General features: G+C 40.0%; 5 protein-coding genes across 5 annotated transcripts in view; 1 reads left to right on the top strand and 4 right to left on the bottom strand.

Annotated features, from left to right (window-relative positions):
- LOC130736496 (uncharacterized) overlaps positions 1 to 421 on the bottom strand; it is a 15,728-nt gene extending 15,307 nt beyond the window's left edge. Inside the window, exon 1 of the mRNA XM_057588321.1 lies at positions 238 to 421. Within this exon, the coding sequence (XP_057444304.1) occupies positions 238 to 421 (184 nt within the window). The remainder of the gene's footprint in view (positions 1 to 237) is intronic.
- A 33,629-nt stretch (positions 422 to 34,050) lies between these two features.
- Positions 34,051 to 36,558, bottom strand: LOC130735412 (beta-galactosidase-like). The gene is made up of 2 exons (XM_057587414.1): positions 34,396 to 36,558; positions 34,051 to 34,329 (listed from the first exon to the last, which is right to left on the bottom strand). The coding sequence occupies exons 1-2, from the start codon at positions 36,556 to 36,558 to the stop codon at positions 34,051 to 34,053; spliced, it is 2,442 nt and encodes an 813-aa protein (XP_057443397.1).
- Positions 36,559 to 50,977: 14,419 nt separating this feature from the next.
- Positions 50,978 to 52,101, top strand: LOC130736495 (uncharacterized). Its single transcript, XM_057588320.1, has 3 exons — positions 50,978 to 51,109; positions 51,191 to 51,964; positions 52,054 to 52,101. Exons 1-3 carry the CDS (start codon positions 50,978 to 50,980, stop codon positions 52,099 to 52,101), a joined length of 954 nt encoding a protein of 317 aa, XP_057444303.1.
- A 1,743-nt stretch (positions 52,102 to 53,844) lies between these two features.
- Positions 53,845 to 56,352, bottom strand: LOC130735411 (beta-galactosidase-like). Its single transcript, XM_057587413.1, has 2 exons — positions 54,190 to 56,352; positions 53,845 to 54,123 (listed from the first exon to the last, which is right to left on the bottom strand). Exons 1-2 carry the CDS (start codon positions 56,350 to 56,352, stop codon positions 53,845 to 53,847), a joined length of 2,442 nt encoding a protein of 813 aa, XP_057443396.1.
- Positions 56,353 to 69,201: 12,849 nt separating this feature from the next.
- On the bottom strand, positions 69,202 to 70,496 carry LOC130738105 (septum site-determining protein minD homolog, chloroplastic). The gene has a single exon (XM_057590009.1). The coding sequence runs from the start codon at positions 70,400 to 70,402 to the stop codon at positions 69,413 to 69,415; it is 990 nt and encodes a 329-aa protein (XP_057445992.1). The 5' UTR covers positions 70,403 to 70,496; the 3' UTR covers positions 69,202 to 69,412.
- Between the last annotated feature and the right edge of the window lie 1,593 nt (positions 70,497 to 72,089).

The following is a 72,089-nucleotide window of genomic DNA, read 5'->3' as shown; positions in this document are numbered from 1 at the left end:
TGATGGGTAACTGCAATTCCACCAGTTCTCGACTAAGTCCTGGCATTTCATCGTAATCCCAAGCGAAACAGTCTTTGAATTCTTTGAGTAATTTCACCATCCTATCCTTTAACTCCGGGTCAATAAGAGCGCTGATGTATGTTGGTTTCTTCTCTGAGCCATCACCCAAGTCCACTTCTTCCAAAGGATCCTGTGCTTCCATTTTCTTGGAAACGTCGATCACTGGTTTCTCCAAACCCAATGGGCTATCATCATAGATGCAATCTAGCCTCAAATTGCGGAGATCTTCGAATTCTTCGACGCCCTCCTCGTCTTCTTCCAAGCGCGTGTTATCCTTATTTGTTGTTGCCTCCTCCTGAAGTATCATCTCGACAGGTAGAATTGAGACATCAACTTCATCAATAGCCATTTCTTTGGCCATTCTCGCGGCCTCTAAAGCCGTTCTTACTCTATTTTCGGCTGCGTAAGCCGAAATTCGAGCTATGCTCGAATTAATCATCTTTACCATTGTTTTGCCACTCAGTAGTGACATCTTTTTCTTCATCACTGTGCCATCCACTCATGGCATCAGGTTTGCAAGCTTCATTGAGGTTTAGCCCCCAGATGGGATCCAATGTCACTGAGTACTCTGAGTATGGATTGAAATATTGATTGGCCACTGTGTCCAAAGGAGCAATTGTGGCTAAGCTCTTCTCGAAATTCTTCTTGCCAACGTAGCCTGTCTCTGCTAAATAGTAGCTTTGATCTGCTTGTACATTTTCGACGACCCCATCTGATTTCCAAATGGATATGCGTTGGTGCAAAGTTGAGGGCACTGCCCCCACGCCATGAATCCATTCTCTCCCCAGCAGCAAATTGTAATTGGCCTTTGAAGGAACCACAATGAACAATGTGGAGCGGGCCACCGTTCCTATGGTTATATTCAGCATGATTGCCCCCAGGGAAGAACCCGTCTTTCCTTCATAATCAGAAAGTACCATATCATGGGGGATTAGGTCTGCTTCAGTTTTGCCCAACTTCTTGAGCATAAACCTAGGCATCAGATTGATTGCAGCCCCTCCGTCGACAAGGACTTTATTAACTCCTTTCTCCTCGACTTTAGCCCAAACAAATAGTGGCTTCAAATGGCTCTTCATCTGTTCGGTTGGCCTCTGGAAAATAGCTCTCTCATCCTCGACAGACCCTTTTTGCATCACATAATAACACAAAGGGTTATCATCTGGCTCTTCCTCGACATAGTAGTCTTCCTCGCTTTCAGTAACCTTTGAGATTCTATCGAATTCTGCAGGTAAGATAGACACTATGTAAATGATGTTAAGGTCTTCTCCATCACTGTCATCGAAATCTTCGAGCATGTCTTCATCCTCATCTTCAGCAGCATCTTTCCCCTTTTCCTTGGCTGGGTTTGGTGGCACGGTTGTTCCCTGTTTGATGGCGTGGTCAAGCTGATTGATAATTGACGCCACGCTAGGTTCATTGCTAGGATTGTTTTCTGGCTTTATGTCCCATAGTGAACGAAACTTGCCACCTCTTTCCCTCTCAGCTTTCCTTTTCCTCAGGAAACGTCTAAACTAAGTTCTGGTCATTTGCTCAGGAGCATAGTAGTTCCCGGAGCCATAGGAGTAGCTTCACGACACGCGAGAATTGTTGATGTAAGAAGATCCCTGGCCTAAGTCGATTTTCTGCCACTTTTGGTGTTGTTTTGGCTTTCGAGGTGCTAGCCTGAACCATTGATTTTTTGGTAATCCAGCATCAGGGACGTAAGTCTTGTCCTTGCCTCTTAACTTCTGGCCTTTATGGCCATCGAGTTCCTGGTCTCTCTCAACCCACTCCTCGTGGGGATACTTCAGCCTTCTAGACACAGGCGCTTTCTTTTGATAGTGTTTTTTCATTTCAGAATCTTGGTAGGCTTTGGCTGCAGACTTGTCGAAGACTGCGCTGCATCGAGGGCACAGCATGACTTCTTTCTCACCATATTTGCTCCGGGATAGAAATTCAACAAGAGTTTCTCCAGCCTTGGGGTAAACTTCATCCAAGCTCATCTCTTTCTCGATCTCTGGTTCCTCGACTGCAGTGTTTTCCCCCTTTGCCTCCCCGAGTGTCAGACCCAGATCTAGCTTTTCAGAAATATCGACCATGAAAATATGGAAAGGTTCCACATAGTTGGTCTCAGCCACCTGCAACGGATCAGAATCAATCTTCATTTGGCCTTTAGCTTTCTCATCATACTTGAGTCTCCCTGAATCCAATGCCCCCTGCACAAGATCCCTGAAACGAACACACTGTGAGGTCCAACGACCAAAAAAGTTGTGATACTTACAATATTTCTTCCCTTTCCTTTGTTCAGGAGAATGAAGCTTTTGGTCTTTAGGGACCACAAGCAAACCATCAAACACAAGTATATCATAAATTGCATCACATTTGGTCACATCAAAAGTATAAGTTTTCACAGCAGGAGTGGTATCCTTGAGGCTTTCTTCCCCAAGTTTGTTTTTCATATGGTTTCAATGCTTTACAAACGTAAGGATCGCCTGGTTGGAGTTCAGCCAGATTGACATCATTTATGTCAACGTTTGCAGGGACTTCTCGATAAACACACGGATTTTGACACATTGGATCAGTGTCTATGTACGCTACTTTTTCCTTCTTTGGCCACTTAGAGGTCTTGGCCTTTTCTTCAGACTTTTCAGCCTTTAGTAATTCGATGTGCCTCACTCTGTCTGCGAGTAAGGACATATCTCGAATATACTGAGTATCAATCTTCTTTCTAATAGAATACTCTAGACCCCCAGCGGCTAAGACAACTAGCTCATGTTCAGGGACATGAGTGAAACATCGAGATTTAAGCATCCTAAACCTGTTTAGATAATCATCAATGGACTCTGCTGTCTTCCTTTTGACACTAGCCAAATCCTTTAAACTCACCTTGCACTCTCCCCTAAAGAATTGTTCATGGAAAATTCTTTCCAATTGGGCCCATGTATGGACTGACCTTGGGGCGAGGGTGGTGAACTAGGTAAACGCATTCTTAGTTAAAGAACTTGGGAAGTACTTCATTTTCAAATTTTCATTGATGGCTAAGTCCCCTGCTTCGATCTGGTACCTGGCTATGTTCTCTACAGTAGACTCTCCTGAGTCCCCAGAGAACTTGGTGAACTTGGCGACCTTCCAGCCTCGAGGAAGTTCAGATTCGAGAACTTCTTCTGTAAAGGCCGATACAAAATGAGGTCTATTTGCGAAATCTACGTTGAAGCCATGTTGGTTCAACAATTGTTCCACTACCGCAGCAACATTTTGTTGCCCCCTAGCGTTCTGTTGTCGCATTCTTTCTATCACACCATCAGCGTGCTCATCCCTGTTCACCATATACACATTTTGCAATGGTGGTTGCACTCCCTCATTTCCCCCAAACAAAGGGTTTGCCCCCAAGTCTTGGTGTTGTGGCGCTTGATAGCGCATCGGAGCTGGGACATAATTAGGCAATGGGATTTGATTAATCCCTGGTGCCGGTTGGATTTCGACTGGTGCCCCCAGGGCTGTAGCCAAACGATCCATCTGATGTGCTAAATGCTGATTATTGGCATTATTATTTTGGAGCACTGGGTTAATTATTTCACCTATCTGTCGAGATAGCATGTTAACCATTTCGTGGTTACTATCATCAACTTGCTGCCTAATGGCTTGAAGTGAACCAGAGTTCATACATGTGGACAAATAAATTTGTGAACTGGGCCCAGGGGTAGGGCCAGGAGGACTAACTCGACTTCCTAAGTTCAGCATTGTCTCATTTGCCCCAAAGGGGGGTATACTAAATGGGGGAACACTCTCGGAGAATGTCGAATAAGTACCTTGTACGCCTTGCATCATAGATGCGGGCATACCAAAAGGCATGTCTCTCACGGGCAAAGAAACATTCTGCATAAATGAGGTTGGTGGCATGTTTACCACTCCCCTTGTCACCGTTGGGACAATTTGTGCCTGCACTGATGTAGACACAGAAATTTATGCAACTGCAGAGATCACCACATTCTGGGTTGGCATAGTGGTGCCAGGCCCCATCCCAGTAGATACTTCTTCATTATTGTTACCGCTACTTCCCCCAGGACTGCTCTGATTGCCCACGTTAGACCCTTGGGGGGAGGTTCTTCCTCGATTGCTTGCCATACTTACAGTCTTACCACTTCTCAGGTGCATATAAAACGTAAATCACAAGCAAGGCAAGTAACAAATACCAGATAGCATGCAATACACCAAACACACAAAACGCTTCTGTAAAACTTAGTTTTCACAAAAACGGTCCCACTGGGTGTGCCAATTTGTTTACGGTGGTTTTTGGTAAACAAATATCCTCTTAGCTCGACTAAAGGAAGTTTAGAATTAGGGTCCTTTTGGGAAAACGTCTTGCCAAAGTGTTGTGTGTGAGTTGATATTTTTCGACAACAACGACCGATTCAAAAGAAATTGGATTTCATTAAACGCGGATCAATTACATGAAGATCAAAGTGTGACAAAGTAAAAAGGGAACTGCAAGAAACGTAAATTTCGACACGAAATTAAACAACAGGACTAGCAAAATTAAAAAGTAACGCGACAAGCTTAAATGCAGGAAAGATAAACGGCTGGTTCTGCAACGTACTCCTCCATCATCACGTCTTGCTCCTTGAGTCTCATTGATGCGGACATTAGAGCTTTTTAGTGAATTTTTCAGAGTTGAGTTGGGAACCCCTTTCTTGACTTGAATTCTCCTATTTATAGAGCTCCATGTCCCGCGTGTTCTTAGAGGTTTTTCCCCCTTACTGTATGGGTTAGTGGGTCTGATTCCCCACGATCTGATGCTTGCCCCGGAAGTTCCCTGCGTAGTGGTGGAGATCGTGTTCTTCAACCGTTTCAACTGCCTATTAGCCACGTATTCAGCCATCGTGGTGAAAACCAGACTCAGTCAATGCTGCACATGTTAAATATGCCCGTGTTTGTAGCAACAGTCACCACTGTCCCTTTGTCGAATTCGACCTCTTCTTTAACTTGGCGCATTTCACCTCTCTTTCAGTCCATTTTCGACTACCTTGTGTGCTTTGGGCCGAATGTTTTTTTTGGGCCAAAATATTGGGCCAACACTTGCCAAGTTGGAAGTTCACAATCTCTAGCTCCCAACTTGAGGGGGAGTATTACAACTGTAGTAATTAGGATGTTAGAAATTTGTTACGATGATTCGAAGGCAGTTAGATAATTAGAGTTATTAATTATTTAATCATCTTGGGTATATATAAAAACACTTTATTGTACATTTTCAACTTAATGAAATCATTTCTATTCATTACTTTACTCTTATCAAAGTTGAATGTTAGTTTTCTCTATACTAAAATTTGGTTGGAATTTAATTTAGTCATACTCTGACATATGCATCTATTATGCACACGATATAAAAATTTAGAGAAATCATAACTATTGTGTTACAAATGACCTGACCCTTTAAAATATAAATTTTTAGTGCAAAAATACATTTTCTAATTTCACTATGATACAAAAATTCTGAATAAATAAACATGGAAGTTGATTAGTGAAAGATGTTGCGACATATCTTTAAGCGATTCATATATGTCCACATTGTTGAGATTATATGTTTGTTGGGCGACAAAACTAGACGAATTTACATAAGTTTGTAACAACACCAGCAATGCAATAGTCATCCTAGTTAAACAATTGATAAATGAATCAATTATAAAGATTAAGTTTCTACCATATTGAAATTCCGGTTCTCGTTCAGGACAGATGTCGAACACAATGTCCAGGACAACGTGTATAACGTACAAGAATTAAGCCACAACAATCAATACAGTAGAAATAACAAACCAACAACAGTAAATCAATAAAGAAGAACATAGAGAATTGGTAACCCAGTTCGGTGCAACATCACCTACATCTGGAGGGCTTTGGCCCGAGAAAGATAATCCATTATTATAGAGAATCAAGTACAAAAAGGACATAATTGAACAACCCTTGTTCACAGCCTTTCTACCTATTCCTACCAATGGCTTATTACTTAGGTCCCCCCCTAAGTATGAGACCCCCCTCTCACTTTCTCTCACAATCACTGCCACAATGATTGAACTTACAATAAGCAACACATGTTTGAAGAGATTACAACTCAACTAAAACAAACCAACTCTATGCCATATGATCATCAATGGAGGTAGTAGAGTGGTGTACAAAATAACAGTGGACTCGAAGAGAAACAAACCCTAAAACACACGCTCTTGCTCAAGCAACACAACGCAAAATCCACCCTTGAGCGGCTAGGGTTAGATCTTCTTAATAACAATTCTTCAACAGCCTCTAATCTTCAATGAGCTTGCAAAACCAGAGTCCATAAGCTATGGAACAAATCTTGTTAAAGACTTGATCACAAACATATTTTCTCCACAAGCTAAAATAGAAACAAATCTCTCTTCACCAGATTTGTTCACATAATAAAACAACCACCTCAGACTAAATCTGGAACAAATCTTTTTAAACCAGTACCAAATCTTATTTTGATAAGATTTGAACATAAAAAGATATAATCTTCTACCATTTAAACCAAATCAAATCTTCTTCAGCAGATGTACCTGATATATTTCTAGATAATACACGGTGTAAGATCAAGTTTTGATCATGTAGTACAACTCTATGTTTTGATGATTACATGTTAACTATTATGTATGAACAATTATGGTACTCTAACGTTGTTTTCTGAGTGTTTAAATGACAGGCTCTGACTCTGGTCTAATTACACATAAATCAGAAGCACTTTGCTCAAAGAGTAACCTACGCAACGCTTTCGCACTCACTATGTTCAATCTGAACAGTAGAATAAGATTCAGAAGATCTGAAGATAGTTAAGCTCTGATATGGATTCAGATCACTTGAAGTTCTGAAGACCAGAAGCTCTAAAGGTCCAGAAGCTGAGAAGTGAAGACTCTGAAGTCCAAGAGTAAGCTGGCTCTGAAGACCAAGTACTTCTCCTCTGAGTCCAGAAGCAGAAGTTACAAAGGTTAGAGGATCCAAGCTTCCCTCTGACTTTGATCACCAAGCTTCACAAATTCCAACATGAAGCGTCGCTCTGATCAGAAGTCATCTAGGTTAAAGGTCAAGTCGCTATCCAAGTACAAAAGCAACTGTACTATTCCTGACGACCTTACCTAACGTGTTCAGCCACATCAGAACCTGGAAATCCCAGATCTGCCCTCCAACGGTAGCATTCCATGCAACGTCTAAACCCTAATCCTTGGAGTATATAAAGAGGCTGAAGATGAAAGATGCCGCTAAGAAACTTTGTTCAAGCTCAAGCAATATTCAAATATTCTCTTAGCAATCTTTCTTCAAACTGTTCTTATTGTGTTTACTTTAGCTTTCTGAGAAGCAATTCTTTGTAAACCCAAACTCTCAAACAGTTGTTTGTTTTTTCCTTAAGGAGACCAAGGTTGGTTAGATCCTTGAGAAGACTAAGAGAGTGAATCTTAGTGATAGCTAAGTCATTGTATTGTTAGTCACTTTGCAGGTTGCAAGTGCAGTTGTAACAAACTCTGATTAGTGGATTGCCTTCATTCTAAGAAGGAAGAAATCACCTTAACGGGTGGACTGGATTAGCTTGAGGGATTTATCAAGTGAACCAGGATAAAAATCATTGTGTGCTTTCCTCAACTCATATCTTAGCACTTTTATCTTCTGTGTTTGAAGAGATTTGTTAAAATCTTAAGTGGGAAAAGTTTTAGTTTGAAAACGCTATTCAAACTCCCCTTTCTATCGTTTTTCATACCTTCAATTGGTATCAGAGCGCAAGTTCTGATTACCACACCTAACAGTGTTCAGTGATCCGTCGGTGTGAAAAACTGAGATGGCTACCACCAGTGAAGCGCAAAAAGATGTTTACAGTGCAAAGCGTCCTATGTTTGATGGTCAAAGGTTTGAGTACTGGAAAGACAGAATCGAAAGTTTTTTCTGGGCTTTGATGCAGATCTCTGGGATATCATAGTGGATGGCTACGAGCGTCCAGTTGATGATGATGACAAGAAGATCTCCAGAACAGAGATGACTGCTGAGCAGAAGAAGCTTTACTCGCTGCATCACAAAGCTAGAACTATTCTTCTCAGTGCTATTTCCTATGAAGAATACCAAAAGATAACAGATCGTGAGTGTATGCTAAGGGTATCTTTGACTCCTTGAAGATGACCCATGAAGGAAACAAGAAGGTGAAAGAATCAAAGGCGTTGTGTTTGATCAGGAAGTATGAATCCTTCCAAATGGAACCAAGTGAGTCCATTGAGGATATGTTTTCCAGATTTCAGTTGCTCATTGCTAGAATAAGACCCCTCAATAAAAGCTACACCACTGCTGATCATGTCATGAGGATCCTTAGAGGTCTTCCTAAAAGCTGGATGCCTTTGATAACTTCCTTGGAGCTCACAAGAGATGTTGAGCAGATGAGTTTGGAAGAACTCATAAGCATACTGATGTGTCATGAACTGAAGTGTACTGAACATCAGGATCAGAAGAAGAAGTCTATAGCCTTGAAATCCAAATCTGAAAAGGCTAAAGCTCTCCAAGCTGAAGCAGAAGAATCTGAAGAAACCTCTGAAGATTCTGATGAAGATGAGCTAACCTTGATCTCCAGAAAGCTCAACCGCATCTGGAAGCACAGGCAGAGCAAGTACAGAGGCTCTGGAAAGGCTAAAGGAAAGCATGAATCCTCATCTGGTCAGAAGAAGTCTTCATCAAAGGAAGTCACATGTTTTGAATGCAAAGAACCAGGGCCCTACAAGAGTGATTGTCCAAAGCTGAAAAAGGACAAGAAGCCAAAGAAGCATTCCAAAGCTAAGAAAGGTCTCATGGTGACTTTTGATGAATCAGAGTCAGAGGATGTTGACTCTGATGGAGAAGTTGTTGAAGGACTCATGGCTATTGTTAAGGACAAGGAAGCAGAGTCAAAAGAAGCAACTAACTCTGAATCTGCATCAAAGGGAGATCCAAACTCTAACGATGAAAATGAGGTATTCGCTTCTTTCTCAACCTCTGAACTTAAATGTGCTTTGTCTGAAATCATGGATAAATATAACTCTCTCCTGACTAAGCATAAAAAGTTGAAAAAGGATCTCTCTGCTATTTCTAAGACTTCTACTGGACATGAGAAAATTATTTCTGAGTTAAAAGAGAATAATCATGCTTTAGTAAACTCTAACTCTGTGCTCAAAAACCATAATGTTAAGTTAGAAGAAGTTCTTGCTTTTGATGCCTCTGATATTAAGAATGAATCTAAATATGAAAAATCTTTTCAAAGATTCCTAGCCAAAAGCGTAGACAGAAGCTTGATGGCTTCAATGATCTATGGCGTAAGCAGAAATGGAATGTATGGCATTGGATATTCTAGACCCAGTAGAAATGAGCCTCCTATGCCTAAGGCTAATCCTCTGTATAAACATTTTGTGCCCTCTGGTACTATATTGCCTGAACCATTGCCTGTTAAAGTTGCTGACCCCCCTCTCAAAAAGAGAACTTTCTCTATGTCTAAATATCATGCTCAAATTCCTTTACATTATCATCTTGAGAAACCCAAGGTTGTCAGAACCTCTGAGGTAACTTACAAGAAAGGACCCAGAAAACGGGTACCTAAGGATAAGATTATCTATGTTGCAGATATCCTTGATCGCTCCACTGAAACACCAATCATGGTATCTGGACAGTGGATGCTCACGTCACATGACGGGAGAAATGCGTATATTCCAAGAGCTAAAACTTAAGCTTGGAGGCGAAGTTGGCTTTGGTGGCAACGAGAAGGGTAAAATTGTTGGTTCTGGTACTATTGGTGTTGATAATAGTTCATGCATTGATATTCTGTTGGTAGATGGTTTAACTCACAACTTATTGTCAATAAGTCAATTAGCTGACAAGCGTTATGATGTTATTTTCAATCAAAAGTCATGCAGGGCTGTAAGTCAGATCGATGGCTCTGTTCTGTTTAACAACAAGAGGAGGAACAACACTTATAAGATCAGATTATCTAAGTTGGAAACTCAGAATGTAAAGTGCCTTCTTTCTGTTAATGAGGAGCAATGGGTATGGCATAGACGGTTAGGGCATGCCAGTATGAGAAATATTTCTCAGCTGAGTAAGCTTGACCTTGTCAGGGGCTTACCCACTCTGAAGTTCTCTTCAGACGCTCTTTGTGAAGCATGTCAGAAAGGCAAATTTACAAAAGTCCCGTTCGAGGCAAAGAATGTTGTTTGCACCTCAAGGCCGTTGGAACTTCTGCATATCGACCTTTTTGGACCAGTGAAAACTGAGTCTATAGGTGGCAAGAGATATGAGATGGTCATTGTTGACGACTATAGCCGCGGGACATGGGTAAAATTTCTATCCCGCAAAGATGAGTCTCATTCTGTGTTCTCTACCTTTATTGCCCAAGTGCAAAACGAGAAGGCTTGCAGGATTGTGCGTGTCAGAAGTGATCATGGTGGAGAGTTTGAGAATGACAAGTTTGAGAGTCTGTTTGATTCCTATGGAATTGCACATGATTTCTCTTGTCCTATAACTCCTCAACAAAATGGTGTTGTTGAGAGGAAGAATAGAACTCTTCAAGAGATGGCTAGAACCATGCTTCAAGAAACTGACATGGCAAAACACTTCTGGGCTGAGGCAGTAAACACAACATGTTACATTCAGAACAGGACCTCTATCAGACCAACTCTGAATAAGACTCCTTATGAATTGTGGAAGAATATAAAGCACCAACATTTCTTACTTTCATCCTTTTGGTTGTGTTTGCTATGTTCTGAATACTAAGGATAGATTGCATAAGTTTGATTCTAAATCTTCTAAATGTCTATTACTTGGTTACTCTGATCGTTCTAAAGGCTTTAGAATTTATAATACTGATGCTAAAACTATTGAGGAATCTATTCATGTTAGATTTGATGATAAGCTTGACTCTGATCAGTCAAAGCTAGTTGAAAAGTTTGCAGATATGAGTATAAATGTTTCTGATAAAGGCAAAGCTCCAGAGGAAGCTGAGCCAGAGGCAGACTCTCCAGAGGAAGTTGGTCCCTCTGATTCACAGCTTCAGAAGAAGAGCAGAATTATTGCCTCTCACCCTAAGGAGTTGATTTTGGGAAACAAAGATGAACCAGTCAGAACCAGATCAGCATTCAGACCCTCTCACGAGACTCTGCTTAGTCTTAAAGGATTGGTATCCTAAGGAGTTGATTTTGGAATGTACGAATGATCGATTTCGATTCTCGGAAGTTTGCCGAAACTGAATCCCTGATAGCTCAAGAACCTTTAAGTAAACAGTTGATGAATACTTTTTCTATTCGGAGCTTCAAATGAAGATTCCACACGCTTACACCCATTTCTTTCGATGTTTTTGACCTTTCTTCAGAAGGAAGTTTTGTCATCCGACATCAACTGCAAAAAGTAACTTTTCGGGTTAAATCGATTAACACCGTTAGTGAATCGTTTGCTTAAATTCAAAGAAACATGTTTTGAGTTCTGAAATTCTGTCGCCGGATTCTATCTTATAATTCACAGAGGAATGTGCAGGAAAAATCGGAATCGCGAAATATTCATTTTCCCGCGTTTTCCATTTTCTATAAATAGCTTGAAAAATCAAAAAAAAAAAAAAAAATATCATCACCACCAACACACACACACGGCCAAGAGCAAGGAGGAAGAGAGGGGGAGAAGTGATTTTCGCCGATTCTTGTCTGATCGTCGCTCTGTTCGTTGCTACGCGTAGGCCTCGAGGGACTGATGCTTTTCCTTACCTCTGATCGTAAATTCTGTCGCTTTTCTCTATGTCTTTCTGTGCTCAAAGTTTTGAGCTTTTTGTAAAACTGTCCAAATAACTTGATTTCTCTGTCTAAACTTATTTCCTGTATGCCCAAGAGCATGTTTAGCGGATTACATTTCGCTAAATCTCGCCGAATCACCGCAGAACTTCAATTCTGCTAAAAAACCCATTTTTATGCTGAGGTTCCGCTTTTTGAATCAAAAACTCTCGACTGAGCTTAGCGTCAGTAGGATTAGTTGTCATAAACGTCGTGGGTATCGACCTCATCCAATTTATTTTTCGAAATTCCGATTTTGAGTTTCCGAGCTAAAAATCTTGACCAAAATACCCCTGTTCTAGTTTTCGATCCGATAATTTTTCTGAGAGTTTCCCTGGCCTAGATATCGCCTAAGAACACCTAGGAATTGATTTAGATCGAAGAAAAAGTTCGGAAACCCTATTTTCTAAAGTGGCCGAAACCTGTTTGTTAGGGTACTGGGTCCAAAAATATTTTTTGGGTCTGTATGACCCAAGACCTTGCGTAGCTCTTTCAATTGTCGAAATTTTGGCGTTGGTTTCGTGTCATTCCGAGTTCTGTAGCTCGAGTTATGCTAGTTTTAGCGAACGAAGTCTCCGTTGTCCTTTCGTGCCCAAATGTGAACTCTAAAGCTTTAAAAGCTTTCTTTACGATTTCAATTAGTATTATTAGATCATGTTGCTCCTAGTGAGGCTTGTGTTGATGATTGTGTTTCCATGTTCTAGGTTCGCAATTTCCATGCACAACTTCTACTCACGAAGGTAAGGGTAACTTAGTTGTAACGCGTCTTTGAGTCTTGCATGCTTTTATCGCACTGCCTGCGTTTGAGATGAAGATGTTTATATTGATTGACATTGGATTATGATTATTGTGCTGAACTGGAAAAATGTTTTCTAGAGGCTTCGGCCGAGTGAACTTATTGAGACGTGTGTCTCCGTTTTCTGAGAGGCTTCGGCCGTTTACTGGTTTCTGTCATTACTGCTTTCTAGTGGATTGGACATGGTTATGTTTTACAGCACTGAATTATTATTTCATCGCTCAGTAGAGCTTGATGTGTTTGTGCGAATGTTGTGATTATGAATAACATGTGGTTACTCTGAATTGACTATTGGATTGGGAGTTGTTGTCTGACTTGGCATATAAGGCTTAAGGTGAAAGTGGCGATGAGGAGGTGTGGTCCGTCCCGTCCATTGTGACGCTAAGTGGCGATCAGGAGGTGTGGTCCTATGATTGTCCCGTCTTGAAAGACGCTATAAGTGGCGGTCAGGAGTGTGATCCTATGATTGTCTCGTCTTGTGAGACGCTATAAGAGGCGATGGGGAGGTGTGGTCCTATCATTATACCGTCTTGAGAGACGATATTGATTGATCCATTTTGATAGCAGCATATAGTTGCATTCTAGAGCACTAACATTTGATCTTGTCGATATTTGATCAGACTTGTTGAGGTTATTGTTATATGTTTTAAATCTATGTTATTACGTTGTTGATATCTGATTAAGTTTAAGTTGTTGGTATTTGATTTGATGTTATATGGTTGAGGTTCTTAATATCTGATTTGATTTCATTTTGTTGGATATATGTCGTCATCTATCTTGAAATAAGTTGCTAGTTTATGTGCCATGAAATGCACTTAAATCTGAATAGCATGCTTTTTCCTTTTTTTACGTGGTAATTGCATGGAGTTAACCCTTTCTATTTGCTACTTGTTGTTTGGGCGCTTAACGCTATTAGGCGATGGAGATCCTCTCGCCGAAGCTTAGTTGCTCGAGTTGGAGATCGGGTTGTAGGCGGTGGAGTAGAGGTGTAAGAAGCAGCTTTGCTTCTCTTGTTGTGGACTATGTTTGAGTCTCCTTTTCTATATGAGAACTCTGTTATTAAAGCCTTGCTTCCGCCACTGTTAAAGTGCGCATGTTTATTCTGAACCTTACTTATGGTATTGTAAACTATTATTACTGTATATCGGGAAACAGGTTATTTAAATAAAGTTATGATGTGTTTCCAACCCTATGGTATTTAGTCATTTTCAAAAAAAAATACCCTTGGATTTTAGGGATTGCAGAATAGTCCTTAGTCTTTGTTAGGTTACTTAATGTGATTCCTCAGTTGAGAAATTGGGGCGTTACATTTGGAACCTGGTCAAGACACCTCAAGGTTCTCACATCATTGGAACCAAATGGGTCTTCAGAAACAAGCTGAATGAAAAAGGAGATGTAGTCAGAAACAAAGCAAGGCTAGTTCCTCAAGGCTATAGTCAGAAAGAAGGAATAGATTATACTGAAACATTTGCTCCAGTAGCAATATTGGAAGCTATCAGACTGCTGATCACATTCTCAGTGAATCACAACATAATTCTTCATCAGATGGATGTTAAAAGTGCCTTCCTGAATGAATACATCTCAGAGGAAGTGTATGTGCACCAACCTCCTGGTTTTAAAGATGAGAAGAACCCTGACCATGTTTTCAAATTGAAGAAATCTCTCTATGGTTTGAAGCAAGCTCCCAGAGCATGGTATGAGAGACTAAGCTCATTCCTTCTGGAAAATGAGTTTGTAAGCGGTAAAGTAGATACAACTCTCTTTTGCAAAACTTACAAAGATGATATCTTAATTGTGCAAATTTATGTTGATGATATTATATTTGGATATGCTAATCCATCTCTTTGCAAGGAATTTTCTGAGATGATGCAGGCTGAATTTGAAATGAGTATGATGGGAGAACTTAAGTACTTTCTAGGAATACAAGTTGATCAAAAACCAGAAGCAACTTACATCCATCAGAGCAAGTACACAAAGGAACTTCTGAAGAAGTTCAATATGACAGAATCAACGATTGCTTAGACTCCTATGCATCCTACATGCATTCTGGAGAAAGAAGATGCAGTGGAAAAGTATGTCAGAAGCTCTATCGTGGTATGATAGGTTCACTTCTATACTTAACTGCATCTAGGCCAGATATTCTGTTTAGTGTACATTTATGTGCTCGATTCCAATCAGATCCGAGCGAAACTCACTTAACTGCTGTTAAGAGAATTCTCAGATATCTGAAAGGTACCACTAACCTTGGCTTGATGTATAAGAAAACATCAGAGTATAAGCTTTCAGGCTACTGTGATGCTGATTATGCTGGAGATAGAACTGAAAGGAAGAGTACTTCTGGAAATTGTCAATTTCTGGGAAGTAATTTAGTCTCATGGGCAAGCAAGAGGCAGTCTACTATTGCACTATCCACTGCAGAGGCAGAATATATCTCAGCAGCTATTTGCAGTACTCAGATGCTCTGGATGAAACATCAATTAGAAGATTATCAAATCCTTGAGAGCAACATCCCAATCTACTATGACAATACTTCTGCAATCTTACTCAATAAGAATCCAATCTTACATTCAAGGGTAAAACACATTAAGGTAAAGTATCACTTTATTAGAGATTATGTTCAGAAGGGCGTACTTCTTCTGAAGTTTGTTGATACTGACCATCAATGGGTAAATATCTTTACAAAGCCCTTAGCAGAGGATAGATTTAATGTTATACTGAAAAATCTGAATATGGACTTTTGTCCAGTATGAAGATGGATCAGAACCTCTGACTATGATGCTTCCTTATCAGAAGATGTCTAGTTCAGAAGGTAACTTTGTCAGATGTTGAGTACCCATTGGTGGTTACTCTAAGACAAGACAGCAAACGTGTGTCAGTTTATTCTGATGCCTCGTTCCTTGTGCCTGTCCGGACAATCTGTTGTAATGAGTGTAGATGTGCTTATTTTTCACCGTGTGTTTTGTGTATTAACTGTTCATAATCATGTCTTTAATTTCTAGCCGTTGATTTTACTTTTGCTTTACAACCAACAACAGTCACTTTCTAAACCACTACGCACACACGTTCTCCACCACTCTCTATTTTCGCTTCTCTCTCCTAATTGTAAAGCCCTTATCTTCTTCGTTAAACTCTCTCTCTCTCTCTCTCTCTCATGTTCATCCCTCTTCTACCCAAACCTTCAACCTTCAACCTTCTTCACAATGGTTAGATCTGAAAGGGCTGATTCCGCTGAAAGGGCTGATTCCGCTGATGGAAGAGTGTTCCCCAATTTGGTAGTGGGTCTCGCAACGGGTCAAGTCGGTCCAGTTCTTCGTCCCAAATCCACAGAGGCTACTCAAGCGGAAAATCAAGAAACTAGGGATGTTATTGCAATAGCTCAACGAGGTTGTACAGTTACTTGTGTTTTCCTCCATAAGAACTTCAAGTTCTTGTTGAATGTCGTTTTGATCTCAACAACATTGCTGCAAATGAGGTTGATCTTCGTCCTGAAGTGCAGGCTCAAGGCTGGGAAGGGTACTTTCATAGACTACCTAGTCCATTCTATGACAAGCTGGTGAAGGAATTCTGGAAGCATACTGATTGTGACGAGTATCAAGTGGTTTCCTATGTTCTGGGCAAGAGGATCATCATCACCGAGAGATCTTTTACCAGGCTTCTGGGTGTAGAAACCAGTAATGGTTACATGTTTCAGTTACAGGAATCAAAGGTCAAGACGAAAACCAAAGAAAAGGTCAACAAGGCGCTATACTCTACCTGGAAACCAGGTAAAAATGATTGCAAAACAAAGGAACTTCACCCTGATATGAGGATTTGGCACAAGATCTTACTGAACTGCATCAATCAAAGACCAAATGGAAGTTCTCCAGACTATATCAACTTCACTCAGAAGGTGTTGCTTTACTTCATCAAGGAACACACCAAAGTCTGTCTTCCTTACTTTCTGTTCTCCTATCTCAAGGACTGCATCAGAAAGTCAAGAACTACTGCTTCACCCAAGTCTGCAATCAAATACATTCCATTTGGCAGATTGCTATCTGATTTCTTCATTGAGAGCAAGTTGATAAAGGCTCTGACCAAGGCTAGATGCACTGAAGACCTAACAACTATTGTTGGTGATGTCTTCACTCCTACAACAATGAAGAGGATGGGCCTGATAGATACAAAATTTGAAGCTGACTCTGCTACCACAAAGTCTGATGTAAGGAAAAGAAGAGTCCCTCTGTAGGACTACCCTCTCTGGTCAAAGGCTGATGATCCATAGGCCATCTGGTACTATCTTGATGATCTGAAGAGGCAAGATTTTGAAATTGATGTGGATGAAGACCAAGAGGAAGCAAGATGACACCTCTGAGACAAATGATCCCTTTGATGGTGATGATGATGATGAACCACCACCTCAGAAGAAGACAAAGAAGGTCAGAATTGCAACCAGAGTCACTCATCTGGAACCAACTCTGGAGCCTACTAGAGCTGCAATTTCTACCAGAGTCACCAAATCTGCAACCAGAGCTTCAAGTAAGTTTGTTGTTCTTTCAGATGAAGATGATTTAAATTTGATTGATGCAATTCCTGTTGAATTCAACTCTGATGCTACCATAACCTTACCTTCTCCTCTTCCTAAACCCACACCAGTTGATCAATCAACTTCTCACATCTCACCACCTAGGCCTTCATTCTTTCAACCTTCCATTGAGGAAGAACCCCTCTGGAAAATGCTCCAAACTCCCAAGTCCTCTGAACAAACCTCACCCATTATACTTCCATACAATCCACAAGCTTCTGAAACACAAGCTCTTGAGACACCAACCACTGAAAAGTCTGACTCTGAGCCAAAACCCTCTGATCATTCTAATCAAGAACCCTCTAATAGAGAACCTCTCTCTCATGCTCCTTTTGTATCCTTTCCTACCAATGTTGCCATTTCCTCTCCATCCAACAACTCTGAGTCTACTCGAAAACTCTTTCAAGTTGCAAGTGAAAGGCTCTCAGAAATTCCTGAATATTACCTAAGAGTTCCAAGCCCAAACCGCTATCCTGGACCCATACCAAAACCTCTGGTTGCTCCTGATTTTCCAATCAAAGCGGTCCATCTGACTTCAGTACCACCACCTCCTCCTCTTTCTCCTCCTCCTCAGAATGAAAAGTCTATCTCAAACCACTTTTCAGTCAAATCTCCAAATCCTGAGACTAAAACTTCTAATCCAAACCCGGAGACCAATACCTCTGCACCTCAGACTCTGCATATTGGTTCTCCTCAGGCTGTCTCTGAAGCTACTAGTAGTAATCATCCTTTCTCACCTGAAACCAATCTCTCAATCGTTCCCTATACCTATCTTGGACCAAACACCCTGCTTGATTGCATCAACTTATTTAATCATGAAGCATCTATAAGGGTTCGCAACGTGCATGGTCGCACTGACCTCAGTGAGAAACCAGACATGGTTGCTGAAGACTGGGATCGTCTATGCACTTGAATGCTTGAACAAGTTGCAGTGATGATGGGTTTCCTTACTGCTGAAAAGGATCAAAGAGTTGAAGCTGCTAGCCAGCGCTTTAGAAGAAGAGAAGCATTAAATTAACAGAAGTTAAGAGACCAGCTCTATGCTGCAATTGAAGAAACAAGGAAGAAGAAAGAGCAAGAAGAAGCGGCAGCAAGGTTTGAAGCTGAACAACGCGAAGCTGCAAGGTTGGAAGCTCTGGAACAAGTTGCTAGACTACAAGCTGAAGCTGATGCTCTTAGGAATCAAGCACTTGTGACCATTCCATTTACTGATATAGCCTCCACCTCTGCTCAAGTTCCTCACTCTGAACAAGGCTCTGCAATTCCATCCTCTGATCAAGCCACTCAGTCTGCTTCAAATCAGCCAGGATCTTCTAAACTTGATATTATTGAACGACGTCTTGAAACTCAAGAAGTTCTGATCAAAAGTATGGCAGATATGCTTGCTGAGCTTCTCCGCAGAACACCCAAGCCTTAGATTAGGAACTCTCTCTGTTTTAATTATTTCCTTTTACTCCGATTTTACTATCTTAGTAATTTTTCTTTCTTTCTTTTAATTTGTGTTTATCTTATGACAATTTGCATTATGTGTTTCCTGACTTCATATGTTATTTGCTTACTTGTTTTATCTATGATTTTTGCCTTCTTAACACAACATATAATTGAAAATGCTTTTTATTAATAATTCAAACCAGCATTACATCATTTAAAAAGGAGGATTTTTCCTCAATCTTCTTCATTGCCTACGCATCTCTGTCCTAACTAGTTCCATACGATGCTGCCTATATTCTAAGTGGACCAAGCTCCGACGCAGCTCCTGCCTCTCAGGACCCTCCGCCGTAGTCTCCAGAGCCGCCTCTACTGCTCTGATTTCTTCATAGAGGTCCAGCTTCTTCTGGAAGAGTTCTTGCATTTCCTCCACGACACTAAGGAAACCTCTGAGGATGTTGTCCATCTCCGGACTCTGACCCATCCCCAGCAGCTGATTGGTCAGCTGGTAGATGCTAGGATCCTCTGGATGACTAACATTGATGAACAAGTCTTCATCAAATGCCTTCTTCCTGAGCTCTTCTAAGCAAGCTATGTATGATGCCATTGCTATTTGAATTCTGAAGCAGATGAGTTGTGAAGACCGTTATGGATTTACCTGCTTTTTATAAGCTGAATTACGTCTCCAGATGTTAATGCTAAAGCAGTTTCTTGAGATATCTTCATTGGAAACCGATGCAAGCATTTAACCTTTTGGCCGGTGGTAAACGTTCTTTTCTTCTTTGGCCGGTGTTCTTCACTTCATTTAATTTTCTTCATCTGCATTAATTAACTATTTTCTTAATTAATTAGATTATTATCCTTTTCTCCATTTTTTTTAACTTAGACCTTCTCTAAGGGGGAGTACCTTGTACTTCAAGCTAAGTTTTTCACACCCCATGCTTTTTGCTTATGACAAAAAGGGGGAGTACAACCAGTTTTTGATGTGTAAGCTGTGTTAGTGTGATTTCTTTTTCTTTTGGAGAATTTAAGAGTTCCATTCTTTATGACCATAGATCTGTCGGTAGGCATTTGCAAGGAATACATTTTCACTTCTTCTGAAGTGATCATATGCACTCTGTTACTTTTACCTTGCCCTTGACTCTGAATATTTATGCACTCTGATATTGACATATTATCTATGTCATAAATTCTCACTCTGAACTATTTTATTATTTAGCTCAGAATCAAGATATTACTAATGTTTTCATTAAGTCTTAGATTCAGGAGGAGCTAAGCTCAGTATCAAGCTGTGACTTGGATTCAGAATGAGCAACATAAACCATTCACCTCAGGATAAGTTCACCTCAGAGGAGCTAATCTTTATTGTTTAAGAATTGTTCATCAAAATACTTGGTTTTGTCATCATCAAAAAGGGGGAGATTGTAAGATCAAGTTTTGATCATGTAGTACAACTCAATGTTTTGATGATTACATGTTAACTATTATGTATGAACAATTATGGTACTCTAACGTTGCTTTCTGAGTGTTTAAATGACAGGCTCTGACTCTGGTCTAATTACACATAAATCAGAAGTACTATGCTCAAAGAGTAACCTACGCAACGCTTTCACACTCACTATGTTCAATCTGAACAGTAGAATAAGCTTCAGAAGATCTGAAGATAGTTAAGCTCTGATATGGATTCCGATCACTTGAAGTTCTGAAGACCAGAAGCTCTGAAGGTCCAGAAGTTCTGAAGGTCCCGAAGCTGAGAAGTGGAGACTCTGAAGTCCAAGAGTAAGATGACTCTGAAGACCAAGTACTTCTCCTCTGAGTCCAGAAGCAGAAGTTACAAAGGTCAGAGGATCCAAGCTTCCCTCTAACTCTGATCACCAAGCTTCACAAGTTCCAACATGAAGCGTCGCTCTGATCAGAAGTCATCTAGGTTAAAGGTCAAGTCGCTATCCAAGTACAAAAGCAACTGTACTATTCCTGACGACCTTACCTAACGTGTTCAGCCACATCAGAACCTGGAAATCCCAGATCTGCCCTCCAACGGTAGCATTCCATGCAACGTCTAAACCATAATCCTTGGAGTATATAAAGAGGCTGAAGATGAAAGATGCCGCTAAGAAACTTTGTTCAAGCTCAAGCAATATTCAAATATTCTCTTAGCAATCTTTCTTCAAACTGTTCTTATTGTGTTTACTTTAGCTTTCTGAGAAGCAATTCTTTGTAAACCCAAACTCTCAAACAGTTGTTTGTTTTTTTCTTAAGGAGACCAAGGTTGGTTAGATCCTTGAGAAGACTAAGAGAGTGAATCTTAGTGATAGCTAAGTCATTGTATTGTTAGTCACTTTGCAGGTTGAAAGTGCAGTTGTAACAAACTCTGATTAGTGGATTGTCTTCATTCTAAGAAGGAAGAAATCACCTTAACGGGTGGACTGGATTAGCTTGAGGGATTTATCAAGTGAACCAGGATAAAATCATTGTGTGCTTTCTCAACTCTTATGTTAGCACTTTTATCTTCTGTGTTTAGTGGGAAAAGTTTTAGCTTGAAAACGCTATTCAAACCCCCCCTTTCTATCGTTTTTCATACCTTCACACGGAAGCTTCTTCAACAACCCTAGCTTGTTGATCACGTAAAACAATCCAATGCTTCTAAGAAATTCGTGCAACACACAATAGCTACACAGGGACAAATGTTGCACCAGATGCTCCAACATTTGGTCGAACATCTTGATAGACAAAAGATCTTAACTAAAATGCAGACAATCATGAATAAAGGAACAACACATATCTTATTAGACATTGAAAAACTGAGCCTACTGCTCAGAACCAATCTCCACAACCAAAGCAAACCAAAGCAGATTATGCTTTGCCCATTCAAACACTTCTTGCCCTTAAACAGGCAGACCTGGATGTAGTTCCTCAGGGACTCATCAAATTACCAAACAAAACCTGGGCCAGCATCGCAGATGAAGATGATGACCAAGATCTCCAATCTCTCCAAACCATCTGAACTTAACAAGAAGGAATGGCCAGGCAGTATCCAAAATATTTTCTAAAATGAAAGCTGTTTTGAAAATCTTCTAGGATTATTACTATTCAGACTTATGATCATATCTGCAGCGGAGGCGTTGAAGGCAGTAAGTCCCTGTGTGGCAGTAAGTCTATATTGGGCCATACTACAGATATGATATGTTAAGTTCAGAATATTTTTAAGGTCCTTGTTTAGTTTCTTTTTGTGGTGGCTTAAGTCTGATCCAGATCTATACTGCTCAACTATTAAGAACAATACAGAACATAACTTATATTTCTAATTTATTTATCTGTTTCTATAGAACCAGGTGATGGCGATGATACTTATGGGTAAGGAAGATTTGTCTTTTCCGATGCTTCGTTCTTTCTCCTCCAAGCTTTCTTTCAAATCTTCCCAACCCTCTTCTTCTTCTATCGATCATCATCATCATCAATCCAACCAATTGAAATCCAAAAATGTTTTCAAAGAAGAAATTCATTTTGAAGACATCAATCAAGATCTCGATAACTGGGAAATTCCTAAAATTTCTCATACTGAGATCTATAAACCAAACGGATCTTTCTTCAAAAGATCAGATTTCATCATCAAAACCGTTGAGCAAACGTATAAGCTCAGATCTGATGATGAAGAAATCTATCTGCTTTCCGAGAAAAGCGTCAAAGAACACATCAGTAAGAATTTCAACTACCTGCATATAGGTAGTGTTCAAGTAGGTCTGAAACCTCTGACCAGGAAGTCCCTTGATATTGCTGTACTTCTTTGTCTTAGAGATATTAGACATAATCGTTTCCATGACTCCCTCTTAGGAACGGTTGAAACCAGCCTGAGTAATGGACCAATCTTTTTTAATTGTTTCCCAGATCTAACAGTCAGTCTGGATGATTAAAACATCCTTGACGTTCTCTTCCTAAATATCAAGCTTCACGGCCTTGATATGAAGGATGACTCTATCCCAATCTCTTTAATCTATAGGGTTCAATACAAAGTAATGAACTCTATCAAATCTTATTTCTTGCGAACTAATTGTGAGAAATCTGGAGAAACCACCCTTTTCCTAACTGACTATGATAAGGCCAATGTTATTGTTCCTAAAACTATCCAATGGAGCGATATCACCCTTCCTGAAAAATGGTCCTTAGAAAAGGCTGCTCCAGCTCAACCTGGCCAAGTGGATCTTATCTTTGATAGAAGAAATTCTTTCTCTATCCCTAGATCTGTTAGGACATCCTCAAATGATTTCCAATCAGCCATGTCCAGAAGATCCTTCTCTATGTCTAGAAGGAACCAACCTGAGTTAAGTGCTCGTCCTTCATTCTCTCATGATGGATCAACTATCCATCTTGCAGGATATGTCAATTCTACTCCTGTCAAGACGACCTATGACAAGGGTGATGAAGATCATCAATCCACCTTATCTCCAACGTATTCTTCTCTAGAAACCCCTGGAGAAACTTCTGATTTCATTGGAGCAATCACTACTGAATTTGTCATTGACAAAGAAAGCATCCGAGCAGACTTTTACTCTAATCGTTGGACTCAGCAAAGAAAATGGTTCTTTGCAAATTACCAAGGAAAGAGGAGAAAGAAAATCCAAGATAAATTCTATGGGTTCCTTGAACTCACCCAACAAAACATCTTCTTCTTTGACTGGTTTCATACGTACACCATTAAGAAGAAAATTCCTTACCCTTACCAAGTTGACATGATTAAGTGGCAACTTAAGGATGGTAAAGAAACTCTTTCAAATCTACCTCCTAAAACTCCTTTCCTCCTTAAAGGAGCTCAATCTACACCTGTCTTGGCTTCTCCCTTCAAAACCAGGGAAGAAGAAGGTGAGGTCACCAGCAAAGATATCAAAGACCTCATGGAACAAGTCAATTATACCAACAAGTATCTTCAGACTCTTGGAGAATCTCAATCGCATCATGATTCTTCTTCTAAAAAAGGAAAAGGAAAGGTCAAGACTGAACCTTCCTCCTCCCCAGATCTTGATCTTGATATCCCTAAAGGATGTCAACTGGAGAAACCTCTTTTCAAGCCTTTCCAAATCAGTAACCGATCTAGGCACTCAGCTCAATCTCTTCGTGCCAAAAATGAATCTGATAATGAGCTTCTCCAAAAGGTTGTTGAGCAACTGAAGCTTCTCAATCAAGTGATTCCTGAAACTCCGATTCCGGAACCTCCTACTCCGGAAGTAATCTCCGCTCCTGCTCCTCCAAAAAATTATGAAAATTTAATCCGTCGGACTTCTACTCGTAATGCCTCTACTTCTTTGAATAATATTGAAGAAGGAGAGACTGATATTCAATCTGTCAAGAGTATTCTGATCAATACAGTTATCCACAATTCCAGGAATCAATGGAGAAAAGAAACCAAACTCTACTATCCTAGGGCCACAGCCCCTGATCTTCTATTAGAAGAAAAGTCTTCTAATTTCAAAAGCTTTAGCTCCAACAATGTCTATGAATGGAACATTGATGGTGAAAATGAGTATGGCATCACCAAAATTCTCCAAAATATGACCATGGTGGCCACAGCTTATGAAACCTCCAACAATTGTCCTGAATCTCTTATTGTCGAAATCTTGGTTGCTGGTTTCTGTGGCCAACTCAAAGGTTGGTGGGATAATTATCTCACTGACGAAGAAATGAATCAAATCTTGACTGCCGTCAAGACTGATGAAGAAGGAAATCCTATTGTTGAAGATGGCAAATTCATTTCTGATGCTGTCAACTCCTTAATCTTTACCATAGCCCAACATTTTGTTGGAGATCCTTCCCTCATCAAGGATAGATCTGGTGATCTTTTGTCCAATCTTAAGTGTAAATCTTTAGGTGATTTCAGATGGTATAAGGATACCTTCTTGACCAGGGTTTACACCCGTGAAGATAGTCAACAGGCCTTCTGGAAAGAGAAGTTCCTGGCAGGTCTTCCTAAATCTTTTGGCGACAAAGTTCATGAAAAACTTAGAAGCCAAAATCCTGGGGGAGAAATCCCTTATCAAACTCTTAGCTATGGTCAGCTCATAGCTATCATTCAAAGAGTTGCTCTTAAAATCTGTCAAGATGACAAAATCCAACAGCAACTCACCAAGGAGAAATCTCAGAATCGCAGAGATTTGGGCACCTTCTGCGAACAGTTTGGAATTCAGGGTTGTCCCAAGAAACCTAAACCCAGAAAGCAAGATCCTCCTAAACAACAATGGAAAAGGAGATCTAACAGGAATGATCATAGGAAACCCAAACCTAGATCTAAACCCCATTCCTCGCAAGCTCCAAAAAACCCTCCTGAGAATAAACCCCCTCAAGGAAAAGATGTCACCTGCTATAACTGTGGCAAGCCAGGCCATATTAGCAGATATTGCAGACTCAAAAGAAGAATCTCTGAGCTTCATCTTGAACCTGAGATTGAAGACAAGATCAATAATCTTCTCATTCAAACTTCTGATGAAGAGGAATCCATCCCCTCAGACTCTGAGGTTTCTGAAGACCTAAATCAAATCCAGAATGATGATTCTCAATCATCATCTTCTGTCAATACCTTGACCATCAATACCTTGACCAATGAGCAAGATCTACTCTTCAGGGCCATAAATTCTATTCCTGATCCTGATGAGAAGAAAATCTACTTGGAACGCCTAAAAGATACTCTTGAAGATAGGCCTCCCAAAAGTCCCATTACTACCAATAAATTCAATCTTAGAGAAACCTTCAAGCGTCTTGAAAAATCAACGGTCAAGCCTGTCACTATTCAAGACCTTCAATCTGAAGTCAGTACCCTTAAAACTGAGGTTAAGAGCCTCAAACAAATCCAAGATAGTCAGCAGTTCATCTTAGATAGACTGACTAGAAATTATGAAGGAGATAGTTCTTCTTCTTCGCCTGATTCCAATCCTGCTCCTAACGACAATTGCGGTGACTTTCTGAAAATTATTAACCAGGTCACCATCCAGAAATTCTATATCTTCATCAAAATCCTTATAGGAGATTTTATTTTAGAAACTCCAGCTCTCTTTGACACTGGGGCTGATTCCAGTTGTATTTCTGAGGGACTCATTCCCACCAGATATTTTGAAAAAACAACTGAGAAACTCAGTGCTGCTGAAGGTTCTAGATTAATAATCAAATACAAGATCCCCTCGGCTATTATCAAAAATGGTAGTCTTGAGATCGAAACCCCATTTCTATTAGTCAGAAATTTAAGTCAGAAAGTCATTATAGGGACGCCTTTCATAAAAAAGCTCTTTCCCTATAACACTGACGAAGAAGGTATCACTGTCCAGTATCTTGGACAGCCAATTCTGTTCAGATTCTCTGAACCTCCCTTTGATAAGACCTTGAATGTCATATCTTACAAAGAGAAGCAAATCAACTTCCTCAAGGAAGAAATTTCTTACAAGAACATTGAAGTTCAATTACAACAACCCTCTGTCAAATCAAGGATTGAGAATATTTTGAAAAATATTCAATCCATCATCTGTTCTGATCTACCTAATGCCTTTTGGGAAAGGAAGAGCCATATGGTTGAACTTCCTTATGAAAAAGATTTTTCTGACAAACAGATCCCAACCAAAGCTAGACCTATCCAAATGAATGAAGAACTTCTTCATTTTTGCCAAAAGGAAATCAATGATTGTAAGACCCAAATTTTAAGCTTATGCTAAGTGAATAAACTTCCTATTCACGATTAGGGTTGATGTATCGTGAAAGGAAAACCTGAACAAGAGTTTACTAAATGGAATAAATTATGAAGGAGGGAGTTCAGGAAAAGTCAAAGGATTGTATCGAAGTCGATTTAAGTTATAGCACGAATAATATTCGCTTTAAAACCTAGGACAAGAACCTTAGAAAATCAAACTATGTTCCACCCTTGGAACACTGTAGGAATTTAGTCCAAAAATCTTCAGAGAAATGTTAGAACTTCTCTTTTTCCATATATAACAATCGTTTCGAGGCGAAACTCTAGGATCTACGAACGTCCGATTCCAATCATCGGAAGTTTGCCGAAATCGAATCACTGATAGTTCAGAAACCCTAAAATCAACGGACGATGAAGACTTTTTCTATTCGGAGCATCAAATAACGATTTCATCCGCGTTCGCCCACTCTAATCGACGTTCCAGATCTTTCTTCAGAAGGAAGTTTCTGCATCCGAGGTCAAAATCATAAAGTGCATAAAGTGCATTTTAAGCCGGTACACATTAAAAACAAGCCTCGAAAACCAAAAATCATACTGATATTTCTTTGGAGAATTAGAAGATTCAACGGGAAGAATATCGTGTCTAATATACGTTTGAATCAGTAGGAAAAATCGGAATCGCGAAATTCTCATTTTTCCGCATTTTCCATTTCCTATATATAGTATATGAAAGAAAAAAGAAAAAAACAACAAAAAAATCACAACACACACACACACGGCCGTAGCTTCAAGAGGAGGAAAAGGAAGAAAAGTGATTTTTCCAATTCTTGACCGATCGTCGTTCCGTTCGTTGCTACGCGTAGGCCTCGAGGTACTGATGCTTTTCCTTACCTCTGATCGCTTTTTCCATAGCTTTTCTCTAGGTATTTCTGTGCTCATAGTTTTGAGGTTTTTGCAAAACTATCATGAATATCTCATTTTTGATTCTAAACATCTTCCCTACATTCTTCTGAGTATGTTTAGCTAATAATACTCCGCCGATTCTCGAAAAACTACCGTCGAGTTTCAATTCTGGTGAAAATACCCATTTTGGGGCAAAGCTTCGTCCTTTGGGCTGAAAATTATCGCCTTAGCTTAGTGCTAGTAGGATTAGTTGTCATAAACGTCGTTGGTGACGTCCCCATCCAATTTGCTTTTTGAAATTTCAGTTTTGAATTTCTGAGCTAAAAATAATGACCAAAATACCCCTGCGACAGTTTTTGATCCGATAATTTTTCCGAGTTTAGAATACCCTTAGTTACGGCTAATGATAGCATAGGAACCAAGTTTGATCGAAGAAAAATCGACCCTCCTATTTGTGAATAGTGGCCGAGAGCTATAGAGGAGGAGGAGGAAAACTTCTTTTTCAAAAACTTGTCCTTTCGCGCTAGATTATCGTACCTCGGAGTATATACTACTTTGTGTAACCTTAGTGAGTATTGATTACTGAATTTCTGATAGTCTTTGATGGAATTCTGTGGTTTTACTCTAAAGGTTCTTTTGAAGAATTTCCTGAAGATTAAGGAGCTCATTGTGAAGGAACGTTTGAGGAGAACGCTGGAATAACTAGAGGTAAGGGCAACTTACCTTACTAGCTAATGCTTTAGGTGTCGATGCTTTCGACATTGATTTACTGTTTATGCTCTTGTTTGTGTTTTGATTGGGAAAAGTTTTCTGAGGCTTCGGCTGACAATGTAGATGATTCATCTACTGAATGTTTTTGAGAGTGAATTTCATGTTAAGTGCTATGTGGGTAATTTAGGATGTGTGATGCATGCTTTATATGCTAAGTGCTATGTGGTTATTGCATAATATGTTGATTTGACATGTTGGTTGTTTGTGCTGAGTTAATTATGCATTTGCAATGAAATCTGAGTTTCCGAGTAGTGAGAATAGCGGGCAGGTCATGCCGATTTTATTTTAAGAGTTTTGAGAAAGTTTGATAGGGCGAATGAGATTCGGGCCTTGTTATGGTGTTTATGGATCGAGACATTCTCTGGAGTCATTTGGGGATTAGGAGATCCCGAGAACTTATAGGATTTGCGATAAGACTAAAAGGATATCATTTAGTAAAGAAAACTCATAAGACATTAAACAACCTCTAAATCTTTAAATAAAGATAATAAGCTCGAAAGGAAGCTTTGGATGCAAATCTTAGTTTTTGGAAAACGAGAAGTGTCGTCGGATCCAAGTGTTGAGGAAGTTGAGAAGTTTTGAGTATGTTGATACTCTTGTGCTGTTGGAGCAGCGGGGTTTGTTGGGCTATCCGAGGGATAAGCCGGGAAATTGATAGTTTCCGAGTATGTTGATACTCTTTGCTCGAGGAGCAGTTTTGACCATCGGATTGAGATGAGTCGGATGATTTGGAGATCATCATGAGTTACAGTATATACCTTCGGGTACAGTATATGCCTTCGGGTACAGTTTATGCCTTCGGGTACAGTATATACCTTCGGGTACAGTATATCTATATGCCTTCGGGTACAGTATATACCTTCGGGTACAGTATATCTATATGCCTTCGGGTACAGTATATTCCTTCGGGTACAGTATATCTATATGCCTTCGGGTACAGTATATACCTTCGGGTACAGTATATCTATATGCCTTCGGGTACAGTTTATGCCTTCGGGTACAGTATATACCTTCGGGTACAGTATATCTATATGCCTTCGGGTACAGTATATACCTTCGGGTACAGTATATCTATATGCCTTCGGGTACTGTATATACCTTCGGGTACAGTATATCTATATGCCTTCGGGTACAGTTTATGCCTTCGGGTACAGTATATGCCTTCGGGTACAGTTTATGCCTTCGGGTACAGTTTATACCTTCGGGTAATTCGGACATCGACGGGGGATATGATCGACCGTGAGGTTAGGATCGACCTGTTGATTGTCGGGCATAGCGGAGGGAAAAGTCGACCCGCAGGGTTAGGACTGATCTGGCTATGTCAAGGTTGTAAGTGACACTCGAGGGATTATGGTCGACACAATGCCAGTGTTAGGACCGACTCGATCGTGCCCAGCCTATCTCTTCCGGAATCGTCGGGATTGACTTGGCATTGACGAATCATGCACTCTAATTATATTCGTTGGGATTTAGAGGAGTTGAAGTTGATAAACATCGTTATGTGTTTTAATGAGTAGATGTTGATAAATATTGTTATGTGCTTTGATGATTGAATTGTACTAGAGATTTGATAACATGCTATGTTTAAACCTTAGGGTAGACAATGCAGAACTTTTATGTGTATATACAACATATATATATACCCTTTTATACTCTACTTGTTGTATCGTATTCTCTATACTGTCTTCCGTAAGTTGACCCTTTTTGTCAGATGCCGTTGACGGACTGTTTCGTGATGCTTCGTCGTACGGGGAAGACCCGGAGCGAAATGACTACTACTGAGCCTTCGACATGGACCCGGACTTCATGCATGACCAGATGAGAGTCGATGATGGAAGTATAGGGGATGGGTGTTTAGAGTCTACTAAGGTTGGGTGTTAGTGTCATAGCTCTGACTTATTCTTACTTTTGAGGGCTTGTGTTGCTGACACTTGACCTATCCTTTTGGGATTGTACATTTTGCCTACGGGCGTTACACTTTTCTACTTTCCGTCACTGGAGGTTACTCGTGACGAGGTTTGCTACTTACAGCGGGGGCTGCATTTATATTATATATTAGTTCTGTTATCTTTCGTTGAGAGTTTATTTCTTTAAGTCTTTGGTTCTGTTATCAAAAAAAAAAATTCACGTTTTCCGCTTTAAGTTTCTTTTTGGTTACTAAAGTGACGCCACCGAAATCGGGGTGTTACAATGATCTTCTGCAGAAAAAATTGATTCGCAGAAGTAAGAGTCCCTGGTCCTGCGCAGCCTTCTATGTCAATAAACAGGTTGAGATAGAACGAGGAACCCCCAGGCTTGTTATCAACTACAAGCCTCTCAATCAAGCTCTTTGTTGGATTAGGTACCCTATCCCCAACAAAAAAGATCTCCTAGCCAGATTACATGACGCTAAGATTTTTTCAAAGTTCGACATGAAGTCTGGATTCTGGCAAATCCAATTACAGGAAAAGGATAGGTATAAGACCGCTTTTACTGTCCCTTTCGGACAATATGAGTGGAACGTTATGCCTTTTGGATTAAAAAATGCCCCTTCTGAATTTCAAAGGATTATGAACGAAATCTTCAATCCTTATTCTAAATTCACAATTGTTTACATTGATGATGTTTTGATCTTTTCTCAAACTATAGATCAACACTTCAAACATCTCAATACTTTCATCTCCGTTATCAAAAGGAATGGCCTGGCAGTATCCAAAACAAAGGTCAGCCTGTTCCAAACCAAAATCAGATTCCTTGGCCACAACATTTATCAAGGAACAATCATCCCTATCAATAGAGCCATTGAGTTCACCGACAAATTTCCTGATCAAATCATAGACAAAACCCAATTACAAAGGTTCTTGGGCTGTCTCAATTATGTTGCGGACTTCTGTCCTCAACTCAGTACCATAATCAAACCCCTTCATGATAGACTCAAGAAGGATCCTCCACCTTGGTCTGATATTCATACCAATGTGGTCAAGCAAATCGAACTTCGTATCAAAAATCTCCCTTGTCTTTATCTCCCAAATCCTCAAGCTTTCAAGATTATTGAAACTGATGCCTCTGATATTGGCTTTGGTGGTATTTTGAAACAAAAAGTTTTTGACAAAGAACAAATTATTGCTTTTACTTCAAAACACTGGAACCCTGCCCAGCAAAATTATTCTACTGTCAAAAAAGAAGTTTTAGCAATCGTTTTGTCTATTTCAAAATTCCAATCTGATTTGATTAATCAAAAATTCTTGGTCCGTGTGGACTGCAAATCTGCCAAAGAAATTCTTCAAAAAGATGTCAAAAATTTAGCTTCAAAACATATCTTTGCCAGATGGCAAGCTATTTTAAGCGTTTTTGACTTTGATATAGAATACATAAAAGGATCTACAAATTCTCTCCCTGACTTTCTTACTCGTGAGTATTTACAGGGCAGATCTTAGGATGGCCTCCAAAGGCTCTTCCTCCTCATCTCGGGGAAGAGGCAGGAGTATAAACAGAAACAAAGGTATTGTAATCTCTGATTCCCTAATCTTATCTGGGCCCACTGCCCATCAATCTGGACCCACTGTCCAAAAATCTGAGCCCAGTGCTCAAAACCAATCTCCTCAACCAAAACAAACTAAAGCAGATTATGCTTTACCCATCCAAACACTTCTTGCCTTCAAACAATCAGGCTTAGATGAAATACCTCAAGGCCTCACCAAACTTCCAAATAAATCTTGGGCCAGCATCGCTGATGAAGATGATGACCAAGATCTCCAATCCCTCCAAACTATCATTGATAGAACCAAAAGCATAACAACCCATGACGGGAAAAAACCTGTTGTTGTTGCCCAATCTAGCCCAAATTCAGGTTACTTGATTAAAACAATTATGAGATTCAATTATGAGATTCCAAACCCTCATCGAACCAGAATGGTGGGACAATTCCGGAGGAGTTAACCTGGCCAACAAAATTGGTACCAAGCTCTTCCCAAGTCATCTTGATCCCATTCATCCAAACAAAACCCAAAGGTTCTATGAGTTCATTTTGGTTGACACAAACAGTGTAGAAATCAAACATTTTAGGGACAAACATGATAACTCCCTAATTACCCATTCTACACTACAAATTCTCTGTGTCCTTCGTCCCACTGACTTTGGACCAAATCCAAACAGTTACAAAAAATTCTCCCAGAATTTCGACCCGGTAGGTTTTAATTATTGGGACTATATTAGGGCTTGGGATAATATAATCCTTGGCCTTCAAAACAAAAATTTCAAACATTCTTGGCTCATTTATTTCAAATGGACCAACAAGTACTCTTTTCCAAATTGGTTTCATTCTTGGTGGAGCTTTTTTGGACCAACTACTGAAATTTTTCCCTCTGAAGTTCTGGAGGGATTCAATCACTTCATTAAACACTGGAACAAGGAGTTAAACAATTATCCTGATTGTTTAAACTTTTTTACAATCTTTTCCCTCTCTTGGGTATTCTCTTGGAGTTATGGTCTTAAGACCAAGACCCAACCAATCCTCTTCAAACAGGCTCTCATCAAATGGTGGAAGATCTTTGATGCTTCAAAAGCCTACAAAGAAAATGTGAGCCAATGGTTCAAAACCAATCAGAAATGTCTCAAGCATGCAAGTCCGCAAACCAGCCTCTTGCTAAATCAGAAGGCCCACATCACAGCGGCCCTTGCAGGAGCTTCAACAGAAGAAGACTTGCTGAAAAATCTTCAATCTGCTCTTCAATTATTGAAAGAGGCAATTGAGCAGGCCTCATCCTCAAAGGCCCCCCAGCACAAAATTTCCGAGCAATCCTCTTTTGGGTCGGATTTTGTCCAAACCTCAGAATCAGATGATGATGACTTCTGCTAAGTTTTGTCGTTTTGTAATCATTTGATTTTGTAATAATTCTATCTCAATTATTGTAATCCACTGTAGCAACAGTAGAACTTTTTACTGTAGCAAATAGTACCCGTCAAATAGTACCGGCTACCGGGACTATTCAACCGGAACTATTCAAACAGTGTCCATTTTTTTCCTTTAAATAGGCGTCTTCTGAGCTTTGTTAAGCAGAGTTTGGATAGCGAGTTTAGAGAGATAAAAGTTTTCCCTCAGTTTTTAAATCTATCTATGTAATATTTTGTTCAAGTTTTATTATTCTGTTTATGGAAGGCTGAGCCTCCTATTTTAATTTCTGCAATTTAATTTTCCGCAAGAAGCCCCTGCAAGGTGGCGTCCTACTTCTCTTAATCCTCTTCTCATCCCCCTCCTTCTGCTTCCGAACCCCTCTTGGTATATATATATATATATATATATATAGGGTGTGTGTGCCTTAAAGGTTTTCAATACAAAGTCATTGTTATCCCAAGATTATTTCCAAATAAAAAACAATCATCTTTGTATATGTTTGCACTCATTGACCCTCCATTATCATGAGACAATAACCAACTAGCCCTATCAATTACATAGTCAAAATTAATTGTCAAATGATGTTTTCTTTATTACACATTTATTGGAGTTTTCAAATCATTGCGCATGCTTCCCACAATCAATAAGTAAGTAATTGAACAACACTTTTAGAAAATATCGAGGCAAAGAATTTTAGCAAAAATTCCATTCACTTATGAGTAATGCACAAGATTATTTGTATGAAAAAACATTTTGTTCTTCTTTATTTAAAGTGACTTAAATATTTATTGTTAATAGATTCTTAACTTAGTTTGTATTTTTTTACTCCAAAAATTATTTTCCAATTTATATTTTAATCGATGCTTTTTTCATCACTGCTTGATGTTCATTTTCTATATCTAATTTATAGTACCCGCTAGAGATTTCAAGAAAGCTAAAACTTACAATAATAGTGACGATTATAAAGATCAAATTTTTTTAAAATTATATGAAATTTAAAGTTTGATTTACTACATCAATTTCGCTATTTTCAACCATGCTTTTATGAAAAATCATTCAAAATGTATAAAATTAAATTAAGTACAAATTAGTTTTTCTATAAATTTAAATTAAAGAGACAAAAAAAAGCTTTTACACAATAAGGAATGTTTTGTACATGAATATTCAGGTGAAGATACTTTAACGAAAAGTATAGCACTATGCATGAACACTTTGTACACGCCCATCGTTAGGATCAGAACCATCACAAAGTAGCTGCACAGCTAGCCGACCATCAGCTCCACCGGATCTTATTTTAAATTTGGAATTTGTCACATCGACAGAGCATGATTGTTTTCCAATGCACGCTTCTTCAACCACTGCCATACTGTAACTTGATTCCCATTCACCTTTCTGGAATGAGCCACACTTTCCTTGTGGATCCCCATAACTAGCAAATTGGATTTCTGAAACAGTTTTCCCACCATGGCAATTTAACTCTAAGGTTCTCCCATAATCCGCAGTGGCGCAAATGGGACCAAGTGCAATTGTTTGGACAGACACATTGAAGGGGTTTCCACCCATTTCCTCGAACAAAATCAATTTGTTATTGTTTTGGTGTAAGAAGGACCTCGGAACATGGTAAAACCTCTGAGATGGTTCTCCACACCCACTCGCACACTGCTGAGGTTCATAATTACCTTTATAATCACATGTGTCACTGCACCCATTTTTGTCAGCCACCATTGTAGGCCAATATCGTCCAATGCTTTTCCCATTAACCCAAGCTTCTCCTTTTCCCAGTCCTTGCAAATCTAAGACCAGAGAGTCTTCACCTTCAGGAGTCTCAAAGGTTGTCATGTACCAGGTCATTGGTCTTCCATTAGGAACATTATTTTTTTCCCAATGAACTCCATTAAGGGATGTAGGGTCATAAAACCTTTGGGTTTCACCATTTAACCCGACCTTGTAAGACCAATTAGATGTTGATAAGTCCAAAGTAGTTTTTTGGTTGCTTCCAATGATTTTCACAGGACCTCCAACAATGCCCTCATCTCTCATATCAAAGAATGCACCATACTGAGGATGCCCAACTGTTCCACTTAATAAACTTATGACATTGGTCCCTTGATGCAGAGAAATCATATTTTCATACGTAAAATGAAGGTTGTCATACTTGCCCCATTGTCTACCAATATATTGTCCATTAACGTAGACGTGAAGAACATGACCTGTTGTGTTCACTTGCAAAGTTGCATTTTGCCAAGATGAGGTGTCATTGATGAAAACTTCAGCCATATACCACAAGTAGTCACTAGCATCAACAGTAACTCCCTTCTGCTCTAAAAGTAGAGGTGCTTTGAATGACCCTAGGCCTTTAAGTGTATCATCCATTGGTTCTGGCGTCCAAACCCAATTGAGAGGGTTGCCTATTGTAGCTTGTTTCTTAACGTAAATATTAGTTTGAGCCTTAACCTTTGCAGTGTTGAAAACCTCTTTGTTGCAATCTTGAAGAATAGATACTGACCAAGCAGGCACATTGTACTTGCCATTTTGTTGTAGATCAACTTGAGCATCCTGAGAATCGTCGGAATTGCTTAAGAAGCAAAACTTTTCTCCAGTGACATTGTTTGTATAGGTAGTTAAGTACACTGAATTTCCATATTGTTTCTCAGTAGTTGTTCCATTGGTTAGAATCTTTTCTCCTAATTTTAAGGCTGCATGGAGGTCTTTAAGATGTCCCCATTTTGGTTGATTTAGATTACCATATTCATCAAGGGGTGCATCATAATCATAAGCAGTAATTAAATACGGACCACCTGCAGTTCGCCCAAAATTTGTTCCTCCATGATACATATAGTAATTTTGAAAGACTCCACCTCTTTGAAAGAAACGTGCAACTGAAAAGGCTATATCCTCAGCAGTTCTGTGTGGCTTCCTTTCACCCCACTTTTGGAACCAACCTACCCAATTTTCGGTAAACATCTTTGGGCTCTTAGGATTGTTTGGCTTAAAATTGTCACAATAATACCCATTGCAAGTGTTAATCATGGGTGATGGAGCATTGTTTTGCTTGCACATGATCCATGGGACACTGATATTTTGAGATAAAGCCATTTGGGCACACCATTTGATATATGCATTCCCTTCTTCTCCATAATGACTTATGACATCTCCGTACTCATTTTCTATTTGAGCAAGAATAATAGGCCCTCCTTGGGGTGCAAATAATCCTGCTTCTTTGCACATGTTCACTATCTTTGTTGTGAAGATCTGCATTTCCTCCTTAAAAACTGCATTGTCTGTCCTTAGTTGAATCCCTAGCAAGTTATGTAACCACATTGGGAAACCTCCATAGCTCCATTCAGCACATACATAAGGACCAATTCGCAGAACAACATATAGCCCAGCTTCTTGAACATTTTTTAAAAACTTGATGATATCTTTATCTCCTGAAAAATCATATTCGCGACGAGTAGGCTCATGAAGGTTCCAAAAGACATATGTTTCAATTGCATCAAGACCACCATCTTTGGCCTTCTGAATAAGATCTGGCCACATTTGTGAAGTGCTTCGTGGATAGTGGATTGCACCTGACATTATTATTCGTCGTTCTCCATTGATGATGATTGCATTTGAATCATATTCAACAGTTGTTGCTAATGAACAAGCCCACAAAAATGCCGAGCATGTAATAAGGAAGGTTCCAATCCGAGGATTAGACATATTTCTTTGTTCTCTATAATGAATCTGATGTAATTTGTTTTCACCGGAGCCATATTTTATAGGGTCAAGTTCTTAATTGGCTTTTCTTTTTTTAGTTTGTCTTAGCAACCTGGATAATTCTCATATAGAATTTGTTACAATATGTTGATTATATCTAGTTATCTTCATATGCTACCTTAAAATGACCTTTTAGTTTAAATTTTGTTCTAACTTTAGATTTTGTTAGGCTGGTCAAAATATCTTATCTATTTTGTGCATTAGCTAGTCATGTTTTATCATGACTAGCTGTACATTATGTACTCCTGGATGTTCAATATTTTATAAATAATGAAGTCAAGACGTATATTTTATTTTGCCACTCTTTATCATACAACTATCTCAATTTAAAACTCGAATTATGTAATGCTATATCTTTATAATTAAGGTCAACTTAGAGAGAACCCAAATTTAGCTTTGTTTTTATTTTTCCATTAGTAAAGGCCAAATGATATCCCTTTTATCACTGAATATGTGTTAATCAATTATTATTTTCATTTAAATCTTTTATGTATGGATTAGGGAACATTGATTTCATATATTTTTACGTAAATCATTGAAGTATTTAGAAGGGAACATGTTTAGGTAAATGATTTATTATTAATTAAGAAATTATCCAAAAATAAATTAAAGTAGAAACAAATATCCCAAAATAAAATTCTAATTAAACTATAAATCCTAAAAGATAACAAGAAAAAAAAATCATGCTTTCCTAAAATACAGAAAATCCTAAACAAAAACTAAATGCATAAATTTTCAAATTAAGGTCAGATAAACCAAGGACCTACTGTGTTAGAGGGGCCTTTGGTTAATGGCTGAGGGCTCTGCCTTGGTCACTTCTTTGACATCTACGTCATTGCCAGATTTGGGAACTGTTAGCAGTGGGCGTTTCTTCACGCAAGCGAAGAAGGCGTGGCTTCTAGGCAAGGTTGTGGGTTTGGTGTATGAAGGGTGCGACATAGATGCTATATTGTGTAAAAGTATATAAAATACACACACATCATTAACTTAACTGAAACACACGTACAAGCTTAAAGTAGATGGGTGTGATCATTTAATAGTGATAAATGATTCATTGCGGTACTAGTAGCGCTAATAAATTTACAAAATTGGCTACACTTTTTTTTAAATAAAATGTAATCATAAAAGAAATTATGATTTTTAAAGTTCTCAAAACTAAATACTAAAAATTGTGTTGAACTACTTCATAAGAATCATAGCTGAGAAATGATTGAGACACGCGCCTGCGCGTGAAACGCTCTGTTCTCTCTCTTCATTTTGCAAGACCCATACACCATGTTTAGGGCTGCAGGGCGGCGCTCAGCGACCTCGGGAGGCAACCACTCCACTTCGACTACTGAGGAAGAAGACCGAAAGACCAGGAGCTTGAAAAAGGTAAAGATAGCGACAGAAGAGGAGAACTCAGATGTTGTTATGGACCAAGTTTTTGAAGAGGTAACAGAGGAACCAGTATCCCAAAGCCCAACCAAGCCATCGTATAAGGACAAAGTGATGGCAGATGAGTTTGCTAATAATGACTTTACTGATAGGGAAATTGTTGATTCGGTCAGAGAGGAACTTACTGTTGGCGATGCCATAGACGCCTTGGAACGGGTAGATAGGAAACCCTTCAATCTGAACCTGGTTGTACCAATTTCATTGGAGGAGTATGAGCAATGGTGTCGAACATGGAAATTTTCCCTTGTGGTGTAACTGCTGGGAAAAGAAATAGGGTTCAAGTGGATGAATCAAAGACTCTAGAGAATGTGGGCCAATGAAGGTGAGATTAAAGTTATCGATCTCACAGATGAATTCTATCTAATTCGCTTTGCTGCTGAGAAGGACTACAAACTGGCTCTCTTTGAAGGTCCTTGGATGATTGCGGACCACTACCTCATGGTGCAACGCTGGCGACCTATGTTCAAGGCTGATGATGATGGGGTAAAGAAGATAGCGGTTTGGATAAGGCTACCGAAACTCCCTACTGAACTTTACAATGACCAGTTTTTATGGCGGCTAGGATCTCTGTTGGGAACAATGCTTAAAATTGATACCCATACCTCTGTACATTCCAGGGGGAAATTCGCTAGGATAGAGCTGGATTTAAGCCAACAATTGAACCCAACCTTCACAACCCTAGGAGAAGAGCATCGCATGGAATATGAAAGCTTACATTCCATTTGCTTCCATTGTGGAAGATATGGACACAGGAAAGATTTTTGTCCATCCCGTGTGGTAGCGGCTCAACATACTGCTAATCCTGCTCCTAAAGATCCCATCCAAGTGTTGCAAGAGGAATAGTGCACTGTGACCCCTATCAAAGAAGTACCAGCCACCAAGGAAACAGAAAGCCCAAGTGGATTTGGCCCATGGATGATGGCAAAGAAATCCTCAAAGAGAAAGCCCCTGAAGCAGATTAGCAATGACAATAACCATCAGGGAGATGGGTCAAGATTCCAGATATTGGAAGAGGATATGGTAGTGATGGAAACACCTCACAACAACCAGAAAGGAAAGGGACAAGAGAACCTCTCTACAGGATCAACTAAGGCATACCAGGGACCAGGAAAAGGGCCTAAGAAATCAACCAATGCTGCAACCAATCCAAAAACCTCTGGAACAGTAAATCAGAAAAAAGATACCATACCACTAGCGTCTAAGAAACCACAAGAAAAGCTCGAGCCAAAAGCCAATGCGGGGCCTACTCACAAGGACTCTTCAAACAAATCTGATGAAGATGAGACATTGCTAGCAGTCCTGAGACAATATCAACACAACCTTTGGGAAGACTTTAAAACCAAAAGAGTGTCAGGGGATGGTCTCCATGACAACACCCATGAGCCTTCTAATGAGGACCCCAGATTTATCTTGGCTCTATTGAAAAAGAAAGGAGTGATGGATATATCTAATGTGGAACCGCACCTGAGACCTAGTGCTCTTGCTAACATGGAAATTGAGGGAAACCATACCTCCTGTGATGAAATGATGATGGGGGGCCATCCCCAACCTTCTGTTTAAAGGAGGACCATTACTTTCTACTGTTTTTAATGGATTGTCTATTTTGGAATTGCAGAGGTGCAGGGAAGAAAAACTTTCAGGCCTCATCAAAGACTGTACACGGATATACCAATTGGCATTCTTAACTGTTGTTGAACCCCGCAAAAGTGGTTATAAAGCTGACAAAGTCATCTCCAATTTAGGCTTTGAAAGCTTTGTGAAATCTGATGTTGTTGGATACTCTGGTGGAATATATGGTGTTGTTGGAAACCTTCTTTGGTGACCATACAAGTTATTACTGTCCAGAAACACTTCATTCACGTCCATGTCAATCCAAACATTGATGGGGGGTGGTTCCTCACAATGATATATGCTCATCCTCAAGAACATATGAGAATTGGTCTTTGGGAAGACCTTGTAAGCCTCAAGGAGCAATCCCCTGGCCCATGTTGTGTGGCTGGGGACTTCAACTCAGTACTGTTTGAAACTGAAAAGGTTGGAGGGTCCCCATAAATCTGGCAGCAGTAAAAAGATTCCAAGACTGTCTTTCCCTTTGTGCTCTGGACGATCTAGGGGCCAATGGCATTCCTTTCACCTGGCATAGAGGGGAACTGTTTGAAAGATTGGACAGGGCAGTAGCTAACTCTGATTGGAGGGCCACTTTTCCCACTGCCTCTGTCACCAATATCTCACTACCATTCTCTGATCACTGTGTTGTTTGGTTAAGAATGAACCTAGTATAGAGAAGTCCCAAACCTTTCAAGTTTATAGCGTCTTAGCTGTCCCACCTGGATCTTCAGAACCTGATCAAGAACCACTGGAGAATTCCAACTTCTTGGCAAAATAATGTTGGTAGATGCACCTCAGTGTTGAAAAACTAGAACAAAGTAGTTTTTGGGGACATCTTCAAGAACAAAAAACGACTCCTAGCCAGAATTGATGGAATCCAGAAGAAACTTTCCAAGAGTTTTAATCCATACCTAATTAGAAGAAGAGCTAAACTGTGGGCTGAATATGAGGACATTCTAAGAAGAGAGGAGTTGTATTGGGCCCAACAAGCCAAAACTAACTGGCAGAGATTGGGTGATAAGAACACCAAGTTCTTCCATCAAAGCACTATCTGTAGACAACAAAGAAATAGAGTTGAAGCCCTCATCAATGAAGAAGGAAACTGGGTCTATGATAACAGCGAGATTAAAAGCCTCCTAGTGGACTTCTACAAATCCCTCTATTCAATAAACCAAACCCTAGAGGAGACCTTTTCAACTACTTCTGACTTCCCCAAAGTGAGTGAATCGGAGAAGGCAAATATGATTAAATCTGTGACACTCGAGGAAGTTAAACATGCTTTATTTGGAATTGGGAACCTCAAATCCCCAGGTCCAGACGGCTTTCACGTTGTTTTCTTCAAACAACACTAGGAAATCTTACATGAGTCCCTTATTAACTTTGTCAACCAAGTCTTTTGGCAACCAGATCAGATTAAAGGGGTCAATCAAGTTGTAATAGCTCTTGTCCCCAAAGTATAGTCGCCTGAGAGAGCAAACCAGTTCAGACCCATATCACTTTGCAACACTAGTTACAAAGTAATGACTAAAATCCTGGCAAGCAGAATCAACAGCTTGATGCCTAGGCTGATATCTCCTAATCAAGCTAGTTTCGTAACATGGATAATATTCTTATTTTTCAAGAAGTTATTCACTGCCTTAAATCCCTCAAAGGAAAAAATAGGCTATATGGCTATCAAATTGGATCTTGAAAAAGCCTACGATCGACTACATTTTCCTTTTGTTGTCGATTCTATGAGGTTCTTTGGATTTGAAGATCACTTCATAAACTTAGTGTACAACTGAATTTCAACCTCTGAGATGGCCTTAGCTTGGAAAGGTGAGTATACAGAGACTTTCAAACCTCAAAGAGGCCTCAGAACAGGGGATCCCCTATCCCCTTATCTGTTTGTCATTTGCATTGAAAGGCTAGCCCACGCCATTCAAGATGCTTGTGGTAGTGGCAGATGGAAACCCTTCCACATGGGAAGAAATGGGCCTTCAATTTCCCACCTAATGTTTGCAGATGATGTCATTTTGGTGGCTGAGGCATCCATGGATCAAGCTCAGCTTATTGAAAGTATTCTCCGACGATTCTGCAATTCCTTAGGGCAAAAGCTTAGCCTTCCAAAGTCTAGAGTCTACTTTTCTAAAAACGTCCAAGGACCACTAGCAAAGCAAATTTCCACAAAGCTAGGAATCAGCCAAACTCAGAACCTGGGTATGTACTTGGGTGTGCCTGTTCTCCACTCCCGTATGACTAAAGAGAACTTTCAGTTTTTAATAGACAAGGTCAAGAAAAAACTATCTAGCTGGAAATTGAAAACTCTTTCCTTTGCAGGAAGAGTAGCATTAACCCAATCTTGTCTCTTTAGCCTTCCCACCTATGTGATGCAAACTACTCCTATTCCTATGGGAATTTGCAAAGAGATAGAAAAGCTTTGTAGAAATTTTATATGGGGAACCACTGTGGAAAAAAGGAAGTACCACTTGATTAGCTGGGAAACCATTTGCGCACCCAAAAAACATGGAGGATTGGGGTTCATTGATCTTCACACAATCAATAGAGCCTACATGACCAAATTGGCTTGGAAAATTCTAAAGAATGAGGATTTCCTATGGGTTAAAATGTTCAAAGCCAAGTACAAATACAATCATGCGGTAAGGACAATCCCTCTTCCTAAACCTACAGATTCTCCTTCATGGAAAAGAATATGTAGTGCTTGGCCTCTTGTTGTACAAGGTACAACCTGGAATATTGGTGATGGTCGCTCCACACTCCTTTGGACAGATCCCTGGATTCCATCAGTTGATTACTTGCTCGAATTTCTCCCTCGTGATAGTCATAGCTGGGTCCAAAACCTGCCGGTCTCCTACTATGCAAGCGAAGGCAACTAGGAGTGGGATGTTCTGAAACAATTGCTCCCTGAAACCATCTGCAGCAAAATAGTTAAGATCAGACCCCCGAAGGACCATCACAGGGATGACACACCAATATGGAGGCCTTCTTCTGACGGGTATTTTAGCATCAAATCCGTATATTCTATGATCTTTAATCAACATGATTGCTACTCTGCTAAGGCTTTTGAATTAGTGTTGAAATACAAAGGCCTCCCTAGAGTTCAAAGCTTCCTGTGGCAAGTCTCTCATAACAGACTGCTTACTAATGATGAAAGATTTCGTAGGAAGATGGCTAATGATGGACTCTGCCCAAGATGTCTCAATGCTGAAGAAACAGTCATGCATGTGATTAGAGACTGCAACCATATTCAGGATGTTTGGAACCCATTAATCTCACCAAGGGAATGGACTAAATTCTTTAGCTTGGGGCTAACAGACTGGTTAGTGCACAGTTGTTGGTAAATCCGCAAGTGTACGAATCTACCCAGTTTTAATTATCGAACCACAAGGATTGTGAGTGACTAAATTCGGTTTAAGTCTTGAGTATGAAGGTTTGTTTTATTGAAAAAGAGATATGTCGAAGTAGTAATAAGGAAAAACGAAAATAAAAAGACAATTTAGAAATGAAAGATGCTTTGGGTACTTGTTCAACTAGTCAATTCAAGCACATCATTCTAAGCACATGAACTCATGAATCTCTCCTTGATGTTATAGCCTAAGCAATTACCTATCGATGCCTTGCATAGATAGTCATTTCAAACCAAAAGATAAGCTCGATTCCTTGTGTACTTAAACATTTATTTGAAGCATAAAGATTACAAAGTTCAGGCCAACAAACCCCAACCCTTCCTCTATTCCTAGTAGCCAAGATAGAAGGGGTAAACCGAAAAACGGTTCCCTAATCTATAAGAAACTTCCGTTCTGATTATAGAAAAGCATAAAGCAAGCATGCATACAAGCTTAGATTGAAATTCAGAAAATGGGATTCAAGGACAGAAGAAGATCATGTGGGAAAGAACTTAAGATTATAACTCAAATATGAAAATTCTTACATGAAAACCAAAGCATAAGAAGAGAGATTAGCCAAGCATGCTTGGCTAAGAACCTGAATTACAAGCTTGGAAGCCTTCTCTCACTCTCCTAGATGTTCCTCTCCTTCTAAACTTATGTAAAAATGGAAGAGATACAAAATAAAATGACTAGAATCCTATTTATAGGCAAAAATCACGGGTTTGGGCTGTTCCGGGCGCTCAGGCGCCAATAAAGCATGCTGAGAGCCAATTCCAACTGAAAACATAGCCTCTGGAAGCGCCAATTGAGCATGCCTAGGCGCCAATTCCAAAATCCTGGAACAGGGCAATTGGGGCCTAGGCGCCAATGGAGCACGCCTAGGCGCTCTAAACACGCTGTAAAGTCCCTTGATCTTCATTTTAACTCCTCTTTAAGCTTCCATTCAATTCTCCAAGCCTCTAGACCTTCCCTCTTCAGCTGATTCAACCTGAAACCTTGATGAACAAGCTTGGAAAATATCTTGAAACTTAAAGGTCAGTTTTGCACAAAGGCCTTCAAAACAAGTGGAACTTTCAATAACCTCTTAAACTAACCCAAAATGCAACTAAAGTCCCTAATAAACTATTAAATTACCTAAGTGAAGCAAAAACACAAAGAAAGATAAAAATGCATGAGAATGCATGAAACACTACATGAGACTCAACAAAAAGACTCAAAACTAGAAAGGAAAAACCCTAAAAACATCATATAAATCCGGGTCATCAACAATCTGCAACGGAAAGAAAGACATAAGGATGGCATTAAATGGCCTCTGCTGTTTGGAATCATCACTTGGCACATTTGGAAGGATCGTTGTGACCTGGTTTTTAATAACCACACAAATACACCTAGCAATATCATCATTACTGCAACCCGATATTGTAACACCCCGATTTCCGGGTGCCACTGTAGTAACCAAAAATAACCTCTATGTGGAAAACAGGTAATTTTTTTTTTTTTGATTCCTTTTAAATAAAGCAATAGAAAATAAAGACATAACCCAACCACTAAACTAACCAATGTACATCGAATATAAACATGTACAGCCTCAGCTGCACTCCCACGTCACGCGCACTCACAGTGACTCCAAAGTAGTGTGCCCGTAGGCAAATATATACAGAACCAGAAGTGTGAGTGAGAAAGTTGTGATTACAATCCACTAGTAGAAAGTCGGCCTCAAAATGGCCTAAGAAAAGACCCTTATGGTCCGACTGACTCACTGTGATTCCTCAGTAAGAGAACCACACAAAAAGTCATGCGTCGGGAACCTACCCTGTCCCAAAAGCAAAACGAATCAGAGCTCTACACAAGATATGACTCCTGCCTAAACCTACCCTCCAAGTACCAAGTCCACTGCGAACTGAAGTTGGCAAGTTGAAGCTCAGCTCCATGCGTCGTAGAACTCCTTTCGTCAGATGTTCACGCTCGTCAGTCCGGTCCTCCATGACCCTTCCCCGGTACGTCGTTCGACGACCCACAACATCGATCACCCAAGCGGTGGGGGCATGTCGATCCACCAACTCAAACCTGATCCCCCCCGAGGGAGAGACCATCGAAAACCAATCGGCCATCGACATCTGGCAGCAGGCCGACCGCCCAAACACAAACATGCAACCAAAGCCAAGGCGCTAGGGTCAACTCACAGAAATACGTAGATATACACTCAACATGTGATATGGGGTATAGATATATGTTGATATATATATATATATATAAACAATCTTAGCATGTTATGGCTCTAACAATGCTTCAATAAACAACCAGCACACAGTTCAAGTCAGAATGAATGTATGCGTGATATGCAATCATGAATCCGGATTTGTGACGCGTTCCCGTTCGCCACAAGTGAAGCATTCCCGTTCTTCACTATGGATGAACCATTCCCGTTATTCATCCTGGATGAACCATTCCCGTTATTCATCCTTGGTGAACCATTCCCGTTATTCACCATATGATGAACCATTCCCTTTATTCATCATTTATGCAAGGTGAACCATTCTCGTTATTCACCATGATATGCACAGGTGAACCATTCCCGTTATTCACCCGATTGATGCAATATGGTTAGCCAAACATCGAATCGTCCTCACCACATAAGTGTTTAGCTCACAACCCAAACTCAAAACAAACCCATGAGTTAGTGTCGGTCAATACAACATAACTCGGAGTAAGTGTCGGTCAATACAACACAACTCCACCAACAAGAATACACAAGGGTCTAGTGTCGGTCAATACAACACAGCCCAAACAACAAGAGCACTAAGTGTCGGTCAATACAACACGGCTCCAACAACAAGATAACCCAAGGGATTAGTGTCGGTCAATACAACACAACTCCCACCACAAAACCCACAAACAAAGCCCAGAGTCTGTGCCGGTCAATACAGCACGACTCCAACAACACTCCCAAGAGTACTAGAGTACTCGGTGACTTTCAATCATCACCATAGCTCACCTTAGTGGCTTTCCCAATTCCAAAACTCACAACAAAGGTCGACTTTTCCCCGTCTTTCGTAAATATTTACCCCTTCAGTTTTCCTATACTTAAACGTTAATAACAAATGATTTCAATTCAGATTAGTCAGGTTATGAGTTTATTTCTCAAAGTCTAAGTTTCCCAAGTCTTTAGTTTTCAAAGCTCTATCATTCTAAGTTTTCAAAGATCAATCACCCAAAATACATTTCCCGGGGAAAGTCTAGGTAAACCAACGAATACCAACAAAGGGCTAAGTCTCAAACCCCACATTTGGACTTGCCTAGGGTTGTTCATCCAACCCGAAATATCAAAGATCACCAGATCAATGAATCTCCACTCCGAAGTCGCGTCAAAACGCACAATCCATCAATAGCACAATATCACAAGTTATGGAAAAGCATCATAACATCAACTCATCATCATAAACAACATCAGATAAAGCATAAGTCGAATTTATCGACGCCTATCATGCAATCATAGCTATTATAGTAAGTTTCCCTAACCTCGAGCTGTTCCAGCCTCGCAATCAAAGGTTCCTTCAATCAAATGCTCTGAAGATCCCAAAGTTCCGTCAACTGAACCTCGGAGAAAAACAAAGCAGAATCCAAACAAAATCGATTAGTTCGATCACAATACAACTCACAAACGCTAGACAAATCATTAAAGCTTCAGAATACAACAATCGGATACAAAAGACAAGTTTTCGAAAACGAAAACTCTCCCCCCTAACACTACAAGCTCACGGCCATAAGAGAAAAAGGGCTCCGACTCTTTTTCTTCGATCAAATCTGTTTACAAGGTAGTTTTAGGGTAAAACTAAGGCAAAGAAACTGTCGGAACAATTTTCTGACAATCGGATCGAAATACGACTATCCAGGGGCATTTTGGTCCAAAATAAAGGCTCAAAACTTCAAAGTTATCAGTTCTGAAAAAAAATTCGACAGCATTGATCCTCATGACATCCGTGACAATAAATCCTAAAGGCACGAAGTCAGATTACAGCTTTTCGACAATAAAGTTTCGAAATGTGAGACAAAAAGGGTTTTGAATCAGTTTTTCAGATCCTTGACAACTGGATCGCAATCAGCGATTACTGACAGAAGTTTTAGGCTCTTGGGAACCTAGGGAACAAACCCCAACCAAGAAATCAGAGAAATCGGACAATTTTACAAAAAGCTCAAAATTGTGAGCACAGAAACGACTACAGAAACGCAACAGAAACAGTAATCAGAGGTAGGAATCATGCTAGTTACCTCAATACCTAGAAGTAGGGACGAACTGCACGAAGATTGGTCAAGTTTTCGCGAAAATCCTCTTCTCCCTTGCTCCCTTGAACTCGCGGCCCTTGAGGAAAGAAATGGAGAGATTTTTGCTTTTTCGAGCTATTTATAGGCAGGTGAAATCGCGGGAAAATGAAAATTTCGCGATTCCGATTTTTGCAGCACATTCACCGATGAATTCTAAGAGAGATTCTGGCGTCAGAATTCCAGAACTCAAAACAAGTATCTATGATTTGTGAAAAACGATATCTAAAATCCCAAAAGCGGTGTAAGTTAATCTGACCCGAAAAACTACTTTTTGCTGTGATGCTCAAACAACAAAACTTCCTACTGAAGAAAGATTGGAAATGTCGAAACAAATCTGGCAACGCGGACGGAAACTTCGTTAGAAGTCCCGAATAGAAAAAGTCTTCATCCATCGCTCGAAACTGGGGTTTCGAAGCAAAGAAATTAGCGTCGGCGAGCTTCCGAAAAGTAAATACTATTGTGCGTACAGTCCAGAGTTCCGAAATGAAACGCTGGTCGAAGGAAAAATAAAGAGAATCTTTAAATTTTCCAAAAGTTCGAAATCTCACTTAAAACGTTGCTCTAAAGCGAAATTAGCCTATTCTGGACACGCTCGCCATAAGGCAAGTGTGCAGACGAATCGCACTAACTCCGAAAGCAACTACGCAACATTCCTCAAGCAATTTCTGAACTTTCTTCTTCATTAATCTTTCTCAAATATCAAACTCCTGTCACGCTTACACCGATTCTACGCGTGAGTCGGAAATTAGCTTGTTCTAAAAATCCAGGTCTTACAAATATGCAGCAGATGTGTCTAGGACCCTTCTTCTTCCAGAAAAGGTTGACATGCTGCATAGGAAAAAAGAGGAAATCTCCTGGAAGACGCCAGAGACAGGAACTTGGAAACTTAATGTGGATGATTCTAGTCTGTTGCGCACTAAGAAAGCTGCTTGTGGAGGCTTAGTAAGGGATTCTTGTGGTAAGATTATTAATGATTTTCTACCAAACTAGACTTTTGTAATTCTCTTAGTGCAGAACTCTGGGGCGTGCTAACAGGCCTTAAAATGATGGAGAATCTGAGGCCAAGAAAACTTGAAGTGGAACTTGACTCTAAAGTTGCTTTTGGCCTTCTCACTGGCTCATGTCCTACTAATCACCCATGTGCAGCTATCATTAGTGACATTGCGACCCTTTCCTCCCCTCAGTGGCAGATTTCCTTCCATCACATTTTTCGCGAAGCCAACTCCTGTGCAGACTTCCTGGCACAAATTGGACACAGTTGATGATCTTAGATTTGGTAGTGAGCACATACCCTCAGGATTGCTTCCTCTCTTTTGAGCTGATGTAATTGGGGCTTCAGTCCCAAGATCAGTGTAGTAGTTTCCTGGGCCTTTGGCCCTCCAATTTATCAAAAAAAATATCGTGTTGAAAGGGCCTACAAAATGATTAAAACTTGTCCATTAATAAATATTTTGGTGGAAAAATGTTTGGAATTCCTTTATAAAAAAATTATGGACTCATTAAAGTGTAACGATAGAATAAAATAATAAGAGATTTTAAAAAATTTCCAAGTGCCAAATTACATTGACTTTGATATCAAGTGCCAAATTACATTGACTTTGATATGATTAGATACTAACGGACAAGTAAAATTTATTCAAGAAGTAAACCCTTAAAAAATTCATTTGGGAGTTAGGACTTGGGAGGAGGGATAGTTAAAATGCACATGCATTGTTAACTTAACTGAAACACTCATACAAGCTTGGTTCTTGACTGAGATAATCAATTCGTTTAATCGAGAAGTTGTAGTTGTTAAAGTAGATGGGTGTGATAATTTAATAGTGATAAATCATTCATTCCAGTACTAGCAGCAGTAATGAATTTACAAAATTGGCTACAAGTTTTTTAAAACAAAATGGAATCGTAAAAGTAATTATGATTTTTAAAATTCTCAAAACTAAATACTAAAAATTGTGTCGAGAGGGCCTACAAAATGATTGAAACCAAAACTTGTACATTAATAAAATATTTTGGTGGAAAAATATTTGGACTTCCTTTATAAAAATTTTGCGGACTCATTAAAGTGTAACAATAGAATAAAAAAATAAAAGAGATTTTTAAAATTTTCCAAGATATTTATTGCAATATAATTATCAAGTGCCAAATTAGATTGACTTTGATGTGATTAGTTACTAGCGAATAAGTAAAAGTTTTTTTTTTTCGATACATCGGAAAATTACAAAAACCAAACAAAAGAAAATAGCCAACTCCTAGAGAGTCACTCAACACAAGGACCTCAAGCTCGTGGCATGGCCTATCCAAAACTTGGAATCTCGTGGTTGCATACGCAGACTTTGACAAGGAATCTGCAACAACGTTCCCATCCCTATGAATGCAGCTCAAAGTCACCTTCCATTGTCGTGCTAGTAGCTGGCGAATGTCAGCAATCTCCGGCACAAATCTACCCAGGTCCTCGTCGTACACAGCTTTCACTAGATCCTGATTATCAACCTCACAAGCTACCCAACGGTATCCCTTGTCCCAAGCAAGTTGCACTCCATCTCAAACGAGGTTTTTTGAATAAGTAAAAGTTAATCAAGAAGTAATATTTAATAATTAAGTTTCGAAGTTCAGACCCTTAAAAATTCATTTGGGAGTTAGGACTTGAGAGGAAGGATAGTTAAAAAACAATTTCACAAATTTGAATAGATATAAAAGAACATGTTAGACGAAAAAGCATCTACATAGATAGGGTTAGTAAATAGATGTAACAATCTTAAAAGTTTATCAATATTTAATAATTTATTTGTTAAATAGGTTTGAGAACTAGTATATAATATTTGATTCCTTACAAGTGTACGGTTCTATCGAAGTGATAAAAACTGTCAATACATGGGACTGGCTAACAACAAATATTTTCAAATTGTTGTTTATCTAGTGTTTACTTCAATTGAGTTTGTTGACTGAATTCCTTGAACAACAAAATTTGTTATAAAAGTAAGGGGAATTGTTATTTAAACTCCCCCATAGCTATTCAGACCCCCAAAAATTTGGGAAATGTCAAAAATACCCTTAATGAAAAGAGAAAATTTGAAAAATACCCCTCCCTCCATCCTCACCTTCTTCCTAATGCTTTGTTCAAACCCCCCCCCACTCCCTTCTCACCACATTATCTTTCTTCTTCAACTGCCAAACCCACTCTCAACTTCCACACCCACATTATTGTCGGCCACCGCGTCCACCACCCACGCCACCGCCACCGTCGTCCTCACCCAACACCATCACCAACGTCGTCGCCGCCGTCGACGTCCGCACCCGACTTCTCCTCCCTCGTTGCCGTCGTCGTCTGTGGAGGTACTGCACTAATCCCGATCTATATTTATCGCACTTTTAATAAGTGTTAGCACCGTACTCTTTGTGTACGTTAATGTCGCACTCTGAAAGTGCGACAGAGACGCACACTTAGAGTGCGCTTTTCTGTTATTATTATCCCGACGCAATGTTAAACCGCGTCTCTGTTGCACTTATAAAGTGCGTTTGTGACGCGCTTTATAAGCACGATTTATACAGTTCTGGCCTGTAACAGAAACAGTAAACAATTTACAATTTTTGTTTTGCATTTCATAATGAGTCTCCTTAAGTCATATGAAGTGGACATGCCACAAGAAAGGGTGGAAGAAAGGCAATTAGCCAATGTAGAAGATCGACATGATGTGCCAATTGCAGCGAACTACATAGAACAATTTACCACAGACAGGGTATTTTCATAACCAATGAGTGAGTTTATGTCAAATAAGTTGAATTTATATGTGATGCGTATATGTGTTAATATTCTGTAGGTTTTTGCTACTCGGGATGAGCTTTTGGATTGGGCTAAGAATGTAGGAAAGCAACTAGGCTTTGTGATCATTATTAGAAGGTCTGATTGTGGGAGTAAGGGCCGTGGGAGTAAAGGTAAACAGTTGGCTATTTTGGTGTGCGAGATGAGCGGCAAGTACAAACCGTACAAGCCTGTGTCGATGCGGAAGGGGACAGGAACCAAGAAATGTGATTTTCCGTTCAGCCTCAAGGCAAGATACACATCAGAAGATGGTTTGCGGAGAAGCAAAAGGATTGCAAGCAACTCAGCTAAACTCCCGCCACAGCACCCGAAAGGCAAAGTTTACTCGGTCAACTACATCCATGAAGTGTCCGAATTCCTCCGTGAATATGTCATTGACATTCAGAATGTTGAAGATGATGGGAATTTTGGATATAGATGTATTGCTTCCTTGATGGGTAAGGGAGAACAAAATTGGCGTCAAGTTCGACAAGACATGATAAAGGAGCTTAGATTACGGCAAGGTGTTTATCATGGTATGTATGGCACCAACATACATTACGAAAAAGTACTACAAGCCTTGCATCTTGCTCCAAATGAGTTTGCAACAGAGGAGAAGTGGTTATGCGTGCCGGATATGGGCCACATTGTTGCTACGATGTACCAGATTGTGTTCGTGACCTTGTCGAATCGAGGGGGCGCCACCTACTTCCCTCTCACCGGTCCAGTACTACATCCGTTAGAGCACCAGATTTTATGTTTACTCCTTGTCAACAACAACCATTGGGTGAAGGTACTGATCAATATTACATTTAGTATGAATTTACCTTACATTACATGATCTTTATGAGATGCTTAACAATATAATTGATCATTTTGTAGGAGCTTATTTCAAGTGACTTTCCTTTGCCAACGGTTAATCCACAGTAGATGTATCATTGTACTGTTGAAGCTCGTGGTTGGCAGCTACCATACTTGGATCGCATGGCCCTATTCAACGAACTCTATCGAAAGGAAAATGTAGACATACATAAGATCGATAGAATCATAAACCTCGCTGAAGATTAGTTTCGTGATGTTGTAGTAGTCCATTTGCAAATTTTCATATTAGTTGTAATGTATCAATGATAGATTATAATGTAACATTTATGTTTCTGTTGAAGTTTCTGTTTCTGTTGTGTTAAAGTTTCTATTTCTGTTGGAGTTCCTGTTTCTGTTTGTTTCTGTCAAGTTTCTACAAAATCTCGCACTTTAGAACTGCTTGACCAACGCACTTTCAGTGTGCGATGGTAACGCCTTTATAAAGAGCGACGCATATCACGCACTTTATAACGGCGCTACTAACGCAGTTCACTAAGTGTGTTTATGTGCATTTCCTATGTATAGTCAGACACTGGGACATCAACTCTGGCACTACTTAATCGCACCTTGAACGTGCGCTTGCAACGCATGTTCAAGGGGCGTCTACGTCGCTCCACGGGTATGTGCGATAGACACGCACTACAAGGGTGCGTTCGAAAGTGGCATTTTCGGATTTCCGGTTTTTCATTGGGTCTGAATAGCTGTGGGGGGGGGTCTGAATAACAATTCCCAAAAGTAAGTTGATTAATAGAACTGATCATGAAAACATCGATGATGGTGCAATGAAGCAATAAAGATGTAGGATAATCTTCCAGGTCTCCGCAAGCCTTTGATTCCATGCCTATCCAGGAATCGGTATAAGTCACTTCGTCACCCTTTTCAATAGATGTTCACTAAGTTTGTATCTTGTTTTGATCATAATAAACACATAAAATAAGAACTAGTATTGGTAAATGTAAAAATGATGAATTGTGTAAGTCGATAAGCCTTGTGAGACTAGGTTAAAGAAACGCAAGCCTTTGTTTTCCATGCCTATCCAGGAATCGGTTTAAGTCACTTTGTCACCCTTTTAATAGATGTTCACTAAGTTTGTATCTTGTTTTGATTGTGATAAACATGGAAAATAAGAACTAGTATTGGTTAAATGTAAAAAGGATGAATTGTGTAAGTCGCTAAGCCTTGTGAGACAACTGTAAATAAACAATAAAGTATTCCATCTTATATAATCCTAAAAGATTATTAACTAAAATCAACTAAACCAATATATGTGGAAAAAAATGAATTTCCACCTATCCTAAATTAGAATTCAAAATGAAGGAAATAAGAGATAAATAGTAAAACATAATATTCTAGAAATTAACAATATCCTAAATCTCTTCATGTCAAAATATTTATGATATTTGTTATTCCAAAAGTACATGTCATTTTGCTGACTCTATTGTTTGTTCGCTTTGTGGGGCTTATCAGAAAAATGTTTTTTCATCACTGGTTGATGTTCATTTTCTATATCTAATTTATTGTACCCGCTAGAGATTTCAAGAAAGCTAAAACTTACAACAATAGTGACGATTATAAAGATCAAAAATAATTTTTTAAAAAATTATATGAAATTTAAAGTTTGATTTACTACATCAATTTCGCTATTTTCAACCATGCTTTTATGAAAAATCATTCAAAATGTATAAAATTATATTAAGTACAAATTAGTTTGTCTGTGAATTTAAATTAAAGAGACAAAAAAAGATTTTACACAATAAGGAATGTTTTGTACATGAATTTTCAGGTGAAGATACTTTAACGAAAAGTATAGCACTATGCATGAACACTTTGTACACGCCCATCGTTAGGATCAGAACCATCACAAAGTAGCTGCACAGCTAGCCGACCATCAGCTCCACCGAATCTTATTTTAAATTTGGAATTTGTCACATCGACAGAGCATGATTGTTTTCCAATGCACGCTTCTTCAACCACTGCCATACTGTAACTTGATTCCCATTCACCTTTCTGGAATGAGCCACACTTTCCTTGTGGATCCCCATAACTAGCAAATTGGATTTCTGAAACAGTTTTCCCACCATGGCAATTTAACTCTAAGGTTCTCCCATAATCCGCAGTGGCGCAAATGGGACCAAGTGCAATTGTTTGGACAGACACATTGAAGGGGTTTCCACCCATTTCCTCGAACAAAATCAATTTGTTATTGTTTTGGTGTAAGAAGGACCTCGGAACATGGTAAAACCTCTGAGATGGTTCTCCACACCCACTCGCACACTGCTGAGGTTCATAATTACCTTTATAATCACATGTGTCACTGCACCCATTTTTGTCAGCCACCATTGTAGGCCAATATCGTCCAATGCTTTTCCCATTAACCCAAGCTTCTCCTTTTCCCAGTCCTTGCAAATCTAAGACCAGAGAGTCTTCACCTTCAGGAGTCTCAAAGGTTGTCATGTACCAGGTCATTGGTCTTCCATTAGGAACATTATTTTTTTCCCAATGAACTCCATTAAGGGATGTAGGGTCATAAAACCTTTGGGTTTCACCATTTAACCCGACCTTGTAAGACCAATTAGATGTTGATAAGTCCAAAGTAGTTTTTTGGTTGCTTCCAATGATTTTCACAGGACCTCCAACAATGCCCTCATCTCTCATATCAAAGAATGCACCATACTGAGGATGCCCAACTGTTCCACTTAATAAACTTATGACATTGGTCCCTTGATGCAGAGAAATCATATTTTCATACGTAAAATGAAGGTTGTCATACTTGCCCCATTGTCTACCAATATATTGTCCATTAACGTAGACGTGAAGAACATGACCTGTTGTGTTCACTTGCAAAGTTGCATTTTGCCAAGATGAGGTGTCATTGATGAAAACTTCAGCCATATACCACAAGTAGTCACTAGCATCAACAGTAACTCCCTTCTGCTCTAAAAGTAGAGGTGCTTTGAATGACCCTAGGCCTTTAAGTGTATCATCCATTGGTTCTGGCGTCCAAACCCAATTGAGAGGGTTGCCTATTGTAGCTTGTTTCTTAACGTAAATATTAGTTTGAGCCTTAACCTTTGCAGTGTTGAAAACCTCTTTGTTGCAATCTTGAAGAATAGATACTGACCAAGCAGGCACATTGTACTTGCCATTTTGTTGTAGATCAACTTGAGCATCCTGAGAATCGTCGGAATTGCTTAAGAAGCAAAACTTTTCTCCAGTGACATTGTTTGTATAGGTAGTTAAGTACACTGAATTTCCATATTGTTTCTCAGTAGTTGTTCCATTGGTTAGAATCTTTTCTCCTAATTTTAAGGCTGCATGGAGGTCTTTAAGATGTCCCCATTTTGGTTGATTTAGATTACCATATTCATCAAGGGGTGCATCATAATCATAAGCAGTAATTAAATACGGACCACCTGCAGTTCGCCCAAAATTTGTTCCTCCATGATACATGTAGTAATTTTGAAAGACTCCACCTCTTTGAAAGAAACGTGCAACTGAAAAGGCTATATCCTCAGCAGTTCTGTGTGGCTTCCTTTCACCCCACTTTTGGAACCAACCTACCCAATTTTCGGTAAACATCTTTGGGCTCTTAGGATTGTTTGGCTTAAAATTGTCACAATAATACCCATTGCAAGTGTTAATCATGGGTGATGGAGCATTGCTTTGCTTGCACATGATCCATGGGACACTGATATTTTGAGATAAAGCCATTTGGGCACACCATTTGATATATGCATTCCCTTCTTCTCCATAATGACTTATGACATCTCCGTACTCATTTTCTATTTGAGCAAGAATAATAGGCCCTCCTTGGGGTGCAAATAATCCTGCTTCTTTGCACATGTTCACTATCTTTGTTGTGAAGATCTGCATTTCCTCCTTAAAAACTGCATTGTCTGTCCTTAGTTGAATTCCTGGCAAGTTATGTAACCACATTGGGAAACCTCCATAGCTCCATTCAGCACATACATAAGGACCAATTCGCAGAACAACATATAGCCCAACTTCTTGAACATTTTTTAAAAACTTGATGATATCTTTATCTCCTGAAAAATCATATTTGCGACGAGTAGGCTCATGAAGGTTCCAAAAGACATACGTTTCAATTGCATCAAGACCACCATCTTTGGCCTTCTGAATAAGATCTGGCCACATTTGTGAAGTGCTTCGTGGATAGTGGATTGCACCTGACATTATTATTCGTCGTTCTCCATTGATGATGATTGCATTTGAATCATATTCAACAGTTGTTGCTAATGAACAAGCCCACAAAAATGCTGAGCATGTAATAAGGAAGGTTCCAATCCGAGGATTAGACATATTTCTTTGTTCTCTATAATGAATCTGATGTAATTTGTTTTCACCGGAGCCATATTTTATAGGGCCAAGTTCTTAATTGGCTTTTCTTTTTTTAGTTTGTCTTAGCAACCTGGATAATTCTCATATAGAATTTGTTACAATATGTTGATTATATCTAGTTATCTTCATATCCTAACTTAAAATGACCTTTTAGTTTAAATTTTGTTCTAACTTTAGATTTTGTTAGGCTGGTCAAAATATCTTATCTATTTTGTGCATTAGCTAGTCATGTTTTATCATGACTAGCTGTACATTATGTACTCCTGGATGTTCAATATTTTATAAATAATGAAGTCAAGACATATATTTTATTTTGCCACTTTTTATCATACAACTATCTCAATTTAAAACTCGAATTATGTAATGCTATATCTTTATAATTAAGATCAACTTAGAGAGAACCCACATTTAGCTTTGTTTTTATTTTTCCATTAGTAAAGGCCAAATGATACCCCTTTTATCACTTTTTTTTTTGAAACTAAACATGAATATTATTAAGGGCCAGACGGCCTTGAAGCAATTACATCCAAGTTTATCAAGCCAATAACGGCATCAGGGGCTTCTTCCACCCATACACAATCCGCATAGGTAGAAGCATTCCTGGCCAAAAAGTCTGCTACTGCGTTACCAGAACGTCTAACAAAAGACAATGAAAATAAATCAAAAAACGAAACATAAGAACGACAATCTCTAATAATATTATCTAAATAGGATCGACCCACGGCCTCCTTCTGCCACCACTGGAATAACTGGAGACAATCTGTCTCTAAACAAACTCGCCTAAAGCCAAGCTCAGTCGCCAACTGCATCGTCCACCTCAATCCACACGCCTCCGCCAAAAAAGATGAAAAAATGGGCACCGGATAGGAGGTAGCTGCTGCCATGATGTCCCCCTGATGGTTACGTGCTATCATACCCAAGCCAGCCACCTTGCCGTCCCTAAAAGCAGCATCAAAATTCAGCTTGACAACTCGCTCTGGAGGTCTCCGCCACACAGCCATACTCGTCGGTTCCCCCTCACGGACCCTGGTAGGACATGTTGTTACCATCCCCTTGACGCGGTCAAGAACCTCTGAAACCACCATCCTGCCATGACGAAACACAACCCTGTTCCTCACCTCCCAAATCTGATATATCAACGTCTGAGCCAACGCTACCACCTCGGGTTGCTGCTCCTGCAGGAGCGACATCCACAGCGCTTGGAAAGAAGGCACACTCTCAACTCTAAGGGAGAGGGGAGAAGCATACCAGATCGCCAAAGCCGCCGGACACCGCATGAAAATATGCTCCGTAGACTCGCTATCATGCCCGCAAAGACTGCAGCCCGGATCTGTGTCTACATGTCGCCGGAATAGTTGCTCACGAACCGGAAGGAAACCTCGTATAGCTCTCCAAGTTGTCTCCTTGCATCTAGGAAGTGCATCGGTAGCCCAGAATTTCCGCCATAAGCTTGGCGGCAAGGTCGAACTCGTCGAGGAAGATGATGAAGCCACCTCCAAGGCTAGTAAGCCACAAATATAACTATACCCTGACTTTGATGTGTAATGGCCATCAGAAGTGTAAGGCCAAGATATAGCATCTTCACCACCATGCAAATCCAAAGGTATGGCAAGGATATGCGAAGCGGTCGCAGGGTGGAAAATTTCCTCAATCCACTCTCGGTTCCAACGCTTTGGACCATCCATGATCAAATCTGAAACCCGAACAACACCAAGAGCTTCTGCCACATCAAGACGAAAGGTGAGTGGGACTCCATTCGGCAGCCATTTATCTGTCCAAGCCTGGACTTTTGAACCATCTCCAACGCGCCACAAGCCACCTTTCTCAAAGATCCAACTAGTTTTGAGGATACTAGTCCAAGCGTAGCTAGGGCGATAACCCTTCCGGGCTCCCCACATCGACCCTCTCGGAAAATACACCCCCTTGAAAACTTTTGCCAATAATGTATCCGGGTTAGTATAGATACGCCACCAATTCTTGGCCACTAAGGACAAGTTAAAAGACTTGAAGTCTCTAAAGCTCAATCCACCATCTACTTTGTTTTTACACAAATTTTTCCAACTAGTCCAGTGCATGCCACGTCGGCCAACATCACCACTCCAAAAGAACCTAGAGATCATGCTATCAAGCTCTGCACAAATACCATCTGGTAAAATGAAACAAGACATAACATATGATGGAATTGCCTGTGCAACTGATTTAATTAAAGTTTCCCTCCCTGCCCGTGAAAGAGCTTTTTCTTTCCACCCTTTTAATTTCTTCCACACACGTTCTCTAACAAAATTGAAAATTTGTGTCTTAGACTTACCAATGACAGTTGGCAACCCCAGATATTTGTCATAACTCTCGACTGCCTTAACATTCAGAAGCTGTTTAAGCTCATCAAATCTAGTATTCGGCACATTGCGGCTTACTGAGAGCATGGACTTATCAAGGTTGATAACTTGTCCGGAAGCTCGCTCGTACATGGCTAAAATAGCTTGAAGGGTTCTGGCTTCAATCACATCAGCTTTGGCAAACAAAATGCTATCGTCTGTAAAAAGTAAATGAGAGATTACGGGTGCCGCTCGCGCGACCCGGATACCAGTCAGACTTGCAGATAAAATAGATTTCTCAATTAAAGCTGAAAAGACTTCTCCACAAAGAATGAACAAATATGGTGATAGTGGATCCCCCTGCCGGAGGCCACGAGCTGGTGCAAAAGCAGGTTGGGAATTACCATTAAGCATAATGGAAAAAGATACAGTTGAGACACAACTCATAATCAAACTCACCCAAGAGGTAGGAAACCCCATTTTTTCCATAACAGACCGCAGGAAGGACCATTCAATTCGGTCATAAGCTTTCGACATGTCTAACTTCAGAGCCATAATGCCATTTCGGCCAGTAATTTTCTTCTTCATGTAGTGAAAACACTCATGTGCCACAAGGGCATTATCTGTAATGAGCCTATTAGGCACAAAAGCACTCTGAGCTTCACAGATTAAATCAGGCAAAATTAATTTCAACCTATTGGCAATTGTCTTTGTCACTATTTTGAAAATAACGTTACACAGACTGATAGGTCTAAAGTGAGTAGCATGCTCAACCTTCTTAATCTTAGGGATTAGTACAATTAAAGTATGATTAATGATACCTGGCGAAGCTTGACCATTGAGAATCTGCAAGCAGAAGCTCACCACATCATCTCCAATTACACCCCAGAATTTTTGATAAAACAGCGCCGGGAGGCCATCAGCACCTGGTGCCTTCGTCGGATGCATATGGAATAGTGCCCCCTCTATCTCTTCCCTCGAAAAAGGTTCGGACAACACCTCGAGATGTGACTGTGTTATCCTCCCCGTGACCATATCAGTGGCCTCATCAATCCCGGAAGGGTTGGAAGATGCAAAAAGTTGCATAAAATAGTCCATAAGGACATGTGAGATATCTCTATCATCTTCAAACTCACGCCCTCGGTCATCTTTAATCAGCTCAATCATATTTCCTTTCCTGCGCTGAGAGGCTTTTTGGTGGAAAAACCTAGTATTTTTATCCCCATTTTGTAGCCAAGTGGCACGAGACCGCTGGCTCCACCATAACTCTTCCTGTGTCAATAACCTGTCTAGTTCTTGTTCTGCCTCATGAGTAGCTTTGATCACATGCTCATCCTGGGTCTGCCGTTGCAGCTCCTGGAGCAGCCCTTGAGTATCTGAGATCTTCCTTGGTAGGTCGCCAAATTTCTGGCGCCCCCAGTCATCAAGGACTCCGCTGAGCTCCGAAATTTTTGCCAACACATTTGTTGTATCACGGCACCATGTCTCGGTAACAATCTCTGCGCACTCCTCCCCTTCACTCAGCCACATCTCCTCAAAGCGGAACCTATGTTCCCTCCTCATCTCCTTCCGAGCCCTGCGCGACCCACAAGTTAATAAAATAGGATTATGATCATAATGATACCTTGGTAGATGAGAAACCACCGTCGACGGCCACAGCTCGTCCCAAGCATCATTTATAAGAGCATAATCCAGCCGCTCCTGAATTGTTCTAGGGGCCACCCGCTTGTTCGACCACGTGTACCGATACCCTGTAAAATCAACCTCATGCAAATTTAAATTTGTGCACACTTGGGTGACCATCTGAAGATGTCTCAGGTCGGGGGGGTCGCCACCAAGTTTGTCCCTTGGGGATAAAATATCATTAAAATCACCCACTAGCAAACTGGGCTGTGATGAATCAGTTACCAGTCTACTCACCAGTCTCCATGTCTCATCCTTAAGTCGGTCCTCCGGAAAGCCATACACAAAAACCACAGTCATCGGGCATAGGTCCTCAGGGTGCAAAATATTGCAAAGAATATGGTTAAGGGAAGCTGATAAAATCTCCACCTGAATATCTTGTCTCCACCATAAGCATAGGCCACCTGCCCTTGAACGTCCGTGCCCCGCACATTGGACCGGAAAGATATTTGACAAACCTCCCATACCTCTCTGATTTGACGCCTCAGTTGTATACCACCTAGTTTCCATAGCGAACACCACGTCGGGATCTTTAGAGCGGACAAGCCGCTTCAGGGCCATAACTGCCGGCTGGTTCCCAAGCCCCCGGCAGTTCCAAGCTAGGATCTTCATTGAGGTGGGCGGGGCTGCTTAGCAGACCCCGCCAATCCCAATCCAGAATCAGTGTGTTTCTTCTTCAAAGGTGGTGAAAAACCAGTGCTATTTGGGCCAGGCAAGGAAGAAGACACGCTTGACCTTTTCCTGTGATCATCCTCATGATGAGCACCCCCTCCCTCTCGGATTTGGACCCCTCTTGCACCACTTCTTGGTTGCCGCTTCCATGGGCTATTGTTCCCATGCACACGCTGGCTGCCAAAAACGAAGTCAGTCCCTGCCTTGGCTTTCCCAGGCCTCCTGTTGTTGTCCACCTCCTCCTCAGGTTTGTTTGTTCCCGTTAGCTTTGCATTGGGCTCGTGCTTGTCATCAGCTGAGGTAGGCTTCGTGACCAGTTCCTCCTCGACACTCTTCTTCCCCGTATCATTCCCTGATTCTCTGGTTTCTTGTGCGTCCTCCCCAGCATGGTTTTCCTCAGCATCCTCCTCATACTCTTCCTGTAGCTCTTCTTCCTCCAGTCTCAATTTTCCCCCATCCCGTCGTGCACCACGCCTTTTCTCTGTCTCTCCACGGATCCAGAGGCCATAACGATTAGGAGAGCCATCGTCAGGCAGAACACAATCGGCAAGCACATGGTCCACCATTCCACAACGGAAGCAGAAGTTCACAATTTTTTCGTACTTGAAAGAGACCCGAACCGGTGCTCCACCTTGAACTGCCACCATCTGCCCCCTCCTCAATGGAGCAGTGATATCCAGCCACACTCTAATCCGAAGACTGACGCCATACCGCCGCGCCTCATACTTGTCCCACTCCAAAAACCCTCCAAATTTTTCCCCTAGTGATCAGGCCATTCTTTCGGTCCTCAGAGTGTAAGGTAGCCCGTGAGCTTGAACCCAGATTGGGACTCTCGTTACAGGAATGCTAGCCGGATTAACAGCCAAGTCAAAAGAGTTCAAGGCAAGCAGATGCCTGTTAAAAATCCAAGGACCAGAACGAAGAACCAATTCTTTGTCCTTAGCCGAGGCGAATCGGAAAGAGAACAGATTCAGACCAACGTTTCTGATCTCCGTGCAGTTCCTGGATTCCCAAAGTCTCAGCATAACGTTTCTGAAAATCCCCGGCTCCACCTTGTGTGGGGAAAGTACCTTCCCGATCAGCCATTCATCAGTACCCAGGTTTGGATCGACCTCCATGGGCCCAACGTCAAGCACTTCCCCTTCATCTCCGTCAAGCTCGAAATCTGGTTCCAGCTCTTCAAATGCCATTCCGGCCATGGGTAGCATCGACAGCGAGAAAACGTGGTGCGAAACGAGGGGCGTAACAGCGTGATGCCAATTTTAGCAGTAGGAACAAAGTGAAAGTCACCGAGGCCCAGAAATCACGCAACTCGGGTCCCTATGGAAGGTAACGTGGCGGGCAGGATCAACTGGTCAATAGCGGCGCCGCCTCATAGTTTTCCATCGTGGGAAACCCTTCATTTAGATCCTCACATGCTTAGTTTCCCTTTTATCACTGAATATGTGTTAATCAATTATTATTTTCATTTAAATCTATTATGTATGGATTAGGGAACATTGATTTCATATATTTTTACGTAAATCATTGAAGTATTTAGAAAGGAACATGTTTAGGTAAATGGTTTATTATTAATTAAGAAATTATCCAAAAATAAATTAAAGTAGAAACAAATATCCCAAAATAAAATTCTAATTAAACTATAAATCCTAAAAGATAACAAGAAAAAAAAAATCATACTTTCCTAAAATACAGAAAATCCTAAACAAAAACTAAATGCATAAATTTTCAAATTAAGGTCAGATAAACCAAGGACCTACTGTGTTAGAGGGGCCTTTGGTTAATGGCTGAGGGCTCTGCCTTGGTCACTTCTTTGACATCTACGTCATAGCCAGATTTGGGAACTGTTAGCAGTGGGCGTTTCTTCACGCAAGCGAAGAAGGCGTGGCTTCTAGGCAAGGTTGTGGGTTTGGTGTATGAAGGGTGCGGCATAGATGCTATATGAGGTCTTGAAAAGGTTCTTGAGGAACATTTCATTTCATGATTTGTTCTCTTAGGCTGGTTTTGTACCATCTTTGTTGCTTAGTTCTTCTTTCTTTTTCCTGTGGGTCTTGTTTTGTATAGCTCTGATGATAGCCTTTAACGGGATTTTTTGAATTCCCTACGGGGGTTGTTCTTAGTTCTCTTATGCTGGTTTTGTGCCATCATTGTTCCTTAGTTCTTCTTTATTGAGCGGTGTGGGCTTCACCTTGTTTCTGTTGGTTCCCCCCGCTCTTCTTTCAGTCTTGGAGGTTTTGTCCTCAAGGTCTTTTATGTGAATAATAATACAATCCTTTAATTTTCTAAAACAAATTGTCAAAATAAAACAAAATGAATCTGAAACTCCTCCAAAAAATCGTGAATGAGTTGTCAATCGTAAGAAGGCTGCAATTCACCTTGTTTCATCCTTTTTTAATACTTCAAATTGCTTAAGATATGATCTAATAGTGTTATGACTTTTTTTGTCATGTTTTGCCCTTTTTACCTCATTTTCTCCTACAAACATCACCAAACACTTAAAAAGTAAAAATCAAACTAAATATACTAAAATACAATGCAACATATGGTGTAAAAGTATATAAAATACACACACATCATTAACTTGTATTGAAATACCATTCCGAGATCTTGTTTTACTCCGCTTACCTTATTTTAGGGTTCTTTTTAAGAACACAAGATAACTAAAATACAAAGTGATGGGTCTACGTTCATGCATATATTGGTACACAACGAGTAACGAGTAATGTGATGAGACTAATTTGCTATTCAAGTGGATATGGTGACGAGAAGCATATATAGTACCTTTGCAAGACTCTCTATTTCTTGTTACTCTTAAGAGTTGCATCTCATCTCACTTTGCAAATAGACATCTTGGTCTTAAAAAAAGAGATCGGGTTGGTCACTTTATTAAGTTACTAATAAGTGAAACTTATATCATTTTTATCCCTGAAAAGAATAATTCAATCTAATCTTTTCAAGATTATATCTGATTGATTTTTATCTTTCAAAACTAAATTGATGAATTAATTATTTCTTATCTTTCCGAAACAGAAAATACTAATTTTTTTTTTCAAAAATTAAAATAACAAACTCATCTTGCTCATGATGATAAATATCAAATACTTATTTACTCCATCTCACTATAGAAAGTAGAAACCCACTCCACAATCCACAACCACATGCTAGAAGTCTACCTAATATGCACCACTTTTTAGTGGTGTAACTTTGCACCACTATGTTAATTGTCTATTTTACCCCTATTCAAAAAATTAATCCCATCAAAATCCACCCGGTAATACCAATATTTTTTTCTTTTTATAAAATAATTTTTTTAACAGGGGTAAAATGGACAATTGGTATAGTAGTGCAAGATTGCACTACTAAAAAGTGGTGCATATTAGGTGGCACCCAATATATAAAGCAAGTTAAGCCCGTCAACTCTCTCCACATGCGCTCTCCTATTCGGTGAACCTAACTAACATTTTTGTCTGGTTCTATGAGAAACGTGCAAGAAAGATATCGAGAGCATAACGATTATGGGTTTTGCCAATTATTTTTTTCCATGTGGAAACGCAACCTTATTAGAAATATTGGATGCACTTTGAATTCTCGTATCTCAATGGTCAATAATTATACTCTTCACTTTCCATATTTTTTGGTGTGCTCCTTTTTTAATTCATATCTGTCAAATGTACAGAAACATAGTGGATCAATTGAACGGGTACAATAAATATAATACTCACTTTGTTATTTTTTTTATGGGAACTAAACTATCATTTTACATCATTTAAATTCACAAGGTTTAGCTCAAGTGGTAAGAGCTAAAGGGCATAAAGATTTGGTGAGATGAAAGTTGAGGGGTCCAGGATTCCTAAGAAGGGACTAATTTACTAACATTTGCCTCAAAAAAAAATTATGTCATTTAAAAAATCTAGTTAAAATAGTTTAGAGCATTAAATTTGCTCTCGGTGTATACTGACCTTCCAAGATTAACCTTAACTCATTTTTCTTAATTTCTATGCATCATGAATAGCTTATGCGAGTGGAAAGAAAGAAAAAATATCCCTGTAAAAAAAAATAGATAAGAATATTATTGTCAAAAAATAATTAATTCACCACAAACTTTATATTGGTTCTTGTATAAAGAACTAATGTACACCTACAAAATTATTTGTTTGTCTTCACTTAAAGTCTAAGGTCAAATATTTATCTCGCTGCCTGTGGATTAAGCAAAGTGATAAAAATACTCGGTTCTTTCATACCTCTACAGAGATCCGGAGGACACATATAAAATTGAAGTTCTATCATCAGACAATGGTGATCTAGTAACTGATATTGAAGGTCCATACGGTCTTCAACTGGTGTTTTTTCAGAAGCATTGGGAGATGTAGGTGACTCAGTGATCAAGCTTATCCAACGATATTTCCATGATCATAATAAGATAGGGGAGATCAATGAGACCCTGCTTGTGTTAATCCTGAAGATTGATAGACCAGATAATCTGAAGCAGTATAGGCCCATAAGTTTGTGCAACGTCATCTATAAAATCATGACGAAGCTAATTGCAAATAGGATGAAGCAAGTTCGGAGTCGTCTAATCTCACCGAACCAGTGTAGTTTTGTTCCGGGGAGGCATAGTTCTGACAACATTGTTATTGCCCAGGAAGTTGCCCAGAAAGTCGATTTGGAGAAAGCTTATGACATAATTAGTTAGGATTTCTTGTTGGACACCCCCAAGGAGGTTTGTTTTAGTTCTACTTTCTGTCACCTGATTCTTAGTTGTGTGAATAGTTGGTCCTTTCAAATCATTTTCAATGGTGAGAAAACAATTGCTTTTGCTCCTTCATGTGGTATACGACAAGGCGACTCCATCTCCCCCTATCTTTTTGTACTCTGTATGGAGCGTTTGGCTCACATGATTCAGGAAAAGTTGGTGGCGAGTCTTGGATTATGGCTGTGCTCTCGCGAGATGGCCCCTCTATCTCCCACTTGTTCTTTGCTGATGACCTCCTCCTTTATGGTGAAGCATCTTCCCAACAGATCCGAGTGATGCGTGATTGCCTCCATGACTTTTGCTCCTCATCAGGTCAGAAAGTAAGCTTGCATAAATCTCGCACGCTAGTTTCCCGCAATGTTCATTCTCGTTGCGCTAACCAACAGAGTCAAGAGGCGGGGATGATAGTTTCCCGCAATATAAATAAGGACACATATGCCTTCTTTCTCTAGAAGACACAACAACGCCTCTCCTCTTGGAAATCTTCCTCCTTGAGCCTTGCAGGCTAAGTGATCTTGGTTCAGTCTGTTGTTTCCACTCTTCCCACTTACTGTATGCAGACAATGATGTTTCCCACACATGTTTGCAATGAATTATAACGGGACAAGAGTTGATTTTTATAGGGCGTTGATATGGCAGGTAGAAGTTACAGTCATGTTCCCTGGGAACATGTTTGTACTTCGAAAAATCTCGGTGGGTTAGGTCTTCGCAGAATGCATGAATTTAATCAGGCTCTATTTATGAAAATAAATTCGGGACTGGTGCATGATCCAGAAGTGTTACGGGTTCGTGTAATTCGGCATAAATACGACTGTGGTGTTGAACCTCTTCCTCTAACGAAACCAAAGCACCCTGCGTCTTTGACTTGGTGTGGTATCTATAAAACCTAGGACCTGTTCGTTAATGGCTTACGTTGGGTTGTGGGGGATAGCCAAAGTGTGCGACTATGGCATAACCAATGGCTACCATCAAGCACGATCCTCTCTCAGGTTCTTGTAGAGTCTGTGCCACCTTCCATGTCAAACGCTGTTGTTGCTCAATTTCACCGTCGGCGAATGCGGGTCAAGACAAGCTGGTGTGGGGTTTAATTGCTTCTGGTTTGTACTCCACGAATTCAGCATACGAATTGGCCATGGATAATTTCTTTCTCGCGCAACCCGATCCCATTTGGCGGCTTATTTGGCGATGGAAGGGTGCTCAACAGGTTCGCATCTTGCTTTGGAAGATCGTCAACGATGGGAGTAATTTATCCATTTAAGTGTCTATCAGCAACAATAATCTCTTGGCACACATTATCCTAACCTGTACATTGATACAATAAAACGAATAGATATCAACCTATCATATAAGCAGCAGTAGGAATCAACACATTTAATAGTAGTTACTATGTCTATCACACATAATCAACACATATCTATCACACGCAACAAATCAACAGTCTTTTCTACTACGTAGTGCTGGTTACATGAATGGTGAATGAACACATTTTGACCGAAAAGAAAAAAAGAATCAACAAATTTTATAGTAGTAACTATGTTTGCCAGGCAGTTCATAAGTCTTACATAAGCATATAGCTCTTCTGTAATAAACTGGAATAGAACACACTCAAAGTTTCAACTAAACGTTACATCATCAGGATCCAGTAGTGGATATATGTCTATCATAAACTGGTAGAAATACAGCTCTGGACGCTGAAAATAATAACGAATCATAACCCACAATGCAACAATCTATATATTAATTCAAACGTGGCTCAGTATATAGTGAGGTGGTAATAAAATATGGTTGAAGCCATCAACTACTTTCTTCACAATAAAATTACCCAGTTTGTTATGTTATTCCTGCATGTTTAATCCTAAAGTTGATACTTTCTTAGGTTTGAAAAGCATGTTGTCCACAGATATTCTAATAGAGTAAAAATTAGTTTGGGATTTGAGTGGAGAGGACCGGAGCTTTTAATTCAATAGTGGATTATGCAACCTTTACCTATAAAATATTACAGGGCTCTATTTGTTTTACACCAAACTACAATGGATGCTGAGCCATATCACTTATGGCTTAATTGTCCACCACTCTGCTTTATGCTCATTCAGTGAAAATCAATTTGTAGTATTCTTTGGAGATTAATTTGAAAGCTTACTACCATTTTATGGTTTAACTTTACTCCAAGCAGGAAACATTACTAAATCTACAAAGGATGACATTTCCATTCTTCCATAAAATCATAAGAGGGGGAAATCAAAGTTACAGAGACTACGGAAAATTTTATCATTCAACCACGACTACTTGCTGTATTTGCAACATACGTGACCCTAGGGGCGTGATGTCAACCATATGATTATGTATAGACACTAATCTTACAAGCCTATGAGTCTATGAATGAGATAGTGAAATGCTAAATGTAATGAATTAATAAATCTAGAACTTTAGAAGTGCACTGTATATAGGCCCAATTTGGATTAGCTTCATCCTTATGAGAGCTTGTCAATTGAGATACATAATTGATTTCAACTTATGAAACAGTCCTTATAAGTTTATAGTTACTTAATACATAAACTAGATGAAGGAGCTGTTGAAAAAGTTGACATAAAAAGCTAATTTCAACTTGTATAAGAAACTATTTAGAAGACTTACACTTATTGCAAGATCATTTTAACTCTTTTGTTTTTGCCATGAATGCTTGATGAAAAATATATCCCCATCTGGCTCATAGTTTCCTTCATCTGGAACAATCATTTGCTGCCAAAAACACTTCCACAACCTTATACATTAATGCAAGTTTACCCTTCCATTTATAATTATCCTGTTCACCCAACCCAAATGGAAGTTCATCATTCAATGAAGAAATTTACAAAACAAACGAAGAGAACATCAAGCATGCAACATCCTCTAAAATCAACTTCTAAAGTTTAATGTTATTTAAGATGTGCACTGCAGTGTAACTTGACAACAAAGGAAAAGTCTTCATGGCAACAGAGCATCAAAATGCCAAACACTTATCAAAAAACACAGTATGGTTGACAGTTTAGGCTGAACTTCACCTTTGATTGAACTAAGATATTGAATTGCAGATCGCATACATCCCGGTTCAGTGGAAGTCACAAGTGCGCAACCACATCAAGCATTAATAGCAAAAATGCATGATAACTGCATCTGCCACAACATGCCTACACACCTGCAATAGCACTTCACAGAAACCCTGAATTGAACCATCAATAGCATCAAGCTAGGTCCGCGAGTGCAATTACAGTCTCCACAACTTCATTATCAACCGCAATTGTGGCCACATTATTTGCGATCACAACTTCCATTTAAAACCTTTAATAGCAATATTTTACAGCAAAAAAATGTGAACATGCACTAATCATTAAACTAACACAACAAATGTGCTGACCAAAAGAAATCTTCGAATGAACAGAATCAATTACAAAAACAAAGCTTCACTAGCTCCTACTGTACACAGCTTCCTTCTAAACAAAAACAAACTGCTCCTCCAAACAATTGCACTCGTCATTTGCATAACCGCAAACAGCACAAAACCATTACAAGCTTTGCACACACAAAAACTAACATTAAAACAAAAGAACGGATTCGAATCTTAGCCTCCGAAAAATGAGAAAAAACCACGCTTGGGCTCTTCCTCAACCATGACAGCCTGCATAGTATCCTGCTCCACGAGCCTCCACGCAGCCTGTTCAAAAGCCAAACCAGCCAATGTGGGAGGCTTGTTCAAAACCAGAGGGAACCCTCTATTGGTACTCCTTATTACCTCTGAATCCTCCGGTATCATCCCAAGCAAAGGCAACCCCAGCATCTCCTGCACATCCAGAACAGACATCATGTCTTCCCCCTTGATCATATCGGTCCGAACCCGGTTCACAATCATCTTGATATCCCTAATGCCATCACACTCCAACAGCCCGGTGACCCTATCAGCATCCCTCAAGCTCGTGATGTCCGGGGTGGTTATCAGAACCGCCTCGTTCGCCGGCGTTATGGCGGTTATGAAACCGGCGTCAATCCCAGCAGGGCAGTCAATGAGGACGAAATCCGGTGAGCCCTCAGGCCGCGCTTTGAGGGCTTCAACAAGCCAGGTGAGAGCTTTCCCGCCGAACCCCATGGGGAGCTTGGACCGGGGCTTGGAGATGCAGAGGAGCTCGAAATTGGACCAGCGCTTGTCACGCACGAGTGCCTGGTCGAGGCGGCAATCGCCGTTGAGAACCTCAATGACGGTGTAGTTGACGCGATTCTCGAGACCGAGGAGGAGGTCGAGGTTGCGCAGGCCGACATCGGCGTCGATGGCGACGACCGAGAAGCCGAGGCGGGCGAGGGAGAGGCCCATGTTGGCGGTGGTTGTGGTCTTTCCGACGCCGCCTTTACCGGAGGTGACGACCACCACGCGCGGGGTTTCGCCGGCGAGTTGCGGCTTGCGGTTCCATTGAAGGAGGGCTTTGGTTGGATAGGGTTTTGATTTGGGGGTTGGAATTAGGGATTTGGAGGGAGTGAATGGGAATGAAGGGTGGTGGAGAAGGGTAGAATGGGAAAATGAGAGGTTGGCATTGGGGAGAGGGTGGAGCGATATCTGCATTGGGGAATTGATGGCGTGGGAAGAGGGATGCAGAGTGGCCGGGTGAGGCCACTGAGAAAAAGGTACACGAAGGTGATGGCTTAGCTCTCTCTTATTTTTTTTTTAAATTTAATTTTTTTAACTTTTTTTTTTGGAAATATTTGAAATATGATGGCAGATGGTAAACTAAAATGACCATGTACCAAAAACTAAAATGAGAACCAGACGGTTGTATGTGTGGAGGTTTGGCCACCTATTGCGCCGCGGAAGGTGCGCTTCTTTCTCTGGCTCGTGGGTATGGACGCCCTCCCTATAAACGCGAAACGGCACTGGAACCACCAGCGATGGCAACGGGTCGGGCTCGGGCTCGGGTTTTGCCTATCTCAAACTCAAACCCAAACTCTCATGTAAACCCAAACCCGTCGGGTTTCGGGTTTACACAAACCCGTTTTAGACCTCAAATTCACGTCCTAACCTAACTTGATGTATAGTTTTTCTGCAAAACAAAATGCAACTTGTATTACTTTGTTGTGAAAAAACCTTTTAAATTTTTTTTTTTCCAAAAAATATGATACCTTAATGTTCAAATATGATCAAATTGTTAACAAATTTAGTTGTTAACATAATATGTAATGTTATATATAATGTTCGGGTTCGGGTGCGGGTTTCATCAATACCAAACCCAAACTCAAACTCAATCATATCGGGTTTTACCCGTAAAACCAGGTTCGGGCGTGTAAGACCTGGATTTTCAGAACAAGCTAATTTCCGACTCACGCGTAGAATCAGTGTAAGCGTGACAGGAGTTTGATATTTGAGAAAGATTAATGAAGAAGAAAGTTCAGGAATTGCTTGAGGAATGTTGCGGAGTCGCTGTAGGAATTAGTGCGAGTTGTCTGCACACCTGCTTTATGACGAGCGTGTCCAAAATCGGCTATTTCGCTTTTAGAGCAACGTATTAAGTGAGATTTCGAATTCTTGGAAAATGTAAAGATTCTCTTTATTTTTCCTTCGACCAGCGTTTCATTTCGGAACTCTGGACTGTACGCACGATAGGTTTCACTTTCCGGAAGCTCGACGACTCTAATTTCTTTGCTTCGAAACCCTAGTTTTGAGCGATGGATGAAGACTTTTTCTATTCGGGACTTCTAACGAAGTTTCCGTCTGCATTGCCAGACTTGTTTCGACATTTCCAATCTTACTTCAGTACAAAGTTTTGTCGTTTGAGCATCACAGCAAAAAGTAGTTTTTAGGGACAGACTAACTTACACCGCTTTTGGCGTTTTGGATATCGTTTTTCCCAAATCCTAGATATTTGTTTTGAGTTCTGGAATTCTGACGCCAGAATCTCTTAGAATTTCTCGGTGAACGTGCTGCAAAAATCGAAATCGCGAAATTTTCATTTTCCCGCGATTTCACCCGCCTATAAATAGCGCGAAAAAGCAAAATTCCTCTCATTTCTTTCCTCAAGAGCCGCGAGTTTGGGAGAGCAAGGGAGAAGAGGATTTTCGCGAAACCTTAATCAATCTTTGTGCAGTTCGTCCCTACTTCTAGGTATCGAGGTAACTAGCATGAATCCTACCTCTGATTACTGTTTCTGTTGCGTTTCTGAAGTCGTTTCTGTGCTCACAGTTTTGAGCTTTTTCTAAAATTGTCTGATTTCTTCGATTTCTTGGTTGGGTTATGTTCCTTACGTTCCCATGAGTCT

Source organism: Lotus japonicus, chromosome 2, assembly GCF_012489685.1.
Source record: "Lotus japonicus ecotype B-129 chromosome 2, LjGifu_v1.2".
NCBI classification, from domain to species: domain Eukaryota; kingdom Viridiplantae; phylum Streptophyta; class Magnoliopsida; order Fabales; family Fabaceae; genus Lotus; species Lotus japonicus.
Note: the sequence above shows the minus strand (reverse complement) of the source record. Positions and strands in the feature narration are given on the sequence as shown.

What these genes read in the sequence shown, in the direction of transcription:
- LOC130735411 (XM_057587413.1), bottom strand. Translation starts at nt 56,352, where the DNA reads ATGTCTAATCCTCGGATTGGAACCTTCCTTATTACATGCTCAGCATTT. An exon ending in TGGGTGGAAACCCCTTCAAT is followed by an intron (nt 54,124 to 54,189) that starts GTGTCTGTCCAA and finishes AGAACCTTAGAG; the next exon opens with TTAAATTGCCATGGTGGGAA.
- LOC130738105 (XM_057590009.1), bottom strand. Translation starts at nt 70,402, where the DNA reads ATGCAGATATCGCTCCACCCTCTCCCCAATGCCAACCTCTCATTTTCC.
- LOC130735412 (XM_057587414.1), bottom strand. Translation starts at nt 36,558, where the DNA reads ATGTCTAATCCTCGGATTGGAACCTTCCTTATTACATGCTCGGCATTT. An exon ending in TGGGTGGAAACCCCTTCAAT is followed by an intron (nt 34,330 to 34,395) that starts GTGTCTGTCCAA and finishes AGAACCTTAGAG; the next exon opens with TTAAATTGCCATGGTGGGAA.
- LOC130736495 (XM_057588320.1), top strand. Translation starts at nt 50,978, where the DNA reads ATGAGTCTCCTTAAGTCATATGAAGTGGACATGCCACAAGAAAGGGTG. An exon ending in AACAATTTACCACAGACAGG is followed by an intron (nt 51,110 to 51,190) that starts GTATTTTCATAA and finishes AATATTCTGTAG; the next exon opens with GTTTTTGCTACTCGGGATGA. An exon ending in ACAACAACCATTGGGTGAAG is followed by an intron (nt 51,965 to 52,053) that starts GTACTGATCAAT and finishes ATCATTTTGTAG; the next exon opens with GAGCTTATTTCAAGTGACTT.